The sequence below is a fragment of the Pleurodeles waltl genome, chromosome 4_1 (genome assembly GCF_031143425.1).
Source record: "Pleurodeles waltl isolate 20211129_DDA chromosome 4_1, aPleWal1.hap1.20221129, whole genome shotgun sequence".
In the NCBI taxonomy this organism is placed as follows: domain Eukaryota; kingdom Metazoa; phylum Chordata; class Amphibia; order Caudata; family Salamandridae; genus Pleurodeles; species Pleurodeles waltl.
The window spans coordinates 757,996,736-758,068,824 of NC_090442.1; positions in this window are offsets into that span (position 1 = coordinate 757,996,736).

Below are 72,089 nucleotides of genomic sequence, written 5' to 3' on the forward strand. Positions count from 1 at the left end.
GTTGTGATATAATGTGGGTGCCTGTGCCGTCACCCAATCAATGGCATAAGCCTTCCTGAGCTCTCTGGGAACAAGGGGTGAGAAAGAGGGTTCAATTACCTCTTCCCCATATGGAGATTACAGACAAATTGCGGTGGCCAGTCTTTTTTGGCCAATAAGATAACATAAACGCTAATGACGTGATCCCAAAAGATGGGGTCTATGGTGAGCTCAATGCCTCCTTCTAACTGTATTTTTACTTTGTACACCCTATCAGTTGTAGAGACACGCATATCCGCAGTCTCAACTTGTAAGAAATCATCAGTTGCTTTCACCTCCAGATGCTCTTGAAATTCTGGTGAACTATTGTGACCTCTGCCACTCTGTCTAGCAGTGCCCACTTCCTGTTCTTCAGTAAAGCTCTCATCCTGAGTAGCATTTCAGATAGACATCACAGCCACTTTTTTCTTTATGACTTTGGGTTTATGTTGGGGAAGTTTCTCTTCTTTCTTAACAGAAACTTTTGATGAGCGTTGTGAGTCCTTTCTCAGTTTCACATACTCAGTTCGCTACACTGACCGCCCACCTCTCTTACTACGTTTATCCGGTGAGTCCTGAAAGGAACGATATTGGTGTCCGTCAGTATACTGATATCTATCAGGCGTCTTTATATTACGTCTATTTGTAGGAATATAGCTATTTTGAGGGGCCTCCGGATGCAGAGGTTCTCCTCTTTCTTTTTTAGGCATTTGTTTTTGTTTAGCTCAGCATTTTTTAGAACCCTCAGGTGCTTGCTTGGTAGAATCCTTATTGAATTTACGTTGTAATTGTAGTTTAATAGGTGTGGCTCCCAATAGTAGAGTAGGTATCAGTGATAATCTTCAACAGCTCGCATTCTTGATCTTGCACAGGAATGTCCCACAGCCTCATGCGCACTGCTAGTGCAAATGCTTCTCCTTTAACACTACTTCATATTATTGAAGACAACTGTGGCAAAATTGCCCATTAATTGCATCCCCAAATCCAGGACCAGGGCATTCCCGTATTGATATTGATTTTATTTTAACACTTCTGGAAGATTGGCATGTGTCGGTACACCATGTGCAGTTGTATAGAGTGTGGCAAATATGGTGCCCCATGAATTGCAGTTATCTACTGTGGGAACCTTCCTAAATGGCAAGCACATAGTGAGTATGTGTATCCTAAGGTCCCATATGGGGAAAAACTGCTTCCAGTGCATTTATTTTTTGAGCTAACCAAAATGGAATCTCCTCCCATTTGGTGGGTACTTTACTCATGATTGAATGTACAGTTGCAAGGTTAATGCCTGGTGTGACTGCATTTAGTTGCGCTGGGGCTGCTGTACTGGGTTAGTATTTAATGTTTGCATTACAAACTGTATTAACAGTCTGAATATTGCTTTAAGCTCAACGTACAAGCTGGGAACCTCAGGTACCTCTAAGGTGCCTGCATCAGGATGTGGTGTATATGTGGCCAATAAAGGTCGGGTAGGACCATCAGTGCTCAGAGGACCTAACCTAATGTGTAGTATTGTGTGTGGGAGGTTGCCATACAGCCAGTTATTATGGTCTTGAAAAGATAGATGTATCTCTCAATATGCATAAGCTCTGTATTGTGAAGGTATGTTTGCAGGTGTGTAGTGATGAAATTTATTAGTGTTCCCATCGACTGCTGGAAAGATGACCCAAGAGTAAAACCTTTCTATTCTGCAGGCTGGATGAGCCTCAACTACAAATGTTACAGGACTCCCCTGGGCTATGAGGCCATTTGCTAGCAAATGGGCAGTGATGGAAGGTCATGTGTTTACTGCTATTACTACGCATTGTGGGTTTCCCATGTTCAGAGACAATGACACCAAATGGGGATTAATCCTTCTAAGGTTCAAGTTTGAACAACCTACAGCATCGAATAGGTACTACTTACCTAGCTGAGGAGGAAATCCTCAATACCACGGATATCTCCGTACATACTATTGAGGTGTCTTTAGCACACAGTGAGACAGAGATACTTAGGAGGATCCGAAAAATCAGTGTCTAACCAGATGTTGGTGGTGCCATGTCACTTGGGCTCTCATTATCCTAATGAGGCTGCTGGATTTGGGCAGCAGTATCACCTGAAATGTGGGGAACTGAGTCCAATCCCACACCATGTGACAACTGTAGATCTAATCCATTTGCAGCCAACTAGCAGCGCCGCATCTCTTCCCAGGAGCAGGAATGATTTGTGGCAACCGGGCGCATGACAAGATGACTTCTCAGGGAAATCGTGGTGTATCAGATCTCATCCTTTTCTCTCAGTTACATTAGTCTTACACATGCAAAGACAAACAGAGGCAGAAAATGATTCAATAAGATTTATTGAAACAACTGCATCTTAGAATGGCATGAATTGCAGCAATTAGAATGATGAAACATAATAGAAGCAAAACGGTGACAAGGAAAGTGAAACACATGATAAGACCCACAATACTGTCATTATGTTCAATATATGTGGTTCCTACCTAAGCTGTTAGAGCACAGCATGATAAACCCTAATCCGCACTTCAGGATTTCCCCCTGGGAAGACCTCATCCCCCATACCTGAGCAAGGAAGCCTGTTGTCTATAAAGACACCATCCCTATGTAGGCCAGGGAATCGGTAGTCTCAGCAAGCAGCTGTAGCAAAGTCATTCAGCATGCGGTTGTGACGGTCATCTGGCTGGAATTTTCATCTAACGTGCATGGGACAGAGAAATTATTTTATTATAAAACAGCTGATGTTCTGAGAAAATGTCCCCACGTAAAGATGTGTCTGTTTCCATGAACATTGGAGACGCAGTGTACCACTTTGCTGACAACTCTATCTCGCTGCAGCCTTGAGAAAAGCCCAAAGTGAAAAGAACGTCTTGCTTTCCTAGGTGAAAGGACAACTAGAGAAAGAAAATAAAACAACAGCAGGAATGTGGCCTATGCTGCAATATTAAAAATGAAGCAGAATAAAATGTAACTGGGCTAAAGGGCACACGCAGCAGGCCTAGTCGCTAATATAACGTGCCCAGAAACAGCACTAAAAAGGCTTTATAACTTACCACTTGCTGGTGTGCTCTTATCAACAGAAATCAATGCTTGATGGTTAACTGCCACAGACTGTGCTCTCAATAGAACCACTTGCTGGTATGATGTTAGCAATAGAAATCAGTGCTTGATGGTAAGCTGCCACAGACCGTGCTCTCAAAAGAACCACTGCTGGTGTGCTGTTAACAACAGAAAGCAGTGCGTGGTCATAGTTCCTTTATAAAACACACTGGTATGCTGGAAATCCGTAAACCTTGCAACAGTTCGAGTACTCCTTTGCTGCAATAACTCTTTTTTGATAATGGTTATATTTCAAGTTTAAAACCTATTTCATTAGCCTTGTTTCTCTTATACATTGTCATGGTGACTCATGCTGTGCTGTCCATTTCTCGTGTGTCGACACATTTAGTTTTTCTTGCTGTCAGTAGCCATATTATGCCTGAAATGTAGGTTTGTGAGCAGCGTCCTCAGCAGAACAATGAATGTATGGCAACTTCCTCCTCCCTCTGCTTGAGGTATAATGTGTTTTCAACAATAGGGTTACAGCATCTGCCCCTCATCACCTTGCCCTGCCTTTTCAACCCATATGCATCACCCCCCTTCCCTAGATCCTGTGCAGTGGCAGGTGGTTCATGCTCTTTCTGGTGTATGACTAATCATTGGAAACATTTCCCGCTCTGGTCTTTGACACAAAAGAAGACAGGCTTGCTACAGCTGTGCCTTAGTGGGAATTGTGGGACCCGTAAGAACAAGTAGATCACCTCTGCAGCTGAATAATCATAATTGGTGGCATTTAATTCATCCCTCATTGATCCTGGAAGTTGGAGTTCTTTGAGACCATGTAGAGAACCATATTTGTGGCTCTCCATGACTGCATAAAAACATAACACATGCATAAAAACATGCATGCATTAAACCATGCATGCCAGGGGCCTGCAAATATTTGTATGGTCTGATGCAAGTGGCTGCACATTAGCAAAAGCTCTTCGATCTCACTTGATCTAATGTCCTCAGTAAAGGCACTGTATCATGCCCTGTATATCTGACAGTGGATGATATTTCCTGTAGTGGGCATAACAAGGCATCCTCCACCGTGAGCAAACCTCGAGGCATGAAGAGCACAAGACTTTCTACACTGCAGTATTGTGCAACTCACACACAACGTGGTGCATAGCGGTGATGCAAAGTCACTATTTTTGTTTTTATTTGAGAACGTATTAATACATATTACATATGATCAGTGCTTACTTATAATCATGTATAATTGTATATTTAAATAATTGAACGTAGCAAGTGATTTTCAAATTAACATTTAGAGTGTGTTAGCCATAGTCCTTTTAGGCCCTGGTCTGAAAATGATCCATGTTAAATGATGTGATGTGTTCTTGCTTGCTTTGCTTAATCTTGTTTCTTGTTCCAGAGAGACAAGCCTCAGCAATGTTACTATCAACCCTACTGTTATTGTTAGATTGTGTGTGAAGGCCACAAAATGTATCTTTTAATAAGCTGAACAGCAAATATTTGCACCTGTGCATGATAGAAGCCAGTGGAGAAGAATCCTCCCTTGTGTGGTATTTCTGAAGGCCAGGGCACTGGAAAATCTTCATTTTTATGACTCATGAGAAGAGGGCTGACACCGCACGTTACTTTAAATGTTTCTTTTTGATTGGTTTCTGTGGGAACCACAAGAATGGATATTTTGGTGAATTTCATGTTTTAATTGTGTCTCAGTTCACTTAGTCAGTTAGACTCAGCTTGTCCAACCTTGGAGGCGGACATCCCTCTCCTGCTCTTGAGTGGAGAAGTGTGGCACAATGGTTAGAGCAGCAGACCCTGAAGCAGAGATCTGGCTCAAGACCAGGGTTCAAGTCCCGCTTCGGCAGGGCTTGGGCTCAATTCCCTTGGACCAGATAATTCTCACCTCAGTGCCTAATCTAATTAATGGGTCCCACTCTGCAACTCTGGGCAATAGCTTGCTTAATCTCCACAATGGCCCCAACAGCACTTGGATGCCTGGCTTCACCCTGGGGGTGCCCAGGAGTGGGCACCTCACAGGGAAAAGCCAGGAGGGGTTCCATAGTGGTATGAGTACAGTGCCTTGAGACCCTAACGGGTGAGTAGTGTGCTATACAAGTGCAAATTTACATTTGAGACCCCATGTTTCTTTTATTTCTGCACATAGAGTTAATCTCGTAAGCAAACCCCTTTCTCATTTCCTTGACTGGAGTTTTTTTTTGGTTCTGTCTTGCAGCCTATAACTGCTGACACATGTTGCTTACACTTAAAATCTTTCCCAACTTTACCCAAAACTGTAGTTTAGCATTAGGGAGTTCTCTCTAGGAAAACTGAGGCCCATATTTATACTTTTTAGCCCCGCATTTGCGTCAATATTTGACGCAAATGCGGCGCAAACTTACAAAATACAATCACATTTTGTAAGTTTGCGCCGCTTTTGCGTCAAAAAATGATGCAAAAGCGGCGCTAAAAAAGTATAAATATGGGCCTAAGTCTGTCATGGTTGCATATTAGATCTTTAAATGACTTGTCTTCACACTTTCTGTTTGACCTGTATGGACTATATTTATTTATGGGGTAACCAGATGATTAAACCTTTACAATTAAACTGAGTGATTTGAGTTGTAAAGTTACTAATCTGCTAATAAAACCCTAATGATTTGCAAATGTTTTACTCTCTGTCATTCTTTTGGGGCAAATGTGTTTCACTGTTATTAATATGTTATTGAAAAGTTGATATTAAGCCACAATTCGAGTCACAGACCCATCCACTTAGGCACTGTAGATGCTTGAAATTTGCAGCGACTTTTCAACACTGCAAAAACCGACCTTATCTGCAAAATCAATAGTCATGCTGTTGGTACTGTGCATTTACATTCTATTTGCAAATGACTCGGGAAAAACTCTTGAACTACCCAGAAGCTCAACACTTTTCTAGCACAATCAAAGTATGCATGTAACAGATGCTGTTCATTAGGGTCACCAGTCAGTACGCAAGCACTTGTTATTTAATTGTGTATAAACAGATGTCAGATGAGACTGTTTATGTCATGCCTTGGAGACTGCCTGTGTTACATGGATTATTGTATGATTGACTATATTCTTCAGTGTGGGCAAATTATTTCTTTTGTTTTTCCCCTTCGTGCTGCATGGTGGCCATGGTGCTCAACATGATCGGAGGTATTGGAACGCTGGTCAAGTTGTTCACAGTTACCTAATCAGAGTCCTTTCTTGTAGCCCTCCCCTTAAAACACTTTAAATTGGTGAATGCTTAATGTAAAACAGAAAACCTCAGAGTGAAAGTGCCTCTCTCAGCACAGCAGGAGAGCCGATACTACAATATTCACTGTATTCGGGAAAATTCAAACCATAATGGCTTGCAGAGCATTACTGTTACAAATCATTTTTGCTCATCATTCAGCCTGTGGTGGTCCTAAGACAACGGGACCATGACCAAAACGTTCACAACAAAGTGCTCTTTCTGTGTACATCATCGTTGAGACCCCACACTAGGTTAGTGGAGACCCCATAAAAATAATCCCTCCCACCACTCAGTGTCTGCTTAAGCTCTCTCATGGCTGTAGCCCTTGTTTTACAGCAGTGAATAGCTTGTGTTAGAAGGGCCTTCTTTGTAATATCAGTGCTAGATGTCTGCTACCTCTGAATATATGTAATGCACTATGTTCTCTAGGGGCTAAATATATGGTTACGCTGCATTCTTTACAGCCATTTCCTTTTTGTTTGATTATGCCCTCTAGGGGCTAACTATATAGTTATATGAATATGTTTCTTATACATGCTATTTTCATGGGGGCGTGGCTAGGCTGGCCAAGATGGCGGCTGCTTAATCCATCGGCTCCCGTGGGGCCTTCCATTTATCAGCATAAACGAGCCCCACCCCGGGACCATCGCCGTGTGTGCTGCACACGGGACCTAGTTGGGGCTGAGGCCGGGCAGTGGAGCGGACTCCCGGACTTCGAGACCATCCTGGAGGAGAGTTACGGAGCGGTGCGGTCGAGGCTCGGAGGGGATTCAAAGCCGGGGACTCGAGTATCGGGTCTGCCCGGCGGTGGTGCTGCGGCATCGCGTAGCACTGTGGCGTGTGGGAGCGACGGCTCTGGCCCTTTGACCCCCTTGATAGGGGGGGGAGATATATTGCCTAGGGCGGCGGGCGAGACAGGCCCGAGCGGCCCTAACAGAACCGGAGAGTGGTGCGCTGCACCCCGCGTGGCGGCCAGGCCATGGCGGACGCCTGGCTTGGTCCGACCATGCGGACGGTGCTGGGCCTGGAGGCCCTAGAATTCTCCTCAACCGAGGGGCGCGAGGACTCCTGAACGCTCCGGGCCTTCCTGGCTGTCCCTGGGCATTGAGGCTCAACGGACCGGATACCTGGAGGGATCGACCTGACAGCCGGTCCCAGCAACTGCCGACCACACAGAGCAACCGGTGTACTGGGCACACCGACGAGGCACAGGAGAGGACCTTGGGTCATCGGTAAATTAACCTTGGGGCCACTCTAAGTAACAAGGCCCCTGGGGGCTATGCAGAGTGGGGCCCAGCACTGAACCTGGAACCGGCCCTTGGGGACGGGTGTGGCCGGCCCGGAGGGCCCCTGCCTAAGGGCAGTACACACATGAGAACACACCTGGCATAGCTAACCGGAGGAACATGCACACAGTGGCCAGGACGCTACCGTACCGGTAAAAGAACCCAAACTGGACGCACTGAAATCGGAGGTAACGGGGGCGGGCGGAGTAGCTGCTGGGGGGCCTCGGGCATCGTTCAGGTCCCGGACTCCGGGCCGCCCTGTGCTGATGATCTCTAAGAGCTGACACGGGAGTAAAGCAACGGAACGCGCCACTAACGCTGACCGCAGTGGAGGGGACCAGTGAGACCTCACCCATGCCAAAGTACAAGACACCCTGGACAAAATATTGGGCGCAATCTAGGACACAAAAGCAATCTTACACATGACATTAACCAGGTGGCGGTGGAAATGGGCCTCCTATGAGCGGACCACCAAAAGCTTGTAGATAGAGTCAAGGAGATGGAGACCATGCTAGCGGACCTCACACCGAGACAAAAGGAACTAGAAGCCTCGGTACTGAGCCTCACAGACAGAGTGATGCACCTGGAGCGCAGGGCAGAGGACGTGGAGGGAAGAAATCAGAGGAACAATATAAGGGTGGTAGGGCTCCCGGAGGGCGCAGAAGACACAAATATGATGGAACTCCTTGAGGAATGGCTGCGCACTGTGGTAGCACTGGGACAATTGAAACCATTCTTTACACTGGAGAGAGTGCACCGGGTCCCCTCCAGGCCACTGGCTCCTGGAAGACCACCTTGTCCAGTGGTTGTCAGGTTACTCCACTATAAAGACAGAGACATTCTGCTCCAGAGGGCCAGAGACGTGGGACCATTTAAGGTGGCGAACGGAGAAGTAACTCTCTTTCCGGACTTTACTATGGACGTCCAAACTAAGAGAGCATCATTTATGGCAGTGAAGAGGGACCTCAGAAACGAAGGGATCCAATACTCACTCCTCTTCCCGGCAAGACTGAGAGTGATAATGGAGGACAAGACCACATTCTTCCAGAACCGGGAGGTTCTATATTTGTTTGGTTGACAAAGTTGCACTGTTGCACTGTTTACTTGGGCTGCCTGCATTTCCGAAGGCGCCCTGGGGATGGGGAGTTGGGGTTTTCAATTTTGAGTTTTGATGGCACCTGGGGGCTGTGGATTGCATGTAAGCAGCACAAGATAGCAGACGGAAGGGAGTGGGATGCCGAGGGTGGTGGGTGAGGTCGTACTTTCTTTGATGTTTTTACATGACAGACTATAGTTTCCTAACGTGGAACATACGAGGGATGGGGTCACCAGCTAAGAGACACAGAATATTGTCTCATCTAAAGAGGAGAGGCATGCATGTAGCGATGCTGCAGGAGACCCATCTAACAGCCATAGAGGTGGAAAAGCTAAGGCGCAGATGGAGAGGGCAGGTGTTCGCTACTAAATACTCCACGTATGCTAGGGGAGTGCTGGTCTGGGTGCAGGCGGGTGTCCCCTTCGAGGTGGTCTCTACCCAAGTAGATCAGGAGGGTAGGTTTGTGCTTGTGGAGGGGAAACTCCATGGGGTACCAATGGTACTGGAAAGTATTTATGCCCCAACCAGGACCAGATTCCCTTCATGCAACGCTTGTCGAGCCGCCTCACGCGCCAACAAAACGGAGAGTTATTGCTGGGGGGGACTTCAGTAGCATAATGGACATAGAATTGGACCGCTCCATCCCGCCGTTACCGGGAGCGGCAGTCCACAAAGTGGCCCAAAAACTGAGAGAATGGATGCGTGACTGGGGACTGACAGACGTTTGGCGCGAACAGCACCCTGATGACAAGGACTACTCATATTATTCAGGGCTACACTGCATATACACCAGGATAGACAGGGTGGTGTGCTCTGCCAACCTAGCACGGGGGGATGACCCACTCAGAATATTTTGGACGCACATTATCTGACCACAATCCCCTATTGCTCACTTGGAGAGTAGTCGAGGACAGGCCTCCCATACCGCTGTGGAGACTATCTCCAGCTGCACTCGGGGACCAAGCATACAGAGAAACGCTCCGCACATTCCTGACAGACCACATTAAAATTAATAAGGGATCTGCCACTTCTAGGTACATAGAATGGGAAACACTTAAGGTGGCGATGAGGGGACACAGTATAGGGCAAACAGTAGGGATTAAACACACCCTAGAATGCGAAGTGATCAATCTAGAGAAAACCATACAGAAGGCAGAAAAGGAAGGGAGCAATGGCACACCAAACCAAGAAGAATATATGCAAGCAAGGAGGTCCCACTCTCAGGTAGAGGAACAGCTCAGATGCCACTGCACGCAGAAATATTTAGCGTCGGTACAAGCTGAGGAGGGTAGGGCCGGTAAGCTGCTGGCCTGGCTAGTGAAGTCGGGAGGGATCCCCCATCGTGAGTGTACGAGATATGAAAGGCAAGCACAGATTCAGACCAGGCCCCATAAATGATGCCTTCAAGGACTACTATACTTACCTGTACTGGAGTCCCGATCAGGCTGAGGAAAGACGACTAGACAAATTCTTACAACCGCTCCCACTGACTATGCTGACGCACAAGGGAAGGGGCGAACTGGGGGACCGGTGACGGCGGAGGAAGTGCGGGAGGCCATCACACAGCTAGCCCCTGGGAAGACACCTGGCACAGACGGTCTCCGGGTGGACTTTTACAAAAAGTACATGGCACTGGTGGCGCCCCAGCTGGTGGAACTATATGCAGAAGCGCTTCGTTGCGGTCAGCTGCCAGACTCGCTTAGAGAGGCCCAGGTGGTGCCCTTACCCAAACTGAAATCAGGTGAGGCATCTGTCACTGATTTTAGCCCGCTGTCCATGCTGAATAGTGATTTTAAAATCCTCAGTAAGATCCTAGCTAATCGATTGCTCCAACATATACCAATGTTGTTCCATGCGGACCAGAATGGGTTTGTCCCGAACCGTAGCACATTGCCGAATCTCAGGCGCCTCTTTGCCATATTGCAGATGCCCAGGACGGAGCGACCTCCAGCTGGTACGCTACTAGCAATTGATTTTGAGAAAGCTTTTGACTCAGTTCGATAGGACTATTTGGGAACAGTGATGCTCAGGATGGGGCTAGGGGAAGAGTGGGTGAGATGGGTGGACCTACTGTACACAACCCCACTGGCGTGAGTGAGAACGGGTAAGACAATATCGGAGCCCTATCCCATATACAGAGGTACCAAGCAGGGTTGCCCGCTGTCACCACTATTATTTGCCCTGGCTATTGAGCCCCTGGTGGCTCAGTTACGGATGGAGGGAGCGGGCAAGGAAGTAGAGTGGGGACAAACCGAACACATAATTACACTCTATGCTGACGATGTCCTAATCTATCTCAGAAACAGTGAGACTGGACTGGCTTGGGCCCTACAAATATTGGACTGCTTTGGGGGCCTGTCGGGACTACGCCTCAATAGGAGCAAAACGCTTGTCTTCCCTATCACGACAGATGTGACCGCCCCTCCTCATGCCCTGGGGGCGTGATGTGGGCACCACATACCTTCAAATACCTGGGTATACAAGTGTTCCACAACGTTAAAGGTCTCTGAGATGGGAACTTGGGGAGGGCGCTCTCCTCCCTCCGGACCTCGGTCAGGTTCTGGCTGACACTGAAATTACCAATAATGGCCAGAATATCATTATCTAAGTTGGTTATGTTGTCCCGCCTCCTTTACTATTTCGTTAACCTACCGGTGTTGATCCCTGCGTCGTGGTTCAGGGAGCTGAATACTTTGCTCAGGGAACTGGTGTGAGATGGAGGCCGAAGGCGCACAGTGCTCAAAGTGCTTAGCAGGCCAGCACTCGAGGGAGGACTTGGTGTCCCTGACTTCGAATTCTATTATCTGGCGTGCCTGTTACAATGGGTCTCCAGGTGGTTAGCGGGAGGAAACTGACTAGAAAGATGCACCACCAGCGGCAAAAAGAACCGCAATGAGATCATAGCGCAAATTATACACTGAAAGGTAGAACCCCAAGTAAAAAGTAAAATGACGAAAGTAGCTCTGGCTTGCTGGAGAAGATGCACACGACGGGTGGGTGTAGGACCGGCTTACACGCCTGGACTACCATTATCAGTACTACTACTAGACACAGTGGGCGGGAGCCGAATGGGAGCCGGACTGAGAGCATGGGTGAAGGCAGGAGTGGAGACAATTGGAGACCTCTTCTGCGATGGGGTGTTGAGGCCATTCACTGACTTGATGGACAGCGGAGGGGTACCGAGTGGACAGTTCCTCCTGTATCAGAGGTTGACTCATAATTTAAAGAAGCACTGGGACACGGTTAACGCGGATCCCACCACAAACCAAGTACTGCACCTTCTGCTGACAGCAGGAGACGATACTCACTTAATAACTAAGCTATATAAAACACAAGTCGGAAGAGTATTGGACCCACTACAACCCCAAAGGGAAAGTTGGGAGAGGGCTTTGGGCAAGGATCTCTCGGACTCGGAATGGCGGAAAGGACCGGCACACCCGAGGGGGTATCGAGGAACACACGATTAAGATATATCCAATACAATTATTTACACAGGACGTACCTTACTCCACATCGACTGACCCTAATATACGGAGGAGCTCCCAGGACATGCCCCAAATTTAGCGAAGTGGACGCTGACTTTGACCACATGGTATGGCACTGTCCTGATACTCAGAGGGGCTGGGGAGTGGTGGTGTCCGAACTGAAAGAATTGCTTGAGATGGAGATGACCCAGACCCCAGCTATGTGTCTGCTGGGGTTGAAAACGGGCTTAGTAATGGGGAGGGTAAAAGAACGCTTCCTGGACCTGGCGCTGATCCTATTTAGGAGATTAATTGCACATGGCTGGGGATCACCCAGGAACCCTTCCCTGGTTGAATGGAGATGAGACGGATTGAAATGGGCCTAAAGAGTGAAGAGGCGCAGGCCTGAGACTGACACCCATTGCTCCGGCGTGGGAAGAAATACTGATGAAATGGGAATGTTTAGTTAAGGGAGAGGGAGACACGGAGTTGGGGACGGCTAACATGTAATGTCGAGCTATAGAAGACACAAAACTGCAGGGTAGGTCACGTGGACTGAAAGGAAAGTGCCAGGACCGCGATAGATGCGGGGAGATGTAATGAGAATCTAGAACGGGATACAGGCCTCCACAGACCCCGTTTTGAATGGGTTTGGAGAGTAGTTAGACAGCGTCTGGGGAGACCCCTGACACACTGATAGACAAATCTAGCGATGAAGATGGAGTTGAGAGCCTGGCCCCCTCCTTGGCGTGGGTCCACCCCAACATCTCACAGCAACTATTCCTAGCATGCCCCCATGTGCACCATCATGTAAATACGTTGCTCAGAGTTTGGTTAAGATAGTTGAGCGGGAAGGTGGGAGACAGCATGGTACATGACAGACGCCACCGGGGAAGGCTACACCCAAGTACACGGCAGAGACCGTGCAATAGCAAGGCACAGACATAGGGATGAGATATCATAAATAAGACAAATAATAGACCCTTAAATGTGTACTGGGGAAGCAAATAACGTCGGCAAATGATATGATAAGAAACTGTCAATGTCATGTTGTTGTCTGTGCTTACACCACAACACAATGTGAATAAAAACAAAATAAAATACATGCTATTTTCATTGTGGTGTCCTCTAGAGGCTGTTCTAAGCATTCCAGTCATATCAACTTATTAAAATATTTGTGGCACGGAAACTTGTCCCATAATGCTTTGCAAGGCATTACTTTTACAAAACATTTTTGCTCATAACTCAGCCTATGGTGGTCCTAGGACAATGGGACTACCTTCAAAATATTGACCACAATGTGCTCTTTCTTTCCACATCATCTTTGGGTCCCCACACTGTGCAAGTAGGGACAGCAAAATAATAACCCCTACCACAATTTGTTATCGTTTTAATTTTAAGTTTTCTCATGGCTGAACGTTTGTTTTACAGCTGGGAGAAGGTATATTTTATGGGTCTTGTTTGTACTATCATGGCATTAGTTTTGCTAATCTTGATAATGTAATATGCCTTTAGGGGTAAAATATATGGTTACATTGCATTACGTTCTTCAGTTCTTTTTTCATGAGGTTATGCTCTATAAGGGCTGACTGTATGGTTATATGACCATGTTTCTTCTAAATGCTATTTTTATTGTGGTGTTTTCTAGGGGCTGTTGTGAGCATTGCAGTCAACATACTATAATATTTGTGGCACTAAAACGTTCCCCATAATGCTATTCAGGGCATTAATTTGACAAAACATTTTTGCTCATAACTCAGCCTGTGGTGGTCCTAGGACAAGGGGACCACCTTCAAAATACTCTTTCTGTCTACATCATCTCTGGGTCCCTACACTAGGTTAGTGGAGATACCAAAATAATAACCCCTCCCGCCATTCAGTGTCTTTTAATCTTTCTCATGGCTATAACGTGTTTTACAGCTGGGAGAAGTTTTGTTTTAAAGGCCTCATTTGTAATATTATTGCAGTAGGCCAGCTAGACGTAAAAATGACCTCTGAGGTTTACGTATTTGGTTACACTGCATTACTTTCTCCTGTTTTATTCATGGGGTTATCCCTTCTAGTGGCTAAAAATATTATTACATGACCATGTTTCTTACAAATGATATTTTTGTTATGGTGCCCTCTATTGGCTGTTTTGACCATTATAGTCTAATGCCAAAAGTTTATTTCTAATAAAGGTTTGTATGATAATTGTATATGTTTTTATAATCTCTCCTTATTACAATTATGACGATAATTCAGGCTAACTTAATATCCTTATTACACTATAACTGTTTGGACACTCTTCAAATGTTTAGGTGACCCTTATAGTTTATTTCTCCTCTGCAGCTGCCTTCTGTCTTTTTTGGGGGAATTGTGTTAGCCAGCCAGCAACTCTGATAATGGAGTGGGGAAAGTGGCATTCTATTGGAATTAACATGGCAGATTTAAATTAGGATGCTAAATGGCAACATGTTAATTTTTTGCTGCGGATAGATGAAGAAAGTAAACGGAAGTGCTTTAGTTATATGCAGGGCCACTGGAATTATATGGCAGGAAAAGACGAACTAATGAGGCAGGGTTGACAAATTTATGTGGCAAGAAAAGTTCAGTTACGAATTTATAATGCCAATAGCTCGAACTCAAGCGAATGCAAGACCTATTGCATTGCAAGTGCTTGTTTCATCTGGCTCAGGGTTACGTCTTCTGTTGATTAAGCATGTGTGTGTATCTGAGAAACTATGCAATATGATTAATGGCATCCATCCTAGACTGGTGTGGTCTTCTGTGCATGTGCAAATGCACATTATTAAATATGGCATATGCTAATCAAATCTAACCGCTACAATCTAGCTATTAACACAACATCTTTTATGTAAGATAACAATGCATAATTGCCAGTCATCACATAGAGTAAAATTTGTCCTGTAATGTTCATGAGAAGAAGCTCCTTACACCATTTGATGGGGCCATATTGACTTAAACAAGATGATACATTGTCTGGACCAGTGATGGTATGGTTGGGAACATACCACATGGTAGGCACATATTTCTGTTTGGTGTATCTCTAGTGAATGATTCCATGGCACATGCTACTAAAGCCAAGCCTGCACCTTTACTGCAGAGGTGGAAGCCCCACTCAAATGATAAACACAAAGCTTGCCAGGGTGAACCACAAAAGTCAATAAATAAACCTGAGCTTAACCCTCTGGTAGTTTGGCACAAAAGCAGTCAAGCTTACCTTAGAGGAAACATGTAAAGTATTTATGCAGCACTCAAACAGTAATACAGAGAAACAACATAAGAAAAATCCCAAATCAATTTAGAAAATTGAAGTAAAATGAAATAAATAAATAAAGTTACACCAAAATGTAAAATATCCATTCAGTAGAACTTAAGATATACGTTTTTTAAGCTCTAGGTGAACATAGTGGCAAAAGACACAAAGCACCACTCATGTTTATCTCGTCTTATTGGACAGGGGGGAAGTCACAACTTGAGGCTGACTGCGATGAAGTGTGGGTGAAATACAGGGACCAGGTTAGTCATGGTGAAGAGTTAACTTCTCAAATCCTGTGTGAAGTGTGCCATTCACATTGATGGGGGCCACGAGGAGGAGGCTGTCAGTGTGAACAGAACATCAGGCATCACTGACGGTTGCTGTTGTAGTGGAAGGAGTCAGTCATCGCTGAAGATTTGTGTTGGTAGTGAATGCAGGCTGCCACTACCAGCAAAAAGAGCAGATCTCACTGGAGCTTTGCATTAGTGGTCTTTGCGGAAGGTCGCTGCGGGTGTAAACAAAGGGTCCTTCTATAGCTTCATTTTTGGGATCCTCAGGGCCATTGATTCTTGGCAGAAAAAGGTCACTTTGCAGTCACAAGCAGCCCAAAACAGGTACATTTTTACATTTACTTCAGGATGAGTTCACATTGATGCCAGCCAAGAGTCGAGGACCTGGAGGCACATTTTGAAGATCAGGACTCACTCCAGCAGAGGCTAGCAGCAGGGCTCAGGCAGATCCAGGCAGGTACATCTGGTGCTGGTCAACTTGCCAGTTGCACAAAGGCTTCTGGAAGTATGTTGTGTCCTAGTAGCTCAAACACAAGGTCAGCTAACTGGCCTTTGAAGTCCCTGTGGAGAGCCTGGGTTCAAGGCAAGCAGGTCCAATCTCCCTTCTTCAGACAGCAGGGCAGTCATTCTTCTAAATCTTACACATGTTCCGTAATGTTCTGATAAGCAGTTTTGAAGGTCCCACTTTTACACTTGGTGTCAGCCTTTGTGTGAGGGGAGTTCCTTGGTCTACTCCCAAAACAGATTCTGGTCAGTTTTTACACCTTCCCCTGGTCTTGCCTCCAAACTGTCTACAGTGAGAAAGGCATGGGAATGCCTGCTGTCCAGTTCTTTGCCTGTGCTGCAGACAGGGCCCTTTGATTGTAATCAGGGCAGGGCACAACTCCTCCCCAGAAATCCTGACAGGAAGACTTGCTACCTTAACACTTGAGCTTCTTTTGCCCCAATGTCTGGAAGAAATACACACCCCACAACAAGAGAGCTGTTCACAGTCATATGATCCAGGACACTGGCAGAAAGATGCAGTTGGTCTGGGCAGAAAAATGACAGCTTTCCAAAGTGGCATTTTCAAAATTGTAACTTAAAATCCAACTTTACCATTGAAGTGAATTTTAAATTACAATTCATCTGAGTAGAAGAAGCATTTCTCTCTTTGTCCCCAAACTGACATTGTCACATATTAAGTGTAATACAGGAATCCATTGTTTTGGGGAAAGATGGGCATTATAACTATGGAAATGTCTTTAGGAATTTCTCACTGACAGGAAATGTAAAATGTAAAACTACTTGCCCTGCTTTTTTAACACCATGCATCCTACTCTATGAGCCTTTGGGGCCTACTTCAGAGGTGACTTATAAGTATTAACAAGCATTGGCAAAGCCAACAGGGTTTGCCTATGCAAGAGCTATTGTTTTTTTTAATGTCTTTTAGCCATGTTGTACTGCTGTGCAGCATGGCTGAAAGTGAATAAAGGGCTACGATGCCAGCTGTGAGATAGCACTTTCCCCCTAACTTTTATCCATAGACATTGATAACAACAGGGGCTCCTACATAGGCGAGACCTAATGGTTTGCCAATGCTTGTTGTAAGGAAATGCCTCTTTTTTATGCCCCCTCACATTTTTGGACTGATGCTGCTTGCTTTGTTTACTATGAGAGTGCACTGAGGCCTGCTATCCAGACCTCAGTGGCAGTGTTTTAATCCCATATAAATTATATGTTGGATACATTCAAACAGCATTCCTGACTTATATGCAAGTCACTAGTATGTGGTACCTAGGTGGTACCCAGGGCATGTAAGACAGTGTCTACTTAGAACTGCAGCACTGTTTGTGCCACCCTTTGCATGACAAGGTACAAAATGGCTCCCAGACTGAAAGGACAGTGTTTTCACTGCCAGTTTGACTTTACAATTCAAACCAAAGGCAAAGCCACCTTATTCCTTAACATTATATGTATGTCTTCCCTGAGGAAGGTCCTATGGCAAGGAGCTGTATTTTATTGAGTAAGACATATTTATTCCAATATTTCTTAACAGTAACACATCCAAATTGTCGTTTTGCAGTGGTTAAAGTTGGTAGCCTAATTGGCTAGCACAGGTTTACCGGGTGGCATCCCAACCTAATTAACTTTTGACTGGGACTACCAAACTGGGTTTTGTAAGGTATCAAGTTAATCATGGCATTGACTGTGACCTGATGGGCACACACACACACATATTTATGACTATCTAGGGAGATGTGTGAATGACTCCCAGGCTCAGGAACAAAGGCAGTCCTGCAGCAGTGAGGTGTCACCTCCTCTGACAGGATTGCCACTCTGAGGTTAGCCGAGAGGCGAGCTTCAAAGGGGAAGATGCCTTTTATGGCCTGCCTGGCCAACACTCCTCAGCAGAATGCCTTTTGTTCCTGTCGACAACATGGAAACATGACCAGAGAGAGGAAACTTGCCCCCAAACCGGTTTTTGTATTGGCTTGTAGCCCTCAGGTAGCTACACCTCTAGGGTGGGCTACCAAACTCCTTATGATCGAGGAAGGATTATGACATCTGAAAAGGGGGAAGAATGCGGCTTTCTGGGATAGCCAGATGTTACACATCACAGGACCTTCTTCACTAGGTGGGAGGGAACCCAGTAACTCATTGTCTAGTGACTGTGTGGTCCTCTCAAAACACTTTCCTCAAACAAATATGGCATCTCTGGCTCCCTTGCCCTCAGATCACGCTGGAATTGGAGTGATGACCGAAGAATGACTGGCCAGCTGCCCTTGGACCCGCAAAAATAGAGGCTGCACACTCTGAAGGACTGCACCTGCTGCACTTTGGACTAGCAACTGTGCCTACTGTGCCTACCGCTTCTGGCTCAGGGAAAAGTTGACTCCTGATATCCAACAACAGTGCCTCAGAGGATCAGTTGGCTTGCCTCCTGGAGCCAGCTCCAAGGACACAAGAACTGAAATTGCCCAAGTTGCAAAGTTGGTAGCCACCGCAGGCATTTTGCCACTACCAGTTTCCTGGCACCCAAGAGGACAAATCTGAGATAGCCAATACCTGCACCAGTGCCTGCTGACCCCAGGAGTGCTACTGAGGACCAGATTCATCAGACCCAAGGGACACTAGCCCCATCAGCAGATTTTGCGAGAGTTGTTGAACTTACTGTTACAAACTTTTCAAAGTTATCCAAACTTTTTGTTGGCCATGCTTGTTTGTGGTTGCTATAACAGTTATTTATTACTTCTAAAATCTAAATCTCCTGAACCCTCCGGTGGATTTTGATGCTCAAGGTCTCTAGAAATTCATACAATTCTTTTATAAATTGGTGTCTTGCTTCTTTCATGTCATGTGACTTTCTTATTCTGTTGTTTGGTGCTCTTAAATGCTTTGTACCTTTCTCGTTGCTAAGCCTTACTGCTTGCAGCCACAACTATCCTGTGTTGAACTTAAGGTTATGTGAACATACCTGACTGGACCCAAGACAGTATTTTCAAGCGTACTGCATGGCAAGGCCTCCAATCACACCACATAGTACACCGAAATCCTTACACTTGTTATGTTTGCAGCCCTCCATATCAAGATCACCCTCAGAGGCATCAGGCCGTCATAATCATTGGTGTAATTAAAGTGACACAACCTACCCTAAAATTCACCACAAGAAGTGAGGACACATGCCCTTTGACCCATCCCCGCACTTAAACAATATTTATTAACAAACTTTAGTCTCACATTTTCTATAAAATGTAAATGATAACACCCAGATACTCCGCTACAAAAACTCGAAAACAGTAAAGATGCACTTACTTTCAAAAGTTAGTTAGTAAGGTGGTACTTAAATCGCAGGCGTTACAAGTGCAAAGGTTGTGATTTCCCTAAATTATGCCTGCATCTTCTATCAACTAGAGACACTGCCCATACTGTATTCAGAAGTCCCTCAGTAGTATACATTACACTCCACTGTTACTACTGCCTGCTCTTTTCCAACATACAATTGGTGTTGGGGATTTCTGCCACACTAAGGGGGTCAATACAACCCTGGGGGTACAGGACCGCCAGGGCTGAAATGACAGAAGCACCACCAATAGGCTGGCGGTGCTCCCCTGGTCGCCGCGGTCCTGCCACAATGGCCCCGGCGGTAGTAATCCGCCAGAGCAGCGCTGCTAGCAGTGCTGCCCAGGGGATTACGAGTCCCCCTACCTCCAGCCTTTTCCTGGCGGTTTGAACCAGGGGAGTTGCGGGGCCCCTGGGGGCCCCTGCACTGCCAATGCCACTGGCAAAATGTTGTTGCACTCAGTGCCACTTGTCTTGTGCCCCTTAGCGCCTCCCCTAACACCAGCATGTGTGCGCTGTATCTAAGATACTGCGCATCATGGCGGAAGTTAGGGGAACTAGCGTCAACATTTTTGATGCTAGTTTGGAGCTTTGCAGTATTAACATCAAACAATTTGACACTAATCCTCCAAAGCTCATTGAGGCCCACTGAAAACAAGGGCATGCCTCCTTTTAACGCCTGCTCTGAGCAGACATTAAACGTGTCGAAATAAATGACACAAAGAAATCTTTAAGATTTCTTTGCACCATTTTCTTGGCCCCCCGTAATTGGAAAACACCCCCTTTGCATACATTATGCCTGGCGCAAGCATAATGTAGGGCGAAGGGTTACAAAGTGGTGCAATGTATGCATTGCACCACTCTGTAAATTTGGTGCAGCGATTTTGGCCTCAGGCGACATTAGCATACAAAAATGACTCTAATGACTCTAATGTGGCCTAAGGAGGTGCTAGGGGCTCTTAAATCAGCCCCTAAGTTGATTATCAAACTCAGTGACAGCAACACTTGTACTTAGCAGCCTCGAATTCACAGATGTGTGGTATAAAACGCTGTGAAACAACAATTTAAAACAGTGTATGTAAAAGACTTTTCCTCACCCCCACGATACATTTTGTGCATATCATACATTGCTGCCTCACCTGATCTCATAGATGTGCACCTGTGAGGGTATTCTGGCACTTTCTGGACACAAGAAGTTGCCAACTTACCCCAACACACACTTCCTGCTACCCTGCGGAGACCACTTTGAGTATTCACATAACAGTACACTGCAGAAGTGTTTAAAATTATAAAAAGTAATGCAATTAACATGTAGAAATAAGGCCTAGGCCTCAGACGAAAAGCTGATATTTAAACACAAGTAGGAGCTCTGGGCTTTATTAGCTTTATGTATTTAGTGAGAAGGGCTGTAGAATGCATTTTCTCTTCTTTTTACAAAACTCTGACCTAGGTCAGGAATGACACAAATGTGCTGAGATAGAATGATTTAAAGCAGCTGTTATGCTGTGATGTCCTATACACATAGTTTTCATAAAATATAATAATGTATTAAAAGATTTAGGGGGTAATTCTGACCCTGGCGGTCATGGACCGCCAGGGCCAACGACCGCAGAAGCACCGCCCACAGGCTGGCGGTGCTTCTGGGGCCATTCTGACCGCAGCAGTAAAGCCGCGGTCAGAAAAGGGAAACCGGCGGTTTCCCGCCGGTTTCCCGCTGCCCCAGGGAATCCTCCACGGCGGCGCTGCAAGCAGCGCCGCCATGGGGATTCCGACCCCCTTCCCGCCATCCTGGTCCTGGTGGTAAAAACAGGAACAGGATGGCGGGAACGGGTGTCGTGGGGCCCCTGGGGGGCCCCTGCAGTGCCCATGCCACTGGCATGGGCACTGCAGGGGGCCCCTAACAGGGCCCCATTCAGATTTTCAGTGTCTGCTTGGCAGACACTGAAAATCGCGACGGGTGCAACTGCACCCGTCGCACACCAGCAACTCCGCCGGCTCCATTCGGAGCCGGCTTCCTCATTGCTGGGGCTTTCCCGCTGGGCGGGCGGGCGGCCTTTTGGCAGTCGCCCGCCAGCCCAGCGGGAAAGTCAGAATGACCGCCGCGGTCTTTTGACCGCGGTACGGTCTTCTGGCGGTTCCCGCCGCCCGCGGGGGTCAGAATGACCCCCTTAGTTTAGTTTTCCTAGAATGTTTTTAATTAATAATAATTGTTAGTTGAAGTGTATAAGAAAAGGGTGATTTCATCACTAATGCAGATGCTTATCCCATGAAATGTTTTTGTCTTGTAGTAAGGGAACAATGAGAATCATACTTCCACTTGCAAAATGTATGTACCATGTTTCTTTCTAAAAGTTTAATTTCTGCTAGTCATTGTTTCTAGACTGCTTAGATGAGGGAAACGTTATTTTTCCCATGAAGACATCATCGCCTGGTTGGATGAGCTGCCAAGCATTGCAATTAATCGTAGCAACTGTTCATATGATGACTGTAGAAAAATGTGTGTTCCTAGAGCAGGCTTGGACTGATGATTTCCATTTTCCAGGCTCAGCAGAGCCCTTTGAAGAGGCGTTTCTAAAATTCATTCTGAGAGACACTTTATTTTCCCTGCCTGAAGTTATGGTGCTCTGAGACTCTCCTGTATTTCTTGAACCTCTCTTCGTGGGAAGTTCAGATTTATAATTGGGGATTACGTGCTAAATGTGTCATATTTTCACCTCTTGAATTCAGAGCTCTTTATGGTTTATGACTGATGCTTTTCTCTCATTCTCTATAGCTAAGAATAGGGAATTTTTCCTTTATGGATGGCGCTTCATGCATTTGCTCTGAGTTTAATAATTTGGAGTAATTAAGTGACTGATTTTCTCTAATGATTCTCAATAAAGATTTACTTACTAAAGGTTTGTAATTAAAGCTTTAAAATTCACACCAACTCTCACCATTGACTCCCAAAGAATTGTAATTGAAACTGTGATGAATAAGTTGATTTAATTTGCAGTTCCTCATGAATTCTTACTTACCTCTGAAGTCCCTCTGCCATGGGCCAGGTAAGAGAGGTGACTTTATGTCCCGTTGAGTTGGTAAGATTTACACCATCAACCAAATATATATTTAAAGTCCCTGCTCCATCAAAGTTGGAAGCAAGAGGATGGTTTACACAATGAGAAAGAGGAGTTGTAGTAATTAAAAATTATTCTGAGACAGATAAATACCCATGTCCCATTTCCCAAAGCCTGAGTATGAAGGTTGACAGAGTGCGGTTTTCTGAGGAGGTTGTCATTGACTGTATGTTTGAGACAGGGACAGTAATAATTTGTTGTGATTGTACTAATATTGGTCAAGGAGAGTGGAATCTGATGTGCAAAGGTGACACTGCATTGATTAGGGGATTTCCTGGTGGTTGAGACTTCATTGGTGTATGTCAAAACTTTTTTTGATTGAAAAAAGTCAGAAGGTGTTAGAACCTGAATATTTTGACTGTTGGATTGTTCTTTTTGCTTTCTTTAGAAGGAGCAGCCAAAGACTGATACTTTGTGTTCCATAGATTAGCAAAATTGATGCTTTGTGTGAATACAAAGAAATTTTAAAGGAGGGTGAGTGGTTGAGCTGTGTTAATAGCTGCACAGTGATTGGTTGGTTTACACAGCCGCACTGAGATTGGGAAGTGGGCTTACTGAAAATTGAGGTATAGGGAACAGAATCAAAACATTGAAGATTTATATTTTTTTGTTTCCCATTTGTTGATTTTAAATTAGAAGTCTTGACATTTTTAAAGGCTATTAAAAGCTTAAAGAGAGTAGATGTGACTTTTGCAGTACAGAACGGTAAAGAGGCACCTCCTGAGGGCACGCCAGTATATCATATGATGACTGAGGAAGGGTTACGCATATGTGTGTGGCTTTGCCAGTAGAACAGGATCACTGAGAAAGAGGGTCCACTGAGCTTTCCAAGATGGGGTACATTTAATTTGCGAATTATGGACAGGCTATAGGAAGCACTTTGTGACATGAAGCCTCCTTCTAGAGATACACAATGGAAGGCTCTAAGGCCCTGATTTATACTTGCTTTGTGCTGAATTTGTGCCATTTTTTAAATGTTAATTCAGCACAAACCTAACTCCAAATTTATACTTTGGCACTAGACCCGTCTAGCACCAAAGTTTTGCAGATAAAGTCATTTTTTGCTAGCAGTAAACTACCTTGCATCAATGAGATGCAAGTTAGGCGTTCCCGGGCAAAAAATGACAATATAGCTTTAGCACCATATCTATTCCCCATGCTAAAATCAAGCACAGGGAGAAGGGTGCCTTAAATAATGGTGCTAAGCTTGCTTAGAGACATTATTTAATGCCTGGGTCGGGGCAGACGTTAGGGGAACTGTGAGCCTTTTTCCATGGTCAGAGACCATTGAATGGGCCCACTGGTGCCCTTCCCGAACCCCAGGGGCACACTTACCCACACCAGAGGGATGCCAGAGGATGGGCGGATCCCATCTTCTGACGAGTAAGGTAAGTACAGGTAAGTATTTTTAATTTTATTACAAAGTGCCATGGGGGGCCTAAATGGGGCCCCCCTACATGGCACTGAGCCCAATGGCCATGCCCAGGGGACACGTGTCCCCTGGGCATGGCCATTGGTTTGGTGGGCATGCCTCTGCCCATACTAGCATCATCCTTTGACGCATAACCTCCTGTTCCCCCATGCCTCCCCCACCCGACTAGCATTCTTTTTCATGACACTAGCCGGGCCTTACCGCCGGCTACTGTGATTCCTTAAATATGACGCCTGGCTGGCGTCTTGCAATGGTGCTAGCTGGCGGTATACTTTTTGACGCAAAACTGCGTTAGCGCAGTTTTGCATGAAAAAGTATAACTATGCCCCTAAGTGCTTGGAAGAAGATGGCTAGCAATAGGGATAGAGAGAAATATCAGAGACGAACAAAGAGAGCAAGGAGAAATTACACAGATGTGCTTTGGGCTGAGCAACAGCAAAGATGGAGAAAGAGCATAGTAGATGGGACTAGATTATACTCTGCAATTACAAATTAGAACAATTAGCAATCTGAAAAACATGAGGAACTTACAAAGAAGATTAAAGGGGAAAGGGAGACAAAAGATTAAATAAAATCAGACATTAATACTGATTCAGGAGATGATATTTTGGACAAATTATTGACTGCATGCCCACCACTTTATGTGGGTCCTGTGACAAATACTTATGGAATGACAACTTATAATGTGACAGTGGCTACAGCTCTCTTGACCCAAATGCATATCAAATTGAAGACCATTTCCAATGACCCAGCCCATTGTAGCACAACCTACTGACGCACAACTTGTAATGACACAGCCAACTGAACCGCCTGTTCCCCCTATGCCTCCCCCACCCGGTTGATGTCCTTTTTTATGACGCGAGCCGGGTCTTACCGCTGGCTTCATATGAATATCACGTCCGGCCGGCGTTTTTAGGATGCCGCTATCCGACGGTATACATTTTGACACTAAACTGCGTTAGCGCAGTTTAGTGTCAAAAAGTATAAATCAGTGGCTTTGTTCCCAGTTGATCACTGCTCCCAGCCAGTAGGCTGTGTGCTGCTGGTGCACTGACATATAGTAGAGTTGTAAGTTGGGAACACCTCATTCCCACCTTGCTTCCAGGTCTGTTTAAGCATGAGTAGTCCTATTTGTTTCCTCTTGTTAGCCAAAAGTAAGTCTATGATCAAGCTATCTAGTTCGGCAAAGTTGTGGTTTGGGATCTTTTTAAGCATGCCCTGCAGTGCATACAGGCACCTGGGGAGCACCACCATTTTCACAACTTCCACCCTGCCCATCAAATACAGAGGGAAGTCCCACCAGAATCGAAATGACACTTGCAAACCCTCCAGTACCCTGCCCATGTTGAGGTCTATGAATGTCTGTTCTGTGTGGGTCATTTGTCTCCCAAATATTGGACCCCCTCAGTACCCCATGGAGCTCCACAGGTGGGAGAACCCCCACCTAAGCTCTGGCTAGTGTATCCATTAGGACTAACTCGGACTTATAAATGTTCAGAAAGAGACACAACACCTCCCCAAAGGCCCACAGGGCATTCATGAGTATTGGCACTGAGTATTCCAGGCTCCACCAATATACTCGGGCATTGTCAGTGTACAATGAAACCACGTGGGTGGTCACACCCATGGGATCCCCGAGGCCCCAGGGTATGATGCAACAGCTCTGCCATGGGCCATTCCACCAGGGAGGCTCCAAAGTCTCAAATGGGCATCTCCTGTGCTATCTGTGTCTCTGCGCCAAGTCTCCTCCCGAAGCCCGGTGCACAGATAGGCTGCAGCTGCATGCACCCAGTACTGTTGTCCAGCACTGAGTGGCACCCGCGTTCACGGAGGTACCATGACCTGTTTTGCTGGTCTCTCATCTTTGTGGTATGGCCCCTTTCTTTTGAGTCACCATCCCCACTCACAAGGCCTCCAGGCGCACTGTCAGCCGGTGCAACTGACTTTCGGCCTTGACCTCCGATCGGTGTTGCTCTGACGACTTGCCCCCTTACACTCCACAGGGTGCCGACAGCAAATCCTAGACTGATATCTGCTGTCCACCAGGCAGGTGCTCTCATGGGCCCTGTCTCGGACTTTAGGCACTGGACGTGGGCGTCCTATTATGAAGTCACAGCTTTCTTACTTCAGGGGCAACTGCGAACCAGACACAGCGCCACTGCCACCCATCACCTTCACTGGGCGGACCAGTCTTAGGCAGTGGCTTCCCCTCCAGGTGGGATCAGGGTATAGTAGGCTGCTATCTCACAACTTGGCTCACGATGAACAGCAGCCGTTCCGGTGCCACCATACCTACACTCACGTTTTGTAGGGCTGCCTCCTCTTGACACCACCCTGCCCAACATTTACATATGAGGGCAGATTCACCATGATTTCACTTGCGGCCAACGGGAGCTCTATGAAGAGTGACTATTATGCCATCTTCATTGATGACCTGCTTGTGGCATCTAGAAAAAGCAAACTGTACAAGTCACACAATTATAAGGAGCTTGCAAACCACTGTTCTCCTAAATCACCTAGCTGAGAATGTGTGTAAAGTGTCCCTGAATAAGCTGCAGTTCTTTAAAAAAGAAGTCCAATATTTGGGGCATATCATTGAAAAAGAAACAAGAAAAGTGCCACAAGAAAGAGTGGAGACTATTCAAAGAATGGGTTCTCCAAAAATGCAAAGAGAAGTCAGAAAGATAATGGTTGGCTACCGTGGACAGTGGATGCCTAACTTTTCACTAGTGGCTAAGCCTCTACAGAGATTGACACACAGAGATGTGCCTGATTCACTTTCATGGGACAATGAATGCACAAAACCTTTCCTAGAGCTGAGAAAAAGTATTTGCCATGCCCAGCACTAGGAATGCTTGGTTCTACCAAATGTTTTCCTTGGTTTGCAGGGAGAAGGAGGGCTGTGCTCTATCAGTACCTACTCAAATTCATGGCAACATAAGGAGACCAGTAGCCTATTTTACAATTACCCTTGACCCCATTGACGAAGGGCTGCCTGGTTGTCTAAAATCAATTGCAGCCATAAGCATCATTGTAGAGAGGTGTGAAAACATAGCAATGGGACATCCTTTAACTGCTATGGTCCCTCCTTCAGTTGACGTTTGGCTTACCAGAACTAAAACCCAGTACATGACAAATTTCAGGTTATCAAAATATGAGCAGCAAATTCTCGTTTCTGGCAATGTGACATTGAAGCAATGCCAAATTTTGAACCCCAGCACCCTGTTACCCCTGCCTGAGAGTGTTGTATTTAGGTTTGAGCATGACTGTCTTGATGTCATATTATGGCGCCAAGCCCCAACACAAAATAAAAGTCTTTAATTAGTCCTGATTATGTTCTTTTCATTGATGGCTCATGTTTAACCCCTTCGCTGCCAGGCCTTTTCCCCCTCCTTTTTTGGCTATTTGGGGCAGTTTGCGCTTAGGCCCTCATAACTTTCTGTTCACATAAGCTACCCACGCCAAATTTATGTCCTTTTTTTCCAACATCCTAGGGATTCTAGAGGTACCGAGACTTTGTGGGTTCCCCTGATGGAGACCAAGAAATTACCCAAAATACAGTGAAATTTTTGTTTTTTTCAAAAAAATTGGAAAAAAGGCTGCAGAAGGCAGCTTGTGGTTTTTTCCCTGAAAATGGCATCAACAAAGGGTTTGCAGTGGCAAGATCACCTTCTTCCCAGATTTCAGGAACAGGCAGACTTGAATTGGAAAACCCAATTTTTCAATAAAATGTTGACATTTTACTGGGACATACCCTATTTTTACTATTTTTTGTGCTTTCAGCCTCCTTCCAGTTAGTGACCAAAATGGGTGAGAAACCAATGCTGGATCCTAGAAAGCTAAACATTTCTGAAAAGTAGACAAAATTCTGAATTCGGAAAGGGGTCATTTGTGTACATCCTACAAGTGTTTCCTACAGAAAATAACAGCTGAAATAAAAAAATATTGAAATTGAGGTGAAAAAAACAGCCATTTTTCTCCACGTTTTACTCTGTAACTTTTTCCTGTGATGTCAGATTTTTTAAAGCAATATACTGTTATGTCAGCTGGACTCTTCTGGTTGCGGGGATATATAGGGCTTGTAGGTTCATCAAGAACTCTGCGTACCCAGAGCCAATAAATGAGCTGCACCTTGCAATGGGTTTTTATTCTATACCGGGTATACAGCAATTCATTTGCTGAAATATAAAAAGTGAAAAATAGGTATCAAGAAAACCTTTGTATTTCCAAATGGCCACAAGATAAGGTTTTGAGAAGCTGTGGTTATTTGCACATCTCTGAATTCCGGGGTGCCCATACTAGCATGTAAATGAAAGACAAGGGGCAATAACACTTGTTTTGCTATTCTGTGTTCCCCCAAGTCTCCCAATAAAAATGGTACCTCACTTGTGTGGGTAGGCCTAGCGCCCACAAAAGGAAATGGCTCAAAACACAATGTGGACACATCACATTTTTTCACAGAAAACAGAGGTGTTTTTTGCAAAGTGCCTACCTGTGGATTTTGGCCTCTAGCTCAGCCGGCACCTGGGGAAACCTAGCAAACCAGCGCATTTCTGAAAACTAGACACCTAGGGGAATCCAAGATGGGGTGACTTGTGGGGCTCTGACCAGGTTCTGTTACCCAGAATCCTTTGCAAACCTCAAAATTTGACCAAATAAAACACTTTTTCCCTCTCATTTCGGTGACAGAAAGTTCTGGAATCTGAGAGGAGCCACAAATTTCCTTCCACCTAGCGTTCCCCCAAGTCTCCCAATAAAAATGGTACCTCACTGGTGTGGGTAGGCCTAGCGCCCACAAAAGGAAATGGCCCAAAACACAACATGGACACATCACATTTTTTCACAGAAAACAGAGGTGTTTTTTGAAAAGTGCCTACCTGTGGATTTTGGCCTCTAGCTCAGCCGGCCCCAGGGGGGGCAGAAATGCCCTAAAATAAATTTACCCTCTCAAACCCCCTCGGGGAGCGACCCTTGCCTACGGGGTCACTCCCCCTGCGTGACATTGGCGCAAAAAAAAACGATCCCCGGTGCCTAGTTGTTTCTGCCCCCCTTGGGGGCAGATTGACCTAAAACCGGTCGATTTTCCCCCAAGGGGGGCAGAAATAGTCTAAATACAATTTGCCCCCCAGGGGACTGACCCTTCCCTTATGGGTCGCTCCCCATCTCTAAAAAAAAAAAAAAATGTTTTGCCCTGGCGCCTAGAGGTTTCTGCCCCCCCGGGGGCAGATCGGCCTAATAACAATAGGCCGATCTGCTCCCAATGGGGGGCAGAAATGGCCTAAATATAATTTGCCCCCTAGGGGAGCGACCCTTTCCTAAGGGGTCGCTCCCCACCTCAAAAATACAAAACAAAACAAAAACAACAACAACAAAAAATTATCCCTGGTGCCTAGAGGTTTCTGCCCTCCCCCCCCCGGGGGCAGATCAGCCTAATTATAGGCCGATCTGCCCCCAGGGGAGGCAGAAAAGGCCTCTAAAAAAAAATGCCCCCCCGGGTGCGACCCTTGCCCAAGGGGTCGCTCCCTCATGTCAATTTCATTTAAAAAAATAAATCCCTGGTGTCTAGTGGGCGTTTTGACACCCGGATTGCTTGCAATCCGGCTGCCAAAATGCTGAGAGAGACTTCAAAGGGAAGGAAATAACTTTCCTTCCCTTTGAAGTCTCTCGTCCTCCTCCACGTGATCGGAAGAGAAATGCTTTTGCATTTCTCTTCCGATCGCATGGGAGGAGGCCTTGTGACAATCAGAACGCGATCGCGCGTTGATGTCACAGGGGGGGTGGTGGGGGCCGAGGGTGGAAGGGGAAGGACTTCCCCTTCCATTCCTGCCTTGGGGGGGGTGTGGGGGGGAACCCCACAGAGGGAGCGCTAGCGCTCCCTCTGTGCTTTGTGCCCAGGAAGTAATGGTTACGTCCTGGGCACACGAGCACTGTGCCTCAGGACGTAGCCATTACGTCCTGGGCACAGAAGGGGTTAAGAACAAATGATAGTTCCCTGAGAGCATCTTACTCTGTATGCACAATCCAGTACATTGTGGCAGCCTTCTCGCTTCAGGGTGTTACCTCAGCACAAGTTACAGAACTGATTGCACTTACCTGAGCTTGCAGTTTAACGGCCCAAATGTCAGTGACAATTTTTTACTGACAGTATGGCTTTAGTGTGGTCCATGACTTTGGCCAGTTTCATGACATCTTCCGGTTCTTCTATTTACAACAGCTAGCATTTGAGCAGACTGCTGAGAGCTTTACAGCTTCAAATTGAAATTGCTCTCATTGAATGTGCAATTCAATAGAGTGACAGTGGGTATGCAAGAGTCAGCAAGAGATATTCAGACAAAGTGGTGCATTACTGTGTGTTAAAAATGGGGTCTTTAGTTGGCAGTCACGTTACGCTCCCTGTCCAAGCAAGGACCCTCACTCTAGTCAGGGTAAGTCACACACAATCCAAATTAACCTGTGCCCATCCTCTGGTAGCTTGGCACTGAGCAGCCATGCTTAACTTAAAAGGCAATGTGTGAAGTACGTGTGCAATAAATCATGCAATAACACAGTAAAACACCACAAAAATACACCATACAGCGTTTAGAAAACTGTATAATATTTATCTAGTTAAATGCAGGTCAAAATGATCAAGATTTGATAAGCACACATTGAAATATCACTTTAGAGAATGATAAAAAGAGTCTTAAGTTCTTAAAAAAGCAATAAGTGTCTCTTGCAAGCACAATGTACCTGGTTTGCATCTAAATTATCCACAAGGGGCTGCAGAGGAAGAGATGCGTGGAAAACAGGGGTGTGCATTGGTTTCTCTGGGCGCACACAGGCGATGCGTCTATATTTTTCCATGCAGTCAGGGCATTGCGTCGATTTTCGGTGCGAAGACTTGGATCCTCTTCGGGTTGTGGGGTATTTGAACGCCCCGGGGACGATGCAGAGAAATCCTCGGCATGTAGGACGAAGACACAGGAGCTATGTCGATCCGGTGGGCATTGCGCCAATTCTTCTTGCAAGAAGTCAGGCTGCGTCATTCTGGCTCGGCTATACGTCGATCCAGTGGGCCATGCATTGAAGTTCTGGTTGCAACACTGGCACTGCATTGATCTACTCTCTGGGAGCCAGGCTGCGTCGTTCCAGTTCGGCATGCAGTGATTTTCTTACCGCAATGCAGGTTGTGCGTCGTTTCTGTATGGCTGTGTGTTGAATTTTCGCCACACAAGGAGTTTTTGGGAGAATGAAGTCTTTTTGGCCCATAAACTTCAAGGAACAGGAGGCAAGCTCTATCCAAGCTCTTGGAGAGCACTTTTCAGCAGAGCCAGAGGGAAGCAAGGCAGCAGGGCAACAGCAGGGCAGCAGTCCTTTGCAGAAAAGCAGTCAGGTGAAGCCTTTGGACAGCCATGCAGCTCCTCTTGGCAGGTTGCAGCTTCTGGTTCAGAGTTTCTTCACCAGTGGTATCTTGTACAGAAGTGTCTGAGTTGGTAGGGTCAGAGGCCATGTTTAAATACCCAAATGTGCCTTTGAAGTGGGTGAGACTTCAAAGAGTGGCTTAGAAGTGCACTAGGTCCCCTTTCAGTTCCATCCTGTCTGCCAGGGTCCCAGTAGGGGGTTTGGCAGTCCATTCTGTGAGGGCAGGCCACTGTCCTTTCAAATGTAAGAGTCAGGCCCTCCACCCTCCCACCCCAGGAAGACGCATTCAGTATGCAGATGTGTGCCGGTGTGACTGATAATCCTGCGTTTGAGGTTGTCTGAGTGAAATGCACAAGGGAGCTGTCAACTAACCTAGCCAGACGTGGATTGTAAAGCACAGAAGGATTTAAGTGCAGAGAAATGCTCATTTTCTAAAAGTGGCATTTCTAAAATAGTAATATTAAATCCAACTTCAACAGTCAGCAGGATGTTGTATTACATTTTTAGCCATACTAAATATGTCCTTGTAACTCCTTTCAGATCAGACTCTACCACTCAAACAGTGTATGAGGGTAGCCCTAATGCTATCCTATGAAAGAAGCAGGCCTCACAGCAGTGTACAAAGGAATGTAGGAGTTTTACACTACCAGGACATATAGAACACACATGTTCATGTCCTGCCTTTTACCTACACAGCACCCTGCCCTATGGGCTTCCTAGGGCCTACTTTAGGGTGACTTATATGTAGAAAAAGAGAGTTTAAGGCTTGGTAGTCACTTTTAAATGCCAAGTTGAAGTGCCAGTGAAACTGCACACACAGGCCCTGCAGTTGCAGGCATGAGACATGGTTAGGGGGTTACTTATGAGGGTGGCACAACCAGTGCTGCAGCCCACTAGTAGCATTTAATTTACAGGCCCTGGGCACATGTAGTGCACTTGACTAGGAACTTACAAGTAAATTAAATAAGCCAATTGGGTATGATGTGTTAAGATGAGAGCACATGGACTTTAGCACTGATTAGCAGTGGTAAAGTGTGCAGAGTCCTAAAGCCAACAAAAATGAAGTCAGAAAAAGAGGAGGAAGAAGGTAAAAAGTTTGGGTGTGACCCTGCAGAAAGGCCATTTCTAACACTGTGCAATTGTGGTCTTTACATTTAATGGAACATTTAGATGGACCTGTCTTTTCAATGTTGATATTCACAGTTGACACTTAGGAAAAGCCCAAAGGTTTGCAGGAAAATGTTTTGGAAGCAGAACCACAGGGTTGGTCAGAGCAGGAAGTGGAAAGGTTTCAAATGACATTTGGATTCAGCCCATGGAAGACCAGTGTTGCTAGGCAGCTGACTCTTTAATGTGATCTGTAGCCAGAGTCATCAGGTCATTTAAAATTTTGCCAACAAGGCAGGTGTTGGGGTGGAGGAGGGGGAGAACAAAAAGGGATGGGGTGAAGAGAAGGTTAAAAAGAAAGGGCTATGACGCTGCCCGTATAGAAATTCCCAAACAAACAGTACCTGAATCTGAAGAAATAGTATCTGAATCACAGTGCGAGCAGCAGGTGGCCAGCATAGGGTCACTGATCAAATGTAATTTAATTTGTGCTTACTCCCTGCGCCACAGAAATAAAAGGAAGTGACACATGATGTGGCCCAATCAGAAGGCAGCAAAGAAGAGTGACAATGATGCTAATGAACGGTAAGCAATGGACAGGTTCCAAGACTATTACTAAACACAATAGTTTTGCAACAGAGAGCCCATGCACCAGTGCATGCTCACACATGCGAGACCTAAAAAGGAAGGTTTAGCCCTGGCAGAAGGTTTATTTTACCAGGTCAAAATAGCAGTTTAAAACTGAACTACAGGCTGCAGTGGCAGGCCTGAGACATGATTACAGTTCTTCTTTAGTGGGTGACTCAATAAGTGCTCCTACCTACTAGTATAATTTAATTTATAGGCACGGGCAGATATATAATCATTTACTAAGGACGGATAAATTAATTAAATGTGCCAATTAAGTATAAGCCAATTTTACCATGCTTTAGGGTGAAAGCACAAGCACTTTAGCACTTGTGGACAGCGGTAAAGTGCACACAGTCCTAATGACAACAAAAGCGAGTTCAGTAAAGTAAGGGAGTGAAAGCAAAAAGTTAGGAGGAAGACCGCGTCAAGGATGTCAGGTCTAACAATGTATAATCTGGGTTCAGTGATACCCCTCCTTATGAGTTGTGTGTTGAGTCCCGTTCCCTGTGCGGTGGATACAGGGAATCAATGCATGTTGCGCAGAAGCCCCATTTTCATCCTTCACTCTCATTCATTCCTATCCTTATCTGTACAGGCAATTGTGTACCTAGCAATATATGTACCTTAAATTGCCACATTAGACTAGATTGCATCTAGCTACCCAACAGCTTCAATTTCATACCAGTGGATGCCCTCCCATTGTTAGATGGGTGAGTCTTCCCTTGATGTGTAGGATGTCTATCCTGCTGTGGTTTAGCTGGGTTCAGACGTGGGTGACAACTTGTCAGACATGGGTTTTTGCAGTAGCTTACGTTTTCTATGACTCTTGTGGCTGTACCAGAAGCACCATTACTTGTTGTGTTTACATCCAGCAGTCCCATTGGCCATAACTGGCCTATGGACTTTGGTGCTATTACCAGTTTATGTATGGCACTGTGATATGACATGTCACTGCTGTTGTGGCTGGCAGTGTTTGGTGCTATAGGAGTCTGTTCTGTGTCACTGGTGTGCTGTTTTGTGGCACCTCAATGTGCCCTGATAGCATAGTATTTTGCACTGTTACGTTCTACATATAGACGACAATGCCATGAATTATAGTGAATTGCCACTATTGCTGCATGAGCAACGTGGGACGTATGTATATGTGTGTATGAGTGTGTTTTGTGTGTGTATCTGGGGATATATTTAAATCACACTTTTGGACAAGAGAGGAAGAGGGAGAAAGAGAGAAATTAACTGGTAGAGAAAAAGAGAGTAAAATAAAGTGTGTGTTTTTGCTCCCCTTCTCCATCACTTGTATTTGGGTTTGTGCTCCTGGCTCTTCCCCTATCTCCCCTTCTATATGTTAGGATAAGTCTAGTTCTGTGGGGTCCATCTTCCACATAGTTGCACGTTTTTATGGAATCGGAAAGAAGCCGAGATGCAGGCTACGTTATTTGTTTAGTTGTTGGTGCATTAAGCCTGATTATAGAAAGGCATGATATGCTTTCTTAATCCTGCTTTTTAATGGCGTGTGAAGAGTGTTGTGCAGTTACTCGCTGTGTTTCAGTGACCGTATTCCATTCCAGAAAGTCTTTGAGTGTTATGGTGTCACAATTCATTGACTGTGAGCAGGCCATGTGAGGTGGGGTCTCAATTTTTCACTTCTATAACTGGAAATGCTGGCAAACGTGCTGGTGCACTGAGAGGACACATATCAGGTGATGCTTTTCCACTCGGTTACTTTAGTACTCACGGACTTGGCCACAGAATGTTATTATCTCAACGTTTACCTTTCACACCCAGACTTGAAAACTCTAAGTAGGTATTTTTCCTGCTTGGAAGTAATTTTCACACAAACAATGACTGGTGCGATGACGCATGACGTAGAAATAATGTGACTGAAGGTGTACTGAATGCCTGTCATTTTGATGTTTCTCATTTGATCATCACTCTGCGCCTGTTCAGTGTAGAAAGGCTCTTCCCACTATCCAGGATGTTTACGGGCTCTGCATCCACACAACACGCTGCGTGCATTATGCAACAGAGCTTTCATATAAATGAGTTAGTCCTTCTCTGCTCCCAGAGGGAGCCTAAAATCAGTGTCCCAGGGCGGAACAGGAACGGGACTTAAAAGCAGGCTCGGTTTTATGCTGGCTGTAAAAAAACAGCTGAAACTCAGCAAGTCCCGCGCTTCTGAGGCAGGCGCAGCTGATTTACCGCTCAACTCGCCGATTTCATCTCACCTTTCGAAGCGGATTTTAGTGCTGGTCCCTGGAGGCCTGCCAGAACCTTTTTTTTTTGTTGGGGGTAGGGTGGGGTGGTATTCTAGAGCTGAGAATTGAACGCATAAAAACGGCTTTACGGTCGGCTATAAACAGTCCTACCTTAAAGAGCATCATCAAGGCGCACTCACGATTCAGTTCCATTCTCAGGCTTGGTGCCTGCCCGCTCGTGTCCCTGCAATCTGCCTGCCTTCCACGTGTTAAGGCAGAAAAATGCCAACGCCTAATGTGCACTATAAACTCAGGATAGGTTTACCATGCAGCCATATGGGCTCTTCTAATACCAACAAACTGTGGGCAAAAACAATTTCACCAGAGCTCTTCTTGCATGTCCACGTAGTACACCTCTGACTCCGGTCTTTTTGGATCTCGGGCTTAATCGCATCTCCGATGTGATAGCCCTGAGACCCTTACTTTTCTGGGTAAGGATTTGGACCTCACCAGAGCTTACTGTCTATCGGGACTCCCTTCTTGATATTTTAAATAGACCTAATGCAGCCTCTATCCCCTGGCTCAGGTATGTGTCTAAATGGTTTCGTACCTTGGGACTTGGGAATTATTGGGAGAACCCTCAGAATCTGGGAAAGGCCCAGAAACAATCTCTGAAATCTGTCTATTGGTCTTATGTTAGAAATAATTATTCCCTATGTATATCTTATGGATGATTGACAACACAATTTCTTGAGTTTAAATTGTATCCTCAGTTTTAATCTTATCTGGATTTTATTCCTGACATATTGGGTAAGAGGTTGTATGCTCGTTTTAGATTCGGGTGTCTACTGTTAAAATCTTTCACTGGTAGTTGGAGACCACTAACGACATCCGACTTATGTCCTGGCTGTAATCATGTTCCTGAATCTGTTGCACATGTTGGCCTTCATTACGACCCTGGTGGTCGGCGTTAAAGCGGCGGTAACTCCACCAACAGGCCGGTGGTAAATAAAAAATGAGATCACAACCATGGTGGAAATCGCCAACATAGACAGCCACTTTAACACTCCGACCGCCAAGGCGATAACAACAAACACTGCGGCGGTAACTGCCAACAGACAGGCAGAGGACAATGTACCCCCCACACTATTATGAGAGGCCAATCCGCCAGCTTTTCTGGGGCGGTACCAACAACATCAAAAGAACAGCAGAAACAGTACATCAAAGGGGAACCACTCACCTTTCGACACTCCACGAAGAACCAAGGCACCATGGAGCCCAAATTGCAGACCCTCCCCATGTTGGTGTATCTTCTCATACACCAGGAAGTAGAAAGAAGGAGGCAGTGACGACGGTGAGTACTGCACCTAGCACACAGGGGAGGGGGGAGGGAAAAGAGAGTGACACACACAGGCAGCATGCAACACTCCCATCCCCCACCCTCACCCACAACAACATACACACTAACACATCCAACAACAATACTGATACACCCTGTCACCCCCTAGAAGACGGAAGGACAGAAGGAAATGAGTCTAACCAGTGTTATATTAGAGCAATCAGATATAGCAATAAAAATTCAAATAATCAGTATATACAAAAGTTTACATCATATACACAAGGCCGTACACTGTCCCTTGTAAATGTCCGTGGACCAGTGGTCCCAAAAAGCATGGGTGAAGCCCACACATGACACCTGCCTCAATACGGATAGAACACTTCAGGGGCATCAGGTCGAAAAAACACAGGCACCTTCGGGGGAAGTGGAGGGGGGCACCTCAGCCGGAAGATCGCACAACACCACTGCCCCTCGAGGAGGCTCCAATACCACTGCTTGGTCCTAGAGAGTGCAAAACCACAGTCTCTCAAGTGGGTGGTGTGCCCACTGCTCGGTCCTGGGGAGTGCAAAGGCACAGTCTCTCAAGTCTCTCGAGTGGGTGGTTTGCCCACTGTTTGGTCCTAGGGAGTGCAAAGCCACAGTTTCTCAAGTCTCTCAAGTGGGTGGTTTGCCCACTGTTTGGTCCTGGGGAGTGCAAAGCCACAGTCTCTCAAGTCTCTCAAGTGGGTGGTTTGCCCACTTCTTGGTCCTGGGGAGTGCAAAGCCACAGTCTCTCAAATGGATGGTGTCTTCCACTGGTTCTGGAGGGGGCATTGTGCCCAGAGTGCTTGATCCTACCAAGGTTAGGGGGAGTGGATGCATCTCTCCACTGGTTCTGGAGGGGGCATTGTGCCCAGAGTGCTTGATCCTGCCAAGGATAGGGGGAGTTGATGCATCTCTCCACTGGTTCTGGAGGGGACATTGTGCCCAGAGTGATTGATCCTGACAAGGATAAGGGGAGTGGATGCATCTCTCCAATGGTTCTGTAGGGGGCATTGTGCCCAGAGTGCTTGATCCTGCCAAGGATAGGGGGAGTGCATGCATCTCTCCATTGGTTCTGGAGAGGGAATTGTGCCCAGTGATGCTGCACCTGGGGTGTGGCAGTTAACCTCCACTCACCAGGGTGTCTAAACCATGAGATGTACATGGAACAGGTAGCATGATACTCCATGGTGGCAGACCCACTCTCCATCCTGCGGTGACTTAGGCTGCTAACTGCTGGTGGTGCCAGTGCTGGTGGTGGCGCCTCAAGTGGCGTGTCCAGGGTCCAGGACGTCACCTGCAGCCTCGGACGGCTGCCCTCTAGGGATGCTGCTGACGTCCGATATAGTGGCACCGGCTGGGCACGTGGCGGTGCAGAGGTGGTGCAGGTCTCTGTGGCTGCGGCGGTGGCTGCGGCGGTGGCTGCAGCGGAGATGCTGCCTGTGGTGCAGGTGTCTGTAGTGGTGGCGGGAGACACCTGACTGTCTCCGGCAGCCTTGGATGGCTGATCTTTGGGGAGGATGCTGCAGACTGATGTTGTGGCAGCAGCGGTGCAGGTGGCGGTGCAGGTGGCGGTCTTTCCAATGGTGGCGACTGTGGTACGGGTCACTGGCATCCCTGACGAAATTGTGGTCACCAGCCCCTCACCAGGCAGCATCATGCCCTGAGGTGACTTGCCCTTTGTCTTATGTCCCTTCCCCACCTTGGCAGTCGCTGCTGGGACCTTGGCACTGTCCTCTCTGTGTTTGGATGAGGCCTTGCTGGGTGGGTTGTGAGACTTTTCCCTGCTGGATGCCGGCCCCTTCTTGACCTTGGCAGGTGGCGGAATCGGGTGGTCCTTCACATCTGTAGGTGGCACACTGCAGCTCTGACGGGTGCCACCTTCAATCCACCCTGACTTACATGGATCACAACAGACGCAGATGTGGTGGCTGAGGTGCTGTGCTGGGTTCTAGACATCCTGGCCCTAGGGGACGTACAGAGAGGGAGGTGTAAGGAAAAGGTTAATTTTAGCTAGGAAAGGTTTTTTAGACACACTGGGATGGGAAGATGGAGGGGGTGTGGGAGTGGAGGAAGAGGTAGTGTTTGTAGGAGGTGCACGTCTGCTGAGTTTGGATGAAGGTGCATGGGCTGCAGGCTGTTGTGAGGTGGATGGCTGTTGGGTGGGTGTGTGCCTGTGTTTGTGTACTTTGGGAGGAGGGCTCACACACACAATGGGAGAGGACTCAGGGGACATGTAAATGGTTGTGGAGGTGGTGATTGCACGTGAGCAGTGTGTTGTGATGGGTGTGCTGGTGATGAAGGAAGTGGCTGATGATGTAGTGCATGCAGGTGTGAGTGGAGACAAGACTGGGAGGGAGTTGGAGGACGTGGAGGAGGGGGACACAGTGGAGGAAGAGGATGTTGGTATGTGTGCATGGGTATGGTGCTTGTGTGAGTGCCTGTGTGATGATGTGTGGTGCTTATGTTTTCCTGAGCCTCTTTTGTGTGTTGATGTGTGTGCATGCTGGTCTGAAGGTGTGCTTGGGATAGGCTAAGGTAGAGGGGATTGGGTCGGGGCAGTGGAAGTTGGAGGGGGGAGGCTGGACACAGCCACAATGGCTGTCATTAGTGCTGAGGCCAGAGCCTGAAATGCTCTCTGTTGGGCCGCCACACCAGAATGAATGCCCTCCAGGTATGCATTTGTTTGCTGCAAATGCCTCTCAACACCCTGGATGGCATTCAGAATGGTTGACTGCCCAACAGTGAGTGATCTTAGGAGGTCAATAGCCTCCTCACTGAGGGCAGCAGGGCTGACTGGGGCAGGGCCTGAGGTGCCTGGAGCAAAGGAGATGCCCACCCCCCTGGGTGAGCGGGCATGGGAAACATGTTGAGGGGCTGCTGGGAGGGCGGTGCTGGTGGGGGGGTGGTGGCTGTACCTGTAGTTGGGGTGGGCACAGAGGTGTCCACCACCGCCAGGGTGCTACCATCAGAGGAGGAGTCGCTGTCACTGGTCTTCCCTCCTGTCCCCATCATGGAGCTCCCTTCGCCCTCCGTCCCACTGTTGCCTTCACCCTCCGTGGATTTGCCCTCATGGGCCATGTGGGATGCAGCTCCCTCCGTCGCCGGTGCCTCAGCTCCTCCACGAGATGATGCTAATGCACACAAGGACAGGGTGACAAAACAAGAAGGGGGGAAAGACAGAGGACACACATGGTCAATGCCAGCAACACTACTACCATTGGCGGACACAACACACACTGAGCTGCCCTATGCACTAGGCCTTGCCCAACCAGTCACTATGGTAGTCACCACCCCATGGGGTACAATGCCTAACACCAGCACATGCACACTTGACACCCTGCACACTAGGAGCTCCCTAATTGTACCATTGGGGGGGTAGGGGTGCTTCAGAGCCTGCAAACAAGGGACCTACCCTGGCATGATCGCCCTGCCTAGGGGCACCCAAACCCCCCTACTCAGCGAGTTCCTAATCTGCGCAGAGTCAGCTTCCTGAAACTGTACTCACCCCCTTGTGGCTGCTGTGATGGCCTCAAGCGCCCATCCAACTCCGGATAGGCTACTTCCAGGATGCAGAACATCAGGGGGGTCATGGTGCAAAGGGGACCCCTTCCACGTTGGAAGGCCAGCCCCAGCTGGGCCTCCGCCGTCTTCTTGCTCCAGCGGCGCAGGTCCTCCCATCTCTTGTGGCAGTGGGTGCTCCGTCTGTGATAGACCCCCAGGGTCCACACCTCCTTTGCGATGGCACACCAAATACCCTTCTTCTGGTGGGCACTGACCTAGAGGGAAAAGACAAGAGGAAAGGTAATTACTCACCCATCCGGACTGTCATACTCATTGCCCACCATTTCCCACCCATGCCCTGACACACATACACTGACCATCCCCACATGCAGCACTCAGGCCACCCCCAACATGTATATTCTCACAAAAAGGACAAGGAATAAAGTCTGGTACAAAGACCAGACCAATTCAAACATTTATATGTTGAAAAACGGCCCTCACCCACAATTTGCGGCATGCTTCATCATAGGGCCCTGCAAACACACTCCGAGATATAAATCCCCTTTGGAGTGGAACAGTAAGGGCGGGGGGACATATTAGCACATAAGACAAGACCAACAATAATGGCACAGGGACCAGAGACGGACAACAGAAAAAAAACATAAGGCTGACCACTTATCCTAATTTATTCTAGTGCAGCCTGGACAGGATTAAAAAATGCTATTGGTGGTGTTCTCAGGAATTAATTACCTGTACACCCCAATCTCTGTAGAGGGTCAACATGTTTCGTCCTATTCAAAATGCCAACTTGGGTCATGCGGCCTTCATCAGGACCTTCGTCCTGTCCCTGTATTTATAAATGTCCCTACCTGTTAGTCAATCAGGAGGTTCACTGGTTTGTGCCTTTAGGTACACTTTTGTTTGTCAGCGCAATCAGTTGTCTATGGGTAGAAATAGGCATGATACCCAAAAGTCAGTGAAATGTGGTATCTAATAATATAAATTATCCCCAGACCTTCACCTTTATGTGTAGGGAAAAGTAGTTATTAATTTTGTGCATTCAGATCCCCTGGTTATTGTCGAAATACCTTGTGGAAGAGATAAAGCTATACCAAATCCACCTGTGTTAATTAATTATCGTAAATATATATATATATATATGTATATATATATATATATCCCCAGGTCCATAGACAGATGTGGAAGGTATGTGTGTGTGCACTTACCGAGTTTCATTATCACTCGACATGTACCTTGCATCCACACGCCTCCAAACAGGCATTGCCCACGCATCATGCTTTTGATTTGATTTGATTTGATTGATTGTCGCTTCCAGACTCAGATCACAGCAGCACTTGCAGTGTAGGTCCTCTCCTGTTGATGGTCAGGTATCAAGTGAGTGAAGAGATAGAAAATGGCGGTCACGTCCGTGGCGGTGCGTACCGTCATCGCCGGTGTACATCGCCATTGGCTCCTGGAACCCATAGGGCCCAATGATGATCAATACGGAGTTGCGCTGCGGTCTTCGATCGCCTACCGCGACGCTGCACAACGCCAGCGCAGTTACCTCATTTCCCCTTGTCCCACCTCACAAGTCAGGCAGCTGCCATTTCAGGTGTGCACATGGCATGACACCTAACTGCATCACAGCACATATTGGCACATATTTGGATTCACGCTTTGACACACGGATTCTGTAACATTAGTTCAGACACAGTTGTGCTATCTATGTGGTAAATGACCCTCTGCTCACTGTTCTCCTCCATAGGCTACAACCGCTGGGGCAGATGATGAGATGACGGCATCCTCCGGTGTACAGACCCCTGGTGGACCTGTCCACAATGGAAGACAGACACATCAAAACCACACTATCTGCCAGCCCACAGGTATACCCCCTCTTGTGCAGGTCCTGTCATTGCTCCCTTTCCTGGCAAGTGGCTCCTGCCAAACTAGAGTCGCCATGGCACCTGGGATGTCTCAGCCAATGTTCTATAATGTGATGAGCAGGGTGATGTCTGCCCTGCTGAAACACATACACAGCTACATCGTGTTCCCCCAGGTGAATGATTTGGCCACAGTGAAAGCTGACTTCTATGCCCTGGGACATATCCCCAACATCATTGGTGCCATTGATGGTACACATGGGGCATTTGTCCCCCTCCCCCCCCACAGAAATGAACAAGTGTACAGAAATAGAAAAAGAAAAGCTACCATTCGATGAATGTGCAAATGGTGTGTTTGGCGGACCAGTACATCTCCCATGTGAAAGCCAAGTATCCTGGCTCTGTGCATGACGCCTATATCTTGAGGAATAGTAGTATCCCTTATGTGATGGCCCAACTCCAGAGACACCGGGTGTGGCTAATAGGTGAGCCCAAGGTCCCCGCACAGTATGAATAGGTGTCTGGGTATGGGGTAGTCTCTAAGGCTTAGTGTGTGTCTAACAGGTATCCCTCAAAATTTGCAGGTGACTCTGGTTACCCCAACCTCTCATTGCTACTGACCCCAGTGAGGAATGCCAGGACAAGGGCAGAGGAACGCTACAATGAGGCACATGGGCGAACTAGCTGTATTATTGAGAGGGCGTTCGGGCTCCTGAAGGCCGGATTTCCGGTGCCTCCATCTAATAGGTGGCTCCCTGTACTACTCACCCAAGAAGGCGTGCCAGATCATCGTGGCATGCTGTGTGTTGCACAACCTGGCATTGAGACGCCAGGTGCCTTTTCTGCTGGAGGATTAGCCTGGTGATGGTCTTGTGGCAGCTGTGGAGCCTGTGGACAGTGAGGAAGAGGAGGCAGTTTACTTTAGGACATTATACATGGCAGCCTCTGTACTGCTGCCCAACAACTGTCATACATTGGTATGAGTAAATGAACATATACATTGCAATTTGTTTCTAATGTTGTAGTAATACATTTGTGAATCATCAGACTGACTCCAGATTTTTGATTAAGGGGTGTTTATTTAGGTGCTAATGGGTATAGGGGTATGTGCAAGGGGCTGAGGAGATGGTGGAGGAAGGTCCATGGTAGAGTTCAGTCTCTTGGTATCACAGGTGCATTGTCCAATGGGGCCTAGGAAGGGGAGCAATGGCAGTTGAAGGTGGGCAGGGTGACATAGTGGGACATAAGGCTGACAATCAGGAGGGTCCAATTTCCTGGTCAGGGTCTTGGCAATGTTCTCTGTTTTCTGCCTGGATCGCAGGGACCGTTTGTGGGGCGGTTCTCCTTCTACAGGGGGTGGGGTGCTGGTGGCCTGTTGTTCCTGTGGCGGTGCCTCCTGTCCACTAGCGCCGGCGGAGGTGGAAGGCTGTTCCTCGGTTTGGCTAGTGTCAGGGGCCCTTTGTTGAGCCACTGCCTCCCTCATGGTCTTGCCCATATCAGCCAGCACCCCTGCAATGGTGACCAGGATGGTGTATATTTTGGTGAGGTCCTCCCTGATCCCCATGTACTGTCCCTTCTGCAGCCACTGGGTCTCCTGAAACTTGGCCAGTACCATGCCCATGGTCTCCTGGGAATGGTGGTATGCTCCCATGATGTTGGAGAGAGCCTCGTGGAGAGTGGGTCCCCTGGGCCTGTCCTCCCCCTGTCACAAAGCAGTCCTCCCAGCTTCCCTGTTATCCTGTGCCCCTGTCCCTTGAACCGTGTGCCCACTGCCACTGACTCCAGGTCCCCGATCCTCCTGGGTTAGTGGGGTTGCCTGGGGTCCCTGTAGTGGTGGACACACTGCTAATTGCCGTGTCCTGGGGACAGTGGCATGGTCCCGCTGGGTGGGTGCTGTGGTGGTGTTTCCTGAGGGGGGAGGTTCTGTGGTGGTTTGGGACTGTGGCAGGGGAACTGACTGTCCAGAGGTCCCAGATGGGCCAGGCTGGTCATCTTGATCCAGGCGTGCAGAGCTGCTGTAATCACTGTGGGCCTCTTCTGTGGGGGGACTGGATATAGCTGGCACCTCCTGTCCAGTGACGTTGGGTAGGGGTCCTGTTGGGATGCAAATGCATTGTTATTCTATCTGTGTGTCCCATCTTGTGCAATGGGTGTGTTTCCCTAATGGAATTGTGCTTTCCCTGTCATCTTGGCCTTGTGTGATTGCTGATTGTGTGGGGTGAGTGAGTCTCTCTAGTGTGCATGCTGTGATGATGGGTGTCCTTGCAGGTCTGTGCAGGTCTGTGATGGGGATCCATGCATTTGTGTTGCATGCAGGGCTTTGTATTGGGATGTGTGGGTTGTGATAGTGGGGTATATGTGAGGTGGTGGAGTGATGGGTGAGGGCATGCAGGTAGGGTGCAGGGGATATAGTGGTATAGGTATGACTTACCAGAGTCCAGTCCTCCTGCTACTCCTGCGAGGCCCTCAGGATGCATGATCGCCAAGACTTGCTCCTCCCATGTCCACCGCCAGTCCTCTGTACTGCTATCTGGTGTCTTGATACCACAGAACGCACCTTCCCCCGTAGGTCGTTCCTCCTCTTCCTGATGTCATCTCTGGTTCTTGGATGCTGTCCCACGGCATTGACCCTGTTGACGATTCTCTGCCATAGCTCCATCTTCCTTGCAATGGACGTCTGCTGCACCTGTGATACGAATAGCTGTGGCTCTACCCGGATGATTTCCTCCACCATGACCCTTAGCTCTTCCTCAGAAAACCTGGGTGGTGTCTTTGAGGTGCCATGGTGTGGTGTGAGTGATATGTGTGAGGTGATGTGTGTGGTGCTGTGTTGTGATGTATAATGTGATGTGCGTGGATGGTGTATGAGTGATGGTGTTCTGTGCCTCTGGTTGAAGGTGTGGTCTTTGATTTTCTCTCTCTGCTTGTTCTAATTTGTTCATTGAAAGGGTTGTGGGTAATGTGGGTGTGTGTTTTATAATGGTGTGGGTGTGGTGTGTTTATTTGTGTCAGGTGTGTGTAGTTTGCATTGCCCAATGTGGTTGTGTTTTTTATATGTATATGTATTTTGAGCGCAGTGGTGTGTACCGCCAATGGTTTACCGCGGTTGAAAGACCGCCTCGGTGATCCGTGATACTGTGGGCGTATTCCTGTTGGCGTGACGGTGTGGGTTTTGGTTCTGCCAGTTTATCACTGACCTTTGGTGTGGCGGACTTGTGTGGGTGTCTGTATTGTGGCGGTATTCTCTGTGTGGGTCATAATACCCGTAGCGGAATACTGCAGCGGTCATGGTATGTTGGCAGCCGTCAGCATGGCGGTAAGCGGGATTTACCACCATGGTTGTAATGAGGGCCTAAGTAACTTTTATATTAGTTGCAAAGAAGCATTGGCCAACAAAAAGTTTGTAAACTTTTGAAAAGTTTGAAAGAGCTAGTCCGGCAAATCCGACCTGAGTTGGTCAAACCAATCCTGACAGAGCAGAGGTCTATGGGGCCAGTGAGGAAACCTTAGACAGTTACCTGGCCTCCAGAGTCTTTTCTAGTCCAGTGCCAGACCTTGCGATGCGACCGCTTGAATGCCATTGACAACAATGGAGTGGTCCTGATGCTGGAGATCCAGGGTGAAAAGATGCTCAAAGGATGCGCCTGCTGCAGTGCGGTCAATAGGGGTAAGTTCCAGCTCAATCCTCAGCCCATGGGTGAGGTGGGGTGACTTTGGCCAAAGAACTTGGGTTCCAATGAAGTCCTCTTTACACTGGTAGAAGGGCTGCTGCAGCTGGTCTTCAGTTCTTGCGACACAGCAGTCAGGCTGCAAATCTTTAGCAGGGCTAGTGTCCCAGTTGGGCACCAAGTCCAAGAACAGAAAGCACCCACAGGTCCAGCAGATATGGGTGCCAGTTTTGGTTATGTCTGATAAGCTTCTTGAAGTGCCCGGTGTCCAGTAGCATCAAGACTTCTGTAGTGGCTACCAACTTTGCGATTTGGGCTCTTCCATCTTTGATGTCCCTGGCTGTTCCAGGGGGCCAGCCGACTGACCCTTAGAGTCACTGCTTCAATTTGAGACTGGGAATCAAGTTTTCACTGAGACATGGACAGAATCTAAACTTTACTAGCCCAAAGTGCAGCAGATGCAGTCCTTCTGACAGTGCAGCCTCTCTATCTGTGCTTGCAACACCAGCGGTATGGTCCTCCTTTAGTCCTGTCACCACATGCACTGTTCACTGAAGTCTAGGGTGCCAGGGATGCCATGTGTATCCCAGGAAAGTGCCTATAGGGGACAACTCGGTCACTAGTCAATGGACTAGTTGGTCCGCTCCTCCTGGGTGATGAAGTTCCTGTCTTGGGTGGCATCTGGCTATCCCAGAGTGCAACATTCTTACCTCTTCCTAGATGGCATGACCGTTTCTTGGTCGTTAGTAGTATGGTAGTTCACCCAGAGATGTGGTTACCTAATGGCTACATGCCCACTGGAAAACCAGCTCTGTCTCTGTCCCTGCCTCCAACCTGTCTACAGGAACAAAAGGCAGCCTGCTCTGGAATGTTATTGTCAGGAATAAGGCTCTGTGTGGTCCAGGTCCCGCCCGAAACTCCGCTGCACATATTTGCGGTGCTTAATGCGCACCACTTGTCATCCCCTCTTGTTCTAGAAGTGGTCATCAGCGTCGCCTGCCCTGTGGTAAAGCTCATGTAGCTGCAGGGTCAGGACATTGGTGGACAAGATGCACTTATCAGTGCTATTCTATGAAGGGACTACAATTCCCAGGTTTCTAGAGGCAATGGCCATCTTGGGGTGTGACAGCCCTATAAAGCCCAGCCACACCCAAGCACATTGCTCACTATTTTGAAGACTTCGATGCAGTCAGACCTCGTGGGGGTTTCTCTGACGAAGAGCAGATTTCCTGCATGACAGATTGACAGTAAATCGGAGTATCCTTGTTTCCATGATGAATTCAGATACGAGTAGGTCATACTCATAGCGGTAAAGTCTTGATGAACCCAATCTTGAAAGGAGTTGTTACTTCCAAAAGTAAAGCGCCACTTAGCACAATGAGCAAAGCGTTTTCAGTTCAAAGAGTAAAGCGGTCTTGGCGCGATGATCAAAGCGATTTGGATCACATGAGTAAGGCGCCCCTTAGCACAACAAGCAAATCGTTTCAGGCCACACTTGTAAAGCGCCCTTGGCACAGCAATCAAAGCGCTTCAATCCACATGAGTAAAGCCCCCTGAGCACAGCAAAGACCTTCAGTTCACATGAGTAAAGCTCTCTTGGCACGGCAATAAAAACGCTTCAGTTCACATGAGTAAAGCGCCCTTGGCACGGCAATCAAAGCGCTTTAGTTCACATGAGTAAAGCGACCTTGGCACAGCAATCAAGGCACTTCAGTCCACATGAGTAAAGCGCCCTTGGCACAACAATCAAAGTGCTTCAGTCCAGATGAGTAAAGCGCCCTTGGCACGACAATCAATGCGCTTCAGTCCACATGAGTAAGGCCACCTTGGCACAGCAATCAAAGTGCTTCAGTCCACATGAGTAAAGCGCCCTTGGCACGGCAATCAAAGCACTTCAGTCCACATGAGTAAAGCGCCCTCGGCATGGCAATCAAAGCTCTTCAGACCACATGAGTAAAGCGCCCCTTAGCATAACGAGCATAGCGCTTCACACAAAGCAAGTAAAAGCGCTCTCTGGCATATTGAACAAAGTGCTTCATGTATAACAAGCAAGGTGCTTCTGCCCAACGAACAAAGCGCTTCAAGTTCAATGAGTAAAACTTTCAGGCCTACGTAGTAAATGTGAAAACGGTTCGGAGATAAGCAAAATATAGTTTTATTGTTTTTTGGGAAGCATAATATGTGAGATACATATTTAAGTCTTTGAGAATATGTGAGATACATATTTAAGTCTTTGAGGATTTCTAGGCTGAGATCAAACGTTTATGTTTATGAATGTATAGTGGTTACATGATTGATATTCAGAGTATGTCCATAGTCCAAAGCTCTAGCCATCTCTAGGTTCAGAGGTTGCAGTTTGTTCTTGTTCCATGATTCAAAGAAGGGGCTACGCCCAATTCACAAAGGGTCTCAAGCTGATGTCACAGAGCCGCCTTTATTCAAGAGTCAATTGGTGAGTTATACTGTTATGAATGAGTATATGCATATTTGTTCTAAACTTTTCTTCTCAGATCTCTCTCCCTGCAGTTCCCTACCCTAATTCCCTTACCCCTGCCTGGCTTCATCATAACTCTGTGCTATAATAGCTTTCTGAGTTGGTGACACCGGGAGGTGGGCCTTTTGTTCAGCAGCGTGCAGATCCAGAGGAAAGGGCACTGTGACAGTTATTGTCAGGACCCAGCAACTCTGCCTAATTTGTCAACATCCTCGGGCATTGTTTTAATCATGTGCGTGTAGCACCACTGGGTTGCTTGGAACGTCATTGTACTGTCTGCATTTCAGGATAGATATTTCCAATGTTTGATATGTACTTGAGTCTTGCTAGGTATAAATACTCTTGCTGTGCACATATCTTTGCTTGGCTTTCTTCCTGTCTGGCAAGGAAAGCCCTCTGCACTCTGGAATTCCCTCCAGGCCCCACCCGCTGCCCTCCTGGCTCAGCTGAGAGCAAAGAGAGTCAGCAGAGATCTTCTGGAAAGAACACACTTCTGTCAGCTAACTGGAGCATGCTGTCTGGAATCTGTTTGTGTAGAATTTTATTATGGTTACTTTGTTTTTTGATGAAAGGTGAAAACTGAGACTGATTGCACTCTAACCTTCTTCAGACTTTGAAAGGCCTCTTTTAAGGACACAGGCATGGTTTATGAGTGGGGGCCCTGATGAGGTTTGAATACAGCTTTAGCACAGAGGCCTGGACAACTTTTGTTTTGTAACTGTGACAGAACTTCACTATCCTCCACCTATTTATTTTCTGTACTAATAGTGTTTACGCAGTTCAGTGCTAGGATTACTTTATGTGGGTGTTTACTTGCTTTTGGTATTGCAATTCATTTTATGGTAATAGTTATTATGCAATTCAGTGCTAGGAATACTCTATATATGAGTTTTCTTGCTATTGGCATTGCAACTTGTTTTATATTGTAGTTTTACTATAGAAAACCTAATGTGAAAGTGCAGAACCATTAAAAAGACTTGCAGAACTTCCTAATCTGTTTAGAGACATTCAGATTTCATCACCTTTGTATATATCAATCCCTGAGAAGAGAGAGAGGGCCAAGTTGCTGATATTACCAGGTGAATGTGCTGTGATAACCAAATTAGACAAATTTAATGAGATCAGTGCATGACTTTTTGAATGCTGTTTAATGAGACCAGTGCATGCTTTATGGAATGTTGTGAAACAATCTTTTAATAGCACATAGCTTCACCAATACTGTAATTCATCACAGAAAGGCAACTTCCAGGGGCTCCACTGACAGTCCTCCATAACCCGAAGAACCGCACACGACTGGAGCTGGTGAAAAGGAGTGCAGTGTTTCTTTTTCTTCCCCTTCCCTTTTGGGGCACCTGCCATGGCTCCTGGTGCAATCAGCATCACCGAGAGGTGCCTCAGGAAGTCGGAAGAACAGTCATCGCCCCTGCAGACAGCCAGGTTTTCAGGTGAGTGGCCGTGCCACAACAGTTGTCACCATTTGCCCTTCGTAGATAGCTTCCCCTTTGAAGCTCATCTTTTGGGCCAACACCCGAGTGGCCATCCGGAGGAAGAAGGCTGCACCTCACTATGCGGCAATTGCCTTAGCTCCTGAGCCTGGCAGTCATTCACCCATCTCCCTAGGCAGTCAGAAAGCTGTTTGTGTGCCAGAGCTTTTGTCAGGCCAGCTGGGGCACAGAGTGGCAACTTTCTAAAAGTTGCTTAACTTTAAAAGTGATGTAAATGTTGATTTCACCATCAAGTCACATTTAATGCCACAATTAATTTGATACCTTACTGTTCCCAGTTAGCTAGTCCCATTTATAAGTTTGCCAGGCTGGAATGGCAGTCGGAAACTCTGTGTTAGCCCCTGGGGCTACTAACTTTCCTTACAAAACAAGTTTGTTAAAGTTTAGACGTTTGGTCTAAGTTTAGACCAAATGTCTAAGTTTACTTCTGTGAATCAGGCTCAAGGTATGGAAAGTATTCAAATTTTAACTTAGCCATTTTTTAGGGTTTTGCTGCTAAGATATAAATGAAACTATGGGGCATATTTACAAGCCCCTAGCTCCTCCTTGTGCCACCTTAGTGTCATTTTTGATTATGCTAACACGCCGTCAAAGAGGCCTTTTCCCCACACAAGATTTACAAGGTAGTGCAATGCAAGCATTGTGCCACTTTGTAACCCCTTGTACCACATTATGCCTGCACGAGGCATAATGTATTCAAGGGAGCATTCCCCTCTTAGGTTGCCCAGAAACGTGTCACAATGAAATTTACGAGATTTCATTGTACCATTTTTCCTGTCATTTTTAATGCCTGCCCAAGGCAGACGTTAAAGTGACGATCCCATTTTTCCAATGGGCCTCCTCACGCATTACTGGACTAGCGCCATAATGTTTTATGCTAGTCGACCATGCACCCCAAAAACATTAAAAATGTTGATGCTATTGTGCTAACATGCAGCATGGTGCGCCGTATTGTAAATTTGGCGCTACCATGGTGCATTAGGGAGGCCCAGAGGGGTGAAACAAAAGTGCTGCATCATAGGTGATGCACCACTTTCTTGTAAATATGCCCCTATATGTCTTGCTTAATAGTATACAGCTCCTTGACATAGGGCTTGCTAGGCCTTTCTTAGCGGAGTCTTACATATACTATTAAGGGACTTGGGGACTTTGTCATTACAGCATAACACTGCCATTCCAGTCTTCAGTCTGCAGTAGCAGGCTGGGAGGAATGTTTTCAATTTGTCACACACAGGGTGGCACAACCAATGCTGCAGCCTTGTGTGGACACTCTGTTTACATGCCCTGGGTACTGTGTACTAGGGGCTTATAAGTAAGTCAGTACATGCCAGTTGGGGACACCTAATTTAACATAACATTTAGAATAGGGACTGATCACAATCAGTGAGATCTGAACAGCAGGCTTCAGCGCACTCTCAGAGTCAAACACAGCAGCTAGTAGTCCAAATGGGGACAAAAAGAGGGCTGAGTATAGGTTCTGCATAAAGCCTGTTTCCTTAAAGTGGGATAGTGCTTTTGACATTGAGATAATTTTGTTACTTCCAGTTTATAACTTGCAAGCCTTCTAATAGAGCACAGTGATCTATTTACTGGCACCAAAGAGCTGCATGCAAATTGCATGTCATGGGTTTAGACCCTTATAGTTTTTTTCTCAATCTGTTGTTATTCTAAGATTGAAAGAAGGGTTTCTGTGTTACGTTTATTTGCCTGACTTTGTGTTTTTCCTGATCATTTGCTTTTATCATATAATGTCTTCAAGTATGGTTGAAATGTGATTTCTACACCTTATAAGCCTCTTTGCCTTTTGTTACGTTTTCTGTACTATGATTTACACACTGGTATGATTTATTGTACCTCTATATGTGATGTTAAGTGCCCTGACACCCTACACTGGGATGAGTAGCCCTGTAAAAGAATTCAATAAAACTAATTAGTAGGTGCCCTTTAAATCAACATTTGTATAATTACTCATACAGACAGATAATTATAGCATTCTTACAGTGAATAACCATCTCTTACACAGGGAGTTGAACAAAGTTAAATACCTTCCCCCAAATCATTATTTCTCTTAAGTATTTGTGAAGTTATAACAAGCGGTGCACCTCAGTTTCCTTTCATTGCATTGGCATCTAGGTGCTAGGCTCCAGATGGATCCCACCCAGGATGATACTTGAACAAAAGAAAGGCTGATGGACCTTTAAATCAGGCCCCTGTTTTGGGCTCAGCGGGATCTTAAAATAAGAAAGCCCTTTGCTGTTTGCAGGTTGCTGATGTGTGGAGGCACTGCTGAATTATGTCCTGGTGTCAGAAAATGTCACCAAGTCACATTCAGCATGGTTCCCTGGGTTGATCCCAGATCAAGCCCAGAAATAGCTGCCAGAACTGGGATCTGGCGGAATCTCCCTACTTTCCAGCACTGTTCTGTTTGTGTAGATTATATAGAACCTACCCATACCCCCCAGTGCATATCATAAGACTGGAGTCACCTTTACAACACTTGATGTATTTAGCACTTTAGTAGATCTGTACACATTCTGATGTGTCATCTTTAAGTCACAATGTGGCACACAAGAGCCTGTTGTGAAGACCAGATGCTCAATCTCTGGGGCATAGCAGCTAAGTAGCCCAGGGAGTGTGTGGCACCTTTTGTTAGTCCCTGTTGTTTAGCCACAATGTTTGAATGCATGCATTTTAGAGTCAATGCTTAAAATGTTGAAAGCAAAATGTAAAAATCGCCAAATGCAACATACAGTTTGCTAAAATGCCAGGACTGACTATGTAACACAACAGGTGATTGTTAAACTGATAAGGATTTTGTGGGCACTGTTTACAGTTTGGCAGCCTTGACCATTCCTGAAGTGAGAGAAGAGATGAGGCTCAGGTGATGACTTATAGGTATTACAAATGTGGTTGTCATCTTAGCAGGGAGCCCCAGTACATGCCATTATAGTACTCAGTGTGAGAGTGGCCTTGGTTAGAGTGATCTGTAATAGTAAAGAAAAGATCTTGAGAAGAAGAACCTAGGTGGTAAAACTTGTTTTTGGCACTGTTGATCAGCAGAATCAGTGTATCTAAAAAGCATTGCAGGTTCCAATTTATTTAGGCTTGTGTCAGTGATGTATCCAAAGAGAAGGTCCTATGCAAAATTACCAGATTTTGCATCCAAGAATCAACACCTCATCTTAGAGAAATTCAAGCAAAGCAAGTTGTAATGCACCCGGCTCTGAATATCCATTTGACTGTTTGAGATCTAACCTTGTTCCCTCACTCACAAGTGGAACCAAAGTAAAGCTGAGTATCATTGTCCAACACGCAAAACACTATGTTACATCTGCAGAAGGTGTTTGCTAACTGAAACATATGTGTTCCTATCTACGCAGTTTCGCAACTGAACAGATGCATGTTAGGCTTCCATGCCAAGGATGGTAAACTTATATTAAAAAGCTTGAATCAATCCATAATTGAAATAAAAGCTGAACTCAGTCAAAACTTCATCATGTTAACTCAAGAGGGGTTTTAAACCAAAAGTAGTTTAGTTCAAAGATCTGTATCTGGCCTTATTAGGTCATAAAAGGGTAACAACACAAAAACATGATAAAAACAATGCAACCTATTTATCAATATACAATTCCTGCAGATGTCATAAAGTGCATTTTCAGAGAGATGACAAACATCGGCCAGGAAACACAAAGATGAAAACTGCTAAGTCCTAATAAATCATGTGCCTAGTTACATTGGGTATCTATTGGCCTAGAGTTACAATTTTTTTAATATTCATATATAAAACCCAGTAATAAATAATAATAAATAACTTTTGTGAAGAAGATGCTGAATATTTGCCGGCCAATGATTATTTAGAAAATATGATAAACATGATTACATTCCCAGAGAATTTCTAGCTCTTACTGAAGATTTAAGAAAGGTACTAACCCAAAATCATATGAATGGGAAATTCAATAGTTGTAGATGCAACAAAGCATCTCTACAACTGCGATGCCCCATGCTTTTTGGCAGTGGCTTAAGAAAGTGTCTACGCAAGAAGCTAAAGAAATTGCAAAAGAACATAAAGTGCAGCAGTGATTGTTCACTAATGTTATTGTAAGGGCAGGGCAGAGCTGAAGCTCCCAAGAGACCGGGATCACTGTTAAAACATAAAAGCCACCAGAAAATCCCTGATATGAAATGGAAAAGAAGTGATCTCTCACAGTGGGTAAGATCTAGCTATAAATAAATGACGGGCTTCGCTGGTGCCAAGGACCTATAATACGTCAGCACTGACCATTTAGACAATTCTATTCTTAGCCTTGATCCCTCACTATAATCTAAAAAAGGTACTTGACCCTTGATTTGTCCTCTTTGGTGATACTACTCGGGTTGGTAAACAAAGAGTATAAACCCAAAGGGCCAGATCCACAAAGGTAAACTTAGACGTTTAGCCCTGAGTGCGGACCTAAAAGTACTACTCGTAAATGCCCTTTGTGAAATCCCAAAGTTGTAAATTTAGACGTTTGGTCTAAGTTTAGACCAAACGTCTATGTTTACTTCTGTGAATCAGGCTCAAGGTATGGAAAGTATTCAAATTTTAACTCAGCCATGGGATTGAAGACCGCTTTTTCAAGCTGAGGCAATCCAAGATTATGTCCCTGCATAATGACTCCTCTGGGTTTACCCACACACTATCCCAGAGCACTAAGGGAGCTAGATGAACCTTATCTGCAATATAGTTTTGATTTAACTTGGAATTAATAATAAAACTAGAGGCAGTTAGCAGGAGGTACAAAGTCCTCTGATAAATAAGGATTGCCTCAGCTTGGAGAAGAGAGGTATCACCAAAACCCCAAACCCCTGTCCCATATGTGGCGGTGGTAACACACTGTGCATTATACACTTTCAAGAGGGGAGAAATGGTCCCTTTTCTAGTTGGTCTCATAAGGCTAAAAGTTGCTCCTGCTGACCTGTTAAGCTTGAGGTGTGAGCTGTATAATTGGGAGTGCCATATCCCTGATGAGCTAAACATTACTCCTAGATAACTGAAATTGCTAACACTAACTAATGATTGACTTTTGATGGTAATTTGGGGTAGACTGATAATGCAAGGCCCGCATGCCATGAAGTTTGACTTCATTTTATTGGTCAGTAAGTCAAGAGGATATAATTCTCTTGGGCCCAGGTAACAAGCAGAGTTTGCTTGTAAATATCAAATTGTACCATTTTAGGGGATTTTAATATTCAGGTAGAGGAGCCTCACAATGCTTCCACCAAAACCTTACTAACAGATTTAACATCCTTTAATTTAACACAACTGATATCTGGCCCCACTCACCTTCATGGTCATACAATCAACCTAGCGTTAAGTAATCTCCCTAAATTACTAGCTCAGGCTCCTCTTCCTTTGCTTTGGTCGGACCATTTCTTAATTGTTTTTACTCTCCCACCCTACCTCCTGTAAATCATCAGCCTTGTGCAAAATTAATGGGACGTCAGTGGTCAAAGCTGAAGAAGAATGACTGGATGGACACATTAACAAACCAGTTTGCTTCCTCCACTCTTCCCCAACACTATACAGCTGATGGTTTTGACAAATGGATTCTGGAATCCCTAGATATTGTTCTACCCACTAAAACTATGGTTAAGACCTTTCGGAAAAATAATTCATCTTGGTTTACTCCCCATGTGCTGGACTTAAAAAAAGAATGTAAGTGGATGGAGAGAAAGTGGAGTAAATCATACGATCCTGGTCTCAAAAGAGATTATAGGAATATGATTCAGTCTTTCCATTCAGAAAATAAGGTAGCACAAGCCTCCCATTACACCTCCAGGATCGAACGATCCTCCCACTCTCCTAGAGAGATATTCTCTATCTTTGAGGAAATGACTAAGGCGGTGATTCTAACCGCGGCGGGCGGCGGTCGCCGCCCGCCATGCGGTTACCGCCAAATGACCGCAGTGGCAATTCTGGCTTTCCCGCTGTGCTGGCGGGCGACCGCCAAAAGGCAGCCCGCCAGCACAGCGGGAAAGACCCAGCAACGATGAAGCCGGCTCCGAATGGAGCCAGCGGAGTTGCTGGAGTGCGACGGGTGCAGTAGCACCCGTCGCGAATTTCAGTGTCTGCTAGGCAGACACTGAAATTCTTTTTGGGGCCCTCTTACGGGGGCCCCGCGGCACCCCCTACCGCCATCCTGTTCCTGGCGGGAGACCCGCCAGGAACAGGATGGCGGTAGGGGGTCTCAGAATCCCCATGGCGGCGGAGCGCGCTCCGCCGCCATGGAGGATTCTCAAGGGCAGCGGAAAGTTCTGGCCGCGGCTGAACCGCCGCCGTCAGAATGCCCAGCGGTGCACCGCCAGCCTGTTGGCGGTGCTACTGCGGTCATTCACCCTGGCGGTTTTTACCGCCAGGGTTAGAATGACCCCCTAAGCTTCTTCCCATCAAGAACATAGTAGAGGGCTCTCAGGCAGATAGTAATGACTTAGCCTGTTTTTTTCAAAAGAAAATTGCTGACATCCAAGCAACTCTTCCTAGTAATTCTTGCACTGAGGATGAGTTTGTCCTTCATCCTGATGATCAGCCCCGTCGAGCCTCACTCTCAGCTTTCCAGCCTCTGACTAAACATCTAGTAGATAAATACCTGGACTCCATAATATCCGGATCTCCTCTGGACCCTTCCCTCCTTCTATCTTAGCTCTAGGATCTGAAGTTATATCACCGGTGCTAATGAGCATTTTGAATGACTTGTTGTTACATGGGCATGTCCCACAACAATGGAAACATGCAGTAGTTAAGCCTCTATTAAAAACAAAAAAAATCTTGACACAGCTTCACTATCTAACTATAGACCAATTGCTCTTCTTCCCATTGTGTCAAAATAATCGAGAAACATATCAACTCTCAAGTCTCAGGTTTTCTAGAGGAACATAATCTTCTACATAATACCCAAATAGGATTCAGACCGCTCCACAGCACCGAAACAGCCTTGTTGACACTAGACGACATGTGGATGCTGGCGGATATACAGCAATCATTTTGTTAGATCTAAGTGCTGCTTTTGACACAGTAGATCATAAAGTTCTTCTTTGCAGAGCCTCTCAATTGGGAATTGAAAGTACTTGCCTCAATTGGCTTTTCTCATGTCTGAGTCAAAGAACTTTTCAAGTCCTGGATCAATCCTATTATTCTGATACCTTCTCGCTGACCTGTGGGGAGCCTACTCTCTTCAATATTTATATGCCCCCCCTGGCAAAGATCGTGGAACCTCATGGATTGTCTGTTGTGTCTTATGCCGATGACACTCAATTATTTTTTTCTTTTTCTACTGGGACCGGCTAAGATTTTGCCACTCTCTCTTCATGCCTATCCGATGTCGCTAAATGGATGGCGAACAACAAGCTCAAGTTAAATGAGGAAAAACCTGAGGTTATGTTGGTAGGACATTTTTCATGTTTGAAGCACCCTGCCTTAGTCACAGCTGGTCTAAATGACCTTCCCTTTCCCAAAGATAATATAAAAAGTCTAGGTTTTTGGCTGGACTCTCGCTTCACAATGGAATGCCACTCAAAGATATTGGCGGCTACTTGCTTTTACTTACTGAGGACCTGTAGGAAGATTTTCACATTTCTTCCCTTTATAGCTAATATGCTCATTGTCCAGGCCCTGATACTGTCTTGACTAGAATATGGAAATGTTTTGTTCTTTAGTTCTCCTTCCTATGTGCTAAAGAGACTGCAGGTGGTGCAGAATGCTGCTGCCCCCCTTCTAACGGGTACCTCGAGACACCACTCAGCTAAATTTGCTTTGGGTTCTTTTCACTGGCTCCACATTGAACAGCACATTAACTTTAAAGCCGCCTGCTACGTTCATTATGAACTCAACAATAGGGGTCCGGCCTTTCTCAGGCATATTATAACTCCTTACAACCCCTGAGATCACTCAGATCTCCCTCCGCTTCTTTGATCAATACTCTTCGGTTTAATAAAGTAAGATGGGGAGACAGGTCGTTTGCCTTAAAGGCGGGTCACCTATGGAATTCTTTACCATTGGAGCTTTGATCAGAAAACTCAGAACTTCAGTTTCATAAAAAGCTCAAGACCTTTCTTTTTCCTTTATAGCCTGTCAGCTTTATCTGTTCAATGGTCCTACATTAAGGCTGGGAGGCCTCCGGGTAGCTATGCGCTCTACAAATATTTAATAATAATAATATATAATAATAATAATAATATATAATAATAATAATATACCACTCTTCCTATGATTTTGTCTCCTGTTAATGAGTGATATGGGTTGATAACATTTTGGGGACATGCAGTTGCCCTTTTTGAATAATGGGACAATGGTGGGTGATATCCATGAGTGAGGGATGTTTAGGTTGAGTGATCCTTTAAAGACGTTGGTGATCAATGGGTCCCATAGGTGTATTCTACACCATAGTAGGTCTATTGGGACCCCATCTGGGCCTGGCACTTTGCCACCCAAGCATTGTTGTATTACTGGCTCTATTTCTAACAAGGATACGAGAATAGACAGTGAGTGCTGCAATATGTTCTGAAGAATGTTAACCAAGTCTGCATTCACCTTCATGTGATATATGGTGGTGAAGTGCGAGACCTTGTCGGAACCCACAATAATACATTATAGTAAAGGACTTACTGGAGTATTTCTGGATCTAATCTACTTTACTAAGTCCCGGAAAAACTTGCTATTATTTTCTGTTGCAATGTGTTCTAGTAGTTCCCAATCCCTCCTACGCAGAGCCTCTTTTCTGGATGGATGAATTTATAATCCAGATGGGTGTCCGTGCCATAGACCGATCTCTCGAGGTGGAGGCCAGAGCCTTCCTCAATCTGTGATTGGGTGCAAGCAAAACTTAGCAAACCAACGGGGTCTCCCTTATCGGGTTGAGTGGGTTTAAGCACGGACTGCTTGATGCACTAAGTTAGATTATCATAATAAGCAAGTGTAGCACCTCCACTAACTTCAGATAAACAGTTGAAAAAAAACACATGTTGCGACTTAAATCGTGCAGCCAAGGTGCTGGCTGGATTTTTAAGGTGCCAAATAAGCCCTATGCCGTTTGTGGACTTTTGGGTGATGGGGACTGAATTAGAAGTACATTTATGCCTACTCAGGGGTAATTGGCATATGATGTGGAGGGCATTATGATCTACCCACTTGATCTAGACAACCTCCACTTTGGAGAACCAGGGTACAGAAGTACTATGCACTAATATATAATTCATAGTTGAGGGGCTCCGATTCCTCTAAAATATGGTAAAGATTGCCATCCCCCCTAAGAATGTGGAGTAAATGTACTGGTATCTGGACAACTCTGCCCCTCTATCATCATTAGTTGTTCCACAGCCCAACGTTAATGCTTCTAGTTCCCAGCCTGTAAACTTAGCATTGAAATAACTGCACAGCAAACAGTGAGGCTGCTGCTTTGTGTTGCCTTCTGCAATTTGTAATTTGGAAAGAAAATTAAACAAATGAGTAAAGTGTGTACACACTACATTGGTAAAATCATTGTTATAAAAGTTAATTAAATAAATAGAAAATGGGATAAATTATCACTCATTTTCAAGGCTAAAAAAGCTTGCTACCCAGAGGCAATAACCATAACGTCTACAAGAAGTCACACCCTGACCCAAATTTAAAGACCTCCCTTGGCTCTACCTTGAACTGAGGGAACAGCTAAGTTGGAAAAACAAGCATAACCATCAAAAGATGTAGAGGTAGTTTCCGGGTTTCCTGTAAGGCTATAATATCATAATTATCAACAAAGACTAGCCAGTCAGGATTTTCAATTTTCCCCTTCAGAACTGCAACATTCCAACCTATTAATGAGACCTTTTGCCCTTGGTTAAGACCACGAAATTCACCCTCAACAGTAGGAAAGTTCCAGCAGCTTTCCTGAACAGAAGTTTGATTTGCCCCCATTAGGAGTCAGTCCAGGTCTGAGAAGGCATCGTAGCTGTTTGTGGTAGGGGTGGTAAAAGGGATGTTAGGGCTTGTGGTGGGGTTGAAGCATGTAGGGTGAGCTCCCTATCTGGTGATCAAGGCTGATGAACCTGGGGCAAGCGTGGCAAAAGCAACTGCTGGGGGTTTGTGGGGATAGCTCAAGTGAGTTCTTGGGGGTCCCGGAGGGCAGCCATGCCTCTGGGTATGGAAGGCAGTGGTTTATAAAAAATACTCTAAGGGGACCAGAATGATAACACTCTTTCAAATATTTCGACAATGAACACCAACCAATAAATTGTGGGCCAGCCAAGGAAACCTAAAGTTCACAATTACACAGTCACCCATAGTACTTAAAAGGCCTGGGCCAATCCAAGCGGACCTTCACACTAGAAGATGTATTTGGCGTGATAGATTGGCAGCCCTTTGTGCTGCACTAACCCATTCAAAGTTTTGTTAAATAAATTGTCATAGGATTTGTTTTGCACTTTGGGCAAAGGTGGCACACCGATAAAGACAACTACATATGGGCATGCTGTTGGTAGAAAATTGATGACCATCTTTACAGGTGTTATGCCGGGTGGTAATTCTTTCTTGCTTTAACCCTCCAAGATAGATTCTTCATTCAGACTGACAGATCGTAGTAGGACTCCTTGTGTAGGAATGGAATGTTGAGCCAGGCAAAGTTGCTCCACTAGTTGCGTGATTTCTGGGGGTGCTAGTTTGTGTGTAAAAATATTTGCATTGCAAGGGCTGGCTGATTAGCCGACGACTGTCCAGAACCCTCTACCTGCGGACAAGAGCTACCAATTACTGGAAGTGAGTAAAGGTTTGTATTGATACCAAAATAGCTTCAATGGCATCTAGTCACCCCAAAAGGGAGTGATTTCTATCCTTAGTGCTATTCTAAACCTCTTGAGGTGGCTCTCTATTAGATTCTCCAAATAGTCCTGATTTCAGGTTACAACGATTTCTCTGTTCATGAAGACAATGTAGGGGACTGAGGCTGACAAATTATTAAGTTCATGACCTGCAAAGGGGTCTCCTATGGGTGCAGCATTGCTGCTACTTGGTTGCTTTGAAAAGTGCTGTTTTCGTTTTCCTAGCTGATGCAAGGGTGGAAGCACAGCTCCTCGCAGATGTGGTGCTAGGTGAGTTAGTATTGACAGCGGGGCTAGGTACTTGATTGATTAAAATGTCTAAAACCACTACATTAGGTAGAGAAGTTGGGTCAATGGAGGGGGAGGAGGGTTGAAAAATTCAGACCCAGGGCCACATTCCAGATTTAAAGAAAGTCTCCTCTCTGTTAATGCAATCTCAGTGTTACTAACACTCAGCGTGCGCTCAAGCATGCAATCTATGGAAGTGCCTTTAGCGGGGGCAGGCATAGGGCCACTGCCACCTACTTTCTTTTTGCCCATGTTACCGAACTGTATTGACCATCTTGAGATTTGGGATACCCAAAGCTAGTCCAAATCATTTGTTGAGACAAAACACAAAAGGTCGGTAACAAGGGTAACAAAGGTATTGCGTAGCAACAAGCAATACCTGCTTCCACTAACAGGCACTCCGAGACCCCCTCTGAACAAAAAGATGAGGGGCTTCTCCAAAGGCAACAATTGTGAGTAATGTAAACATAAGGGGACACTTAAATCCTCCCAATCCTCATGAAAGGACACCACATGGGGAAGGACCTTCTTCCAGTTGAAAACAGCTCATTGCCGGGAGAGGGTGTAAATGCACCTTCAGAATCGCTTTAAGATGTACACGACAAAGCCTCTTGTTTGGGAGAGATAAAAGGGCTGGGAGGGTACCTGTGTGGTGAGTCGTGGAGCCAAGGGGGAGGGCCCGGTCATCGCCGGTCTGTGATGGGCGGGGCCTGCCCTTGGACCAGACCCTTGACTCACGCTCTTGGCACTGCTAACGCAGGTGTTCTAATAAAAAATTTAAATGAGTGTTCAAGTATTCTGAGCAATGGGTTTGTGTAGAAAATATAATAATGTAGAAAAATAATGCACACATTAGAAAATGTGATTATAATGAGTGGCCGCCAACGTTTACAAAGTGTACTGATTGATATTCTAATACTATGAAATGTTGAATATATGTTTGACTAATGTAGTAATATGTCATATTAAGGGTTATACCTTATGTATTACCTTTATTAATGGTAGGCCTTAACTTAGCCAAGGTCTTGGCCTGCTTGCTAGGCCTCATGTCAAGCTGTATTTCTTAACATTTAACAAATAGCTGCCCTAGAGAGTTAAACTGTGATTTTCCATTTGCATTGTTTAAATGTGCTCATAACAGAGTTTTCTCATGAAAACCAACTGCTAGAAGATGTTGTTCTTGCTAATGTAACATTTTGTGTGTAATGTGTGTGAGAATGACTTTCTCAGGAGGAGAACAATGGAGATACTGACTGGAGTAGAAGCTGCAACAATATTGTTACCTGACAAGCTGGATGATGAGGACATTGCAGGACAACCAATCAACAGCATGTGAATGGAGTAACGGTGGAATTCATAGATTTAGAGTTTTAGTTTTATTGGACAAAGTGTGAACATGCAATTAATTGACCAATAGGGATTTGGGAAATAGTTTTAGTAGTTTTCATTTAACAGGACTGCTCTGAGGAGAAAGCAGCATTTGCCACACTGTCTTTGCTCATTGTCTTGCTGGCCGAAAGGTCAATATTTTCTTGTGCGTCTTGACAAGAGACATGCCTAACTTTATTGCTTAAAGACTTTGCGTTTTCTGAACTTTGATGCTGAATCCTAATGCCTTGCTGCGCGACTGATGTCCTGAGGATGAAGACTGACTCTGCTTGCTGATCCACATTTGAGGATAAGTATTATGAATAAGACTATTGATTATCATGCATATTTGCTTTTCCTTTCAAGGTACCAACTGCACTGTTTTGATAGAGCCATAGTTAGAAGTTTTTCCAAAATTCGTGTTACTAAATTGTTTTGCATGAAGCCCAACATGCTGATGCTAATCTGATGTTAGATAAGGATCCTCGCTAATGAAAATCTGCTAATAGGGAATGGTGTGTGACAATTACTGACTCTATTGATTATTACTGTTATTGATTGTTGTTGATTATTGATATTGTGTATTGGTTATTGATCATTGATTTGCATGTACTGGAGTTATGATAAGATCATCTTAATTGTGAGTCAAACTTTACATCAACCTATTCACGTCTCCTTGTAAGTTTACTTATTAAGGCCAGATGTGTCAACAAAGATGGTAGCAGAGGTAATGGTTAGTCTCCTTAAGAGCTTATCATAGACATCTGGTATAGAGTAACAGGTGTTAACAGTGTTGGTAAAGAGAGATGAAGGTTGTCTCCTGAAGAGACCATGATAGATGTCCAGAGATAGTAACAGAGGTAAAGGTTAATTATTATTGAGATTTGGATTTTATTTTTCAATGATGCTAATTGGTGAGAAATGCTTCCTTAAGCCCAGAAATGACTTTCCCAGAATCCTGGATCCTGCTAATGGTTGTTTGTGGATGTTCTCAGCATTCTAGTGACAGTGTGAATGAAGTAGGTTGTGCTTGCACAGCTTATGCAAATTGCAGGTTAATTGTGAGGCTTGTAAGGTTTAAGGAGTTTGCGTACTCCAAATTAAGTTGTAGAAGGAGTGTGCGTACTCCGCAGTGTGAGAGTAGGGAAGTCATTGAACTTCAAATGTGTGTTGCGCTTTGTGCTCAAACATTGTCCACGTGGTTGTTGATGTACAGACCCTGCGTGGTCTAAGACTCCGAAGTATATTGAAAAGTGTATGAGACACTTGGTTTTATGTTGTAATCTGGCTGGTTTAGAAGGTTGATCGGGCGTGGTCGACAAGTCAGAGTGTGAGTCAAAGTGAGTGAAAGAAAATTTAGACTGAGATTTGATGAGTCCAATGTGCACCAGGACAGACCCATTGATTAGTTGAGAGTAAAAGTTGTGGGTCGAATTTTGCTTGCAAATCTGGGAGACCGAGAAAGAAGGAGTAGCTGTAAGTGCGGGAAGAGTCGTCAGTGAAAAATCCGTAAGGTTTCGGAAGTGATTGTGTTACCTTTCCTGTAATAAACCAGCAGATTTGCTTTTTGGTTTTTGATTTGTGCTTGCAATTTTTGCATTAGTTTGTGTGAATTGAAGTTTGGGAGGACAAGCCGCAAGACTTTGTCAGCCACAGTACGTGTGAGTGTGATGTAATTGGAACCACGCTGCAACAGGTCGGTTATTGAGAAGGGTCGCGCACGAATTGGCAGCCGTGCGTGAGAGAAAATTGGTCGAGAGAGTAGGTGAAAGGAATCTTCGGATTAAAAGTCACTTACTGATTTGATTTGAATAACAAAAGGTAGAAAATAATACATTTTTCAACGCTTTAAAGAGTGCCTTAAGGGGAGATACGTACATTACAACGAGTATAGGCAAGGCTACACTGGCAGAAAATACACCAGCTTACATTGTAATGGAAGAGAAGGGTGTCGAGTCATGTCTTTGGCTAAAGCAATGGTGCAAATTGACTGAGGAGGATGGAAACTTAGCATTTCCTACAAATGGAATGTTTAGTTTGAGGGTTTTTAGAGCATTTAAGGATGGTGCTCTATGAATTTAAACCCCTTCCGAGACCAGCACAGTTTGAGGCATTAGCGATTTGGGAGCTAGTAGCCAGACAGCCACAGAAACAGAAATTCAAGAGGAGGATGAGAAAGACTGAAAAGACTTTAACAGAGGCTAGGTGGGACAGTGATCAGAGAGTTTGGAGGATGGAGACTTTGCACGGAATTAAGTTGTTTCTTGCAATTACGCAGGACAATATGAAGGAAGGAAGGAAAGCTACTAGAAAAACTAACAGAAGTCCATCCCAGAGTAGGGAGGCTAGAAAGTCTTCAGCGGTAGAGGAGGAGTCAGATGATAATGAGTTCATTATGCAGTTATTGAGAAATCGCCCACCACCATACAAAGCACATGAGAGTGGTCGAGTACCTGTACTGATCCAACAGCTACGACACAGGTTATTGGAACAATGAGTCTGATACAGGTTAATGCTAGCCTGACACAGAATGTGATTCAGAGTGATCTTAATGTGCCTACTCCTGTAGTGCAAAATCTGGTGCCACTGCCACAGGTTCAGAGAATGTACCCTGATATGCCCATTATGGAAATGACTTCGAACTTAATGGTGCCTACGGAATAGGTTTACCCGAGACCGATATTGGTTCAGACTGAACCAACTCCACTTTTACTGCCCCGAGTGCAGCCACACATAATGCCAAGATTTCCTCCAGTAACAGAGACACAGTAAGATATGACTCGATAATGAATCAGAATATGGGAGTTACTCTCCCACAGAAAGTAAGTGCCAGATCATCCCCAGATGCTACATCGCTACATATTACTGATGGTTCAGCTGTACCCTTATTTGCACAGATGAAACCTACTGTAGGTGAGCGGGGAGCCATATCCCAGAGTATAATGAGGGGAGGACATAAGGAAAGTGCTCAGGTAGTCTCTCCTGTAGGACAGACTTTTGACAGATCAAGATCATTGTTAGACTTCAGTCCATGTTCAGAGCTTCCAGATACTATGGCAGGATCAAACATTAGTTAGAGTTTGAAATTATTGACACAGCAAACCCCGAATGCAGTTGCACAGCAGGTGCCACCAGTTCAAGCAAGTGAAATTTCTCTGGAAGGATTGACAGCTCAGCAGTTGACTGAATGGTTAGACAAGCTGGGCATCCCACAGAGTGCTCCTAAGGGAGAAGAGTGTTTGAATTTTGCCAGGCTAAGCATGGAAGTGGGTGAACTCATTGAGGGAACTATGCGTGCGAACAGGTTAGAATCCTAAACAGAGGCAGAGTTAAGATATTTGTGCCCGAAGATTACGAGGGAAGTGAGCAATGTGCATCAGAAACTAGCAGACCTGGCAGAGAAGTACGGCATATAAATAGAGAAAACAAAGCATTTGAAAAGGAGTTACAGATTAGATTTTGAAACTAAAGATATTGAACACATGAGATCTGCCGGAACGAAGGCACACTTTAAGGAATTTCTTCAAAGTGCTCAGACCTGGGGAGCATTAGACAAATGGTAAGGCAGATGGGTAAAGAAAACAGACAAGAGGAAAAGAGATTCTGGGAGCTGACTTCAAATGTGCAGCAGGATAAAGATCCAGTCAAACTTTTACCAATGAGAGAGATTACAGGAGGGAACTGTGTTCATGTCCTGTGGAGCAGAAGTGACATTCTTTCATTTACAAATGATTATCCAAAACTGAGAGAGAAGCCAGTAGAGTGGTATCAGCAGTGAGACAGGTTTGTGAAACTTGTGAAATGTTTGTGGGAGGACTTGAACACATTTCTAGAGATAGTGGTTCCAGCTGATCTGTGGAGTGTAAGAGAAGTGTAGATTGGCCAACAAGTGAAACAGAGAGAGACAAGAATACAGATGCACCATCTCCTGAGGTAATGAAATATGACTATAAGGTGACTGAATTCTTTAAAACAAGAACTTTACCCAAGAATATTGATTGGCAGAGGATTGACAGGACAGCTCAGGAAGCAAAGGAGTCAATACATGCATTTTCTGAGAGATTGTTGCAGTCATTCAAGCATTACAGTGGTACAGAGACAATTGAGGCGAGAGACGATTAATTTTGTGTTAAAATGAGTGAAAGGATTGAGACCTGAAATTATCCAAATGATTAAGAGTCATTTGATTTGCTGGCAAGCACAGCTAATTGATGAAGTGTTTCAGTATGCAAAATACTGTAGTGATGAGAGTGAGCTGAAGCAGAGAAAGTTGAAAGAGAAGGTCATGGTGATGTAGATTAAGGCAGCTCAAACAGGAATGCAAGGGAATTTTCCATAACAGTTACCACAGCAACAGCAGGGAAACATGATGTTTCAGCCCCAGATGCGAGGTAGAGGTCGTGGAGGAAATGTGAATCGTACTGTAGGGGTTCAGAATGATGTGCTGGTAATGAAAAAATGAATGCCATGTCACGTTTGCGGAGCCGTTAGACATTGGAAACAAGAGTGTCCAATGATGGTGCAAGAAGGTGTTGTTCCGCAAAGTAATGACATCAATACATTCAGGAACATATTATGAAAAATAATGTGAATCAAGTGCAGAATCTTCAACCCATGCAGCAGGGGCAGATTCCACATATATAAATGACACAGTTGTAGCCAATGCAACAGCAGGTTCCCATGGTACCGAGACAGCAAATTCAAATACCTCAAGCCCCAATGGAAGAGCAACAGATGATGCTTTCTCAACAGGTCACAGGTCAGAGGCTTAACCAAAGCAATAACACAGTGCACCAATTCCCGTTACACAATGAGAATGGAATAAGTGATGAATGGATGAGCGACAGTTCAGATGAGGAGCCATATGTGTGCGCAACCTCCTTAGAAGTAGATCAGAGAGGTCCCTATGTGAAGGGAAAGGTTATGGGTCACAGAGTTTCACTTTTGGTGGACATGGGAGCTACACGCTCTACAGTGAGAAGTGCAGAAGTTCCAAAATTTGCCCCTTTCAGGTAGAACAGTTCAGATTATAGGAGTGGCAAATCAGTAGTTGACCAACCCGATTACAGAACCAGTTCAGATTAAAATTGGCAACTTTCAGGGATTGCACAAATTCGTAGTCTGCGATTCAAGTCCGGTATCCCTACTGGGAAAAGACTTGCTGTGTAAAACAAAATGTTTGATTACTTGTTCAAATGATGGAATTGAGATCCAGATGAATAGTGATGATGAAGATGACTGAGCCCCAGAGTTAGAAAGTGAATCTACAAATGAGGAGTACCATCTGATTGAATTTTTCCCAATGTTCACAGTGAAGGAGCTTCATCCTGATTTGCAGGGTATGGTTAAAGATAAAGGGCCTCATTACAAGCTTGGCGGTCAAAGACCGCCAGGGTTGTTTTGGCGATTGTACCGCCAACAGACTGTCGGTATAATTTGCCGTATGATGACCGCGGAGGTAGCGCCATCGTTGTCCCGGCAGTTATAATGCCCTGGGGATTATGACTCCCCTTCCCACCAGCCTGTCTATGGCGGTAGAGACCGTGGGAAGGGGAGTCGCGGGCCCCTGGGGGCCCCTGCACTGCCCATGCACTTGGCATTGTCAGTGCAGGGGCCCCCAGGCACAGCCCGCCCTTGCTTTTCACTGTCTGCACAGCAGACAGTGAAAAGAACGACGGGTGCAGCTGCACCTGTCGCACGGCCGCAACACCGCTGGCTCTATTAGGAGCCGGCTCCAATGTTACGGCTGACATCTCCGCTGGGCCGGCCAGCCCAGCAGGGATGTTGGAATGCGGCCGGTAAGATTACGGCCGCATAGGCGGCCGCTCGGCAGTCCATCCTTGGCGGGTTGTAATGAGGGCCAAAGTGTGGGATTTGACATGGAAGGAAGGAAGTCTGATAAAGGGAGTTGAGCCAGTTAGAGTTTCTTCAACTTCTGCAGTACCACATGCCGCAAGATGTCCTTATGAAGGTTGCTCATATATTTGCAGACTTTGTAAAGCAGGGGGCTTTGAAGGAAGTATTGAGCAGTCCATGTAATTTACCGATAATGGGTTTTCAAAAGCCCTGTGCGAAAGTTCAAATTGTCCAGGATTTGAGAAAAATAAATGGGCTTGGGCTCAAATGTTGTCCCTTGGTGCCAAATCGAGCTGCCATAGTGTTTCAGATTCCATGTGATGCTGAGTGGTTCACTGTGATTGATTTGTCATAAGCCTTCTTTTCTGTGCCTCTTCATGAGGATTGTCAATTTCTCTTTTGTTTCAAATTTCTGGATTGAGTTTACTGCTGGTGCAGAATCCCTCAAGGGTTTTCAGAGTCACCTTCCATATTCAATCAGATCTTGAATAAGAATTTTGAGTCATTGGAATTGCCTTTCCAGTTGACCTTGATGCAGTACATTGATGACTTGCTGATTGCGTCCAAAACACGGGACGAGTGCAAGTATGATACGATTGCATTACTGATCCATTTGGGAAAGAATAGTCACAAAAGGTCTCCACTTACATTGCAGTACTGTCAAGAAGTAGTGAAATACTTGGGTCACCAGATTGAGAAGGGTTCTAGAAAGATATCCAGAGAAAGTACAACAGCCAAATTTCAGTTAAATCCCCCGACCACAAAGAGAGATGTCAGGATATTTTTAGGGATGATAGGCTGTTGCCAATGGATTTTCAGTCATTTCGGGACCATTGCAGAAGCTGACTCATAAGGAAGTTACTAATCTTATAGTATTAGACCAGGCTGGAATGAAAGCGTTCACTGAATTGTGAGTGAGCCTGTGCAAGGCTCCAGCTTTGGGTATGCCTGATTACACTAAACCTTTCACATTATTTTGTCATGAGCATGATGCATGTTCTTTGTCTGTACTGACACAGGTCCATGGAGGTGTAAACTGCCCAGTAGCATATTTTTCAGCTTCTTTGGACCCAATTGAAGCAGCCTTACCAGGTTGTTTGCGCGCAGTTATAGCAGTTGGCAAAGCCTTACACAGTGTGAAGGCATTGTGATGGGACCATCCCCTGACTGTAATGGTCCCTTACTATATTGAGATTCTACTTACAAGGACGAAAACCCAATATGTGACTGGTGCGAGGGTGACCAGATCTGAAATGAGTATTCTAGGGTCACCAAATGTGTCATTTAAAAGATGGACAGTGCTGAACCTGGCAACCTTACTCCCAAATGAAAATGTCAAAATTTAACAAGTGAAAGATGTTGAGCATGATTGTCTTGAAGTAACTGACTTGTGCACAAAACCGAGACCTGACATTAGAGACACTAGACTGGAAGAAAATTACCAAATTATCTTTGTTGATGGTTCTTTTCTGAGAAACAATGCAGGGACACTGAGAGCAGGATATGCTGTGTGCACAATTACTGGTATTTTAGAAGCTTCTTGGCTGCGAGGAGTGTATTTTGCTCAAGTAGCAGAACTGGTAGCCTTTACTAGAGCATGCCTTGTTTCTGTGCAGCTGAAAGTTACAATCCATACGAATAGCTAGTATAGATTTGGAATAGTCCATGATTTTGGCCAAATATGGTCACAGAGAAGTTTCATGACCTCTTCTGGTTCACCATTGAGAAATGATGAAATGTTTCAAGAACTGTTACATGCTATTCAAACACCTGAAAGGATTGCTGTGGTGAAATGCAGTGCACATCTGAAGTCACAGGACTTTGTATCATTGGGATATGGATATTGCAGATCAAGTCGCAAGGTTTTGCGCATTGAACTGTATATCATTCAAAGACAAGTGGGAACTATTATCTGAGGAAGACGAGACATGTCCAAGTTTTGCATTGAAAGTAATTGACACTTTGGAAGAAATGAAAATGTTGCAGAATAATGTTGACAGAGAGGAAAAACGTTCACAGAGCAAAATGAAATGTGTGCAGACAAGATGAATTGTGAGTTTCAGAAGAGGGTGAATTGGTTTTGCCAAATAGTCTGTTGTCTCAGATGGCGAGGTACTATCATGGTCAAGCACATATTGGGAAGGATGTAATGATTCGGTTGTTCAAACATGATTGGTTCAACCCAAGGTTTAGACAGGTTGCTGAAGCAGTTTGCCATTGTTGTGTCATTTGCCAACAATTAAACGGGGGAAAAGGTACAGTGGTTAATTTGAGTCACATTGGAAGAGCGGGAAGTCCAATCAGCAGAATGCAGATGGATTTTATTGAAATGCCTGTGTATGAAGGTTTGCGATATGTGTTGGTGATTGTTTGCATCTTTAGTCACTGGATTGAAGCTCACTCTACACAAAGAAATGATGGTCTAACAGTAGCGAAACTACTGCTTAGGGAACTGATACCGCATTTTGGGTTTCCGATCTCTTCAGAATCACACAGGGGAAGTCACTTCAACAATTAAGTAATTAAATTACCGTGTGCAGCATTGAACATTGAGCAAAAGTTGCATTGTAGTTACCGCCCTTAAGCATCAGGACTAGTGGAACAGGTGAATGGTACCTTGAAGTCAAGAGTTGCAAAGATGTGTGTGTACCCAAATTTGAAATGGCCTGATGCATTGCCTTTAGTGTTGATGTCAATGAGAAACGCATCCGACAGGAAGACAGGATTTTTGCCGCATGAGATCCTTATGGACTGAGCCATGAGATTGCCAAAGTGCCTGCAAATGCACTTGTCAACATTACAGATGATATGGTGTTGGACTACTGCAAAGGTCTGGCTGATGTGGTTCGCTCTTTCTCTCAGGAGGTGGAAGCCACCACACTGCCATCGATCCATGACTCAAGGCACAAACTGAGAGCTGAAGACTGGGTTGTGGTCCGGAAACACGTGAGGAAAACGTGTTTGGAGCCTCATTGGAAAGGACCATTCCAGGTAGTTCTGACAACTACCACAGCTGTTAAGTGCGCTGGAATTCGGAACTGGATTCATGCGAGTCACATGAAGAAAGTGGCATGTCCACTGGATCATGAGGAAGAAGAGTTGCTGAAAGTACCAACAACAATAAAACAAGACTCATGGCTGGAAAGAGAACAAAGGGGAATTGAGACCGGATCTGAGCCTGTTGAGGATGGTTCAGTCACTTCTGTGAGAGACGAAGGAGAAGACCTCCAGGAGGGTGATGGAGAGCCTATCTCAATTGAGGCAGTAGGAGAGCCTAGTCAGAGGAGGGCTTTCCCCAAACCAGACGATCTTGAGAGACAAACAAACTAATTGCCAGACCCAGAGAAAAAAAGGTGTTGAGGTGGATCAAAGTCACTGTTATCTGACTCCTGCTGAACCGATTGCAGGTCCGTCAAGAGAAAACACAGCAGAACAAGGAGAAGGTTCAAGTTCGGCTCTGAAGAGAACACTGACAAAAGGTCCACTGAAAGGATATAAGTGCCCGGAGTCGCAAATAGAAAGAGGAAAGGAAGTGTTTGTTGAGGCAACAATCGAGATAGAACTAGATACAACAAAGAGAGAAGATCTAAGTGAAGGAGAATTGAATGGTGATCGAAAGTTGAAAAGAAAGAGAATAGTAAGTTGAAGATACACAGGTCCTGAATGGGCGTATGCAACTACAAGTGAATGGCAGCAAGAATTGTCATCTTTTGGTTTTGATAGAAACATTCTGGGTCAGTATTTTGGCACTTGAAGGAAGCTGATGAACTAAACTGTTAAAACAATTTGAGAAAATTTACTGAAAAAGAGACTTTGAAATTACACTGAAGAGACATTCATAACCTGACTTAACTTTTGAAACCTGATTTTGACAAGCTGCTTACCAATTTTGACGAGGGATCCTG